Source organism: Cinclus cinclus, chromosome 12, assembly GCF_963662255.1.
Source record: "Cinclus cinclus chromosome 12, bCinCin1.1, whole genome shotgun sequence".
Taxonomy (NCBI): domain Eukaryota; kingdom Metazoa; phylum Chordata; class Aves; order Passeriformes; family Cinclidae; genus Cinclus; species Cinclus cinclus.
Window position 1 is genome coordinate 4,470,638 of NC_085057.1, and position 72,089 is coordinate 4,542,726.

At 40.7% G+C, this 72,089-nt stretch overlaps 1 protein-coding gene across 1 annotated transcript; it reads left to right on the top strand.

The window, feature by feature from the left end:
- The first annotated feature begins 3,692 nt into the window (after positions 1 to 3,692).
- On the top strand, positions 3,693 to 46,750 carry MDFIC2 (MyoD family inhibitor domain containing 2). Its single transcript, XM_062500905.1, has 4 exons — positions 3,693 to 3,780; positions 37,350 to 37,418; positions 42,386 to 42,607; positions 46,167 to 46,750. Exons 1-4 carry the CDS (start codon positions 3,693 to 3,695, stop codon positions 46,424 to 46,426), a joined length of 639 nt encoding a protein of 212 aa, XP_062356889.1. The 3' UTR covers positions 46,427 to 46,750.
- Positions 46,751 to 72,089: the final 25,339 nt, after the last annotated feature.

A 72,089-nucleotide genomic window follows, 5' to 3' on the forward strand; every position in this document is an offset into this window, starting at 1 on the left:
TACTCCAGTAAAAAGTAATTTTAGGTAATGATATTAAACATTTTGAATGCTGTACTCATAGATGCAACCAAAAACTCTTCTCACTATGGCCACACACCCTCCCTTGTACTCAGGACCCAGTACTGGACAGTTTTGATGCCTGCTAGAACTAGCAATGATATTTTTCCTCTGCTTTGTTGGCTGTTACAACCAATTAAAATTTCCTATTCTCCAACTTGACTGCAGTCCCAGTTGAGCAGACCAGAAAAATACACTCTTGAATCTCAACAAGCACTTGATACAGTACATTTATCTGGGAACTGATTGATACCACATCTATTTTGGCATTATGATTTTTACTTTTAATCCTCCATTTAAATACCCTATTTCACAACCAGGAAGGAAAATGAACATGGGATGGTCCATAGATATTTAGTAGCTATAAAATAAAACATATAAAATGAAAGTGAAATGAATTACCAAACCATAAACTAAAGTTCGGTGTTTAAAATGGGCCAGGGCTTTAAAAATTCAATTACAGCTTTAACAGAAACAAGTTTACTCAATATTTTAATAACCTCCTCTCATAATGTTTCTTTTTTCTTCCTTTGCAAAGCATGGCATTACTGAGGACGTATGGCAAGGTTGCCTTTCCTCTAACTATTTTAAGATTGATTAGGAAACAGAAATATTGATGCATTTATCCAAAATAACTTAATTAAATGAAGCAAAAAATGGCACAGAAGAGCATGTCTCAGTGGAAAACTGGAGCTGATCAAGATTATGAAAGGTTACATTTAATATACCTGGACTGAAAACATTAGGACCATTAACTGAATATCAGTAATGGAGAACACAAAGAGCAAGAAAGTTATTTAATGTTTCTTAACTCACTGGTGGGTTATTTCATGTTCAGGAACTTCTGTAGGTTTATAAGCTACCAACACCTGGGGATCCTGCAGAGCAGCTCAGGACAGCAGGTGAAGAGAACATCTCAGAGCACCAATCTGCATTACCTTTGTTGAAGCTCAGATACAAAGGTATAAAACGCGATGAAAAGTCAGGTCTGGGTTTGCTTGGTGTTGTCAGATTGGTATTTGTCATGGTTTAGGGATACATTCAGCAATGGGCTGTCTGCAACCACCACTGGCTGCTCACACTCCTGGAGCTGAGTCCAGGCTCAATCCTGGCTCCTGCTGGCCTCAAAGAGAGTTTAGGTGACAAAACCCCTGAAGGACAAGACTCGAGGAGCTGCTATCTCAACCCACAGCAGTTTTCAGGTCTGTGGTTTTAGAAGGGCTTTTTCCTCATCCATTTTAATTTCTTTGGGAAAGGCATTAGGATTTTGACAAAAACCTCTAGAAAACCAGTGAGGATGTGCCAGATGAACTAGAGAACTTTCACTCTAGTTTAGTTTGGAAACCACCCATATCTTCATTTTAAACAGTGGCTTCTGAAATGCAGAGGAGCACCAGACCCGAGTTACAATAAGAGAGGCTCAGGCTGCTCTGTGTGGAGCACAGATAATTTTATTAGGACCCACCAGGAGCTCCACAGCCTGAAAAACCCAGCAGAAGAACCAGCCCCACCAATAAATTTGAAACACTGCAGATGCAACAACATGGAAAAATAGGTGGATCTGGGAGAAGGAGGAGCTGCAATTGAAAATACATGATTCCCAAAGCTGCATCCAAGAAGATTGGAACAAATATATTAAAATACTACCCCCAAAGTTTCTCCCCAACCCCCCACCCACCCCGTGGTTGCAATTGTTTCTGAAGTACCCTGCTTAAAATAGGTTTTCAAACCATGGAATGTTAATCATTGCAATTTGGGGAGGTAAGTAGGCACTTAGCATGCAGTTCATAATTAGCTAAAGATGGTAGAAGAATCTCAGTCAGGTTGGCACAGGAGATTTAAAAAAAAAAAAAGAAAACTTTTTTCTGGCAAGAATGACATGTGATGGGAGAAGAGAGAAAGATAATTGTCATAACAAAGGGAATATGTTATTATTTATTGGCCACACTTAAGCACTGGAATCCTGGATTATAGTATCTGGTGACAAATGCTGCTTGAAATTTTGTAAATATCACTTAAAAAGTATGATAAATGAGTAATTCTGTACCTACTCCCCAACCAACCCTTTCAAAATTCAGTTCTGGAAAGCAGAGTGACTTTTTTTGTCCTATACATTAAGACAAAATGCCTGAGCACCCAAAAATTTTGTTCTCTTTAGGCTTCACCCTACTCCTACTAACATTAGAGCAATATTGCTGGTAACTACAGAAAGAGAATTTTTAAAACCAATTAACAAACTGGACTTTGTAGAGCCTTCAAGGTATGGCATAGGCCACCCAGATGATCCCCTGCCCTTTGTGCTGTCCCCAGCAGGGACCACTCAGCCCCGTGGCACTGGAGGGAAGGGCTGAGCTGCCCTTCACCCTCCTGAGCTGGGGAGGGTCACAGCACTCAGCTCCCCACGGGCTGAGACCATTTCTTTGCCAAAGTGCCAGCTGTAAATAGATATTTAGTGCCTAATTTCTATATCCTTCTATATCTTAACTTATACTTAGCCAAAACCATGACACATTTATCTGATTTGTTGCTATTAATTTCCTGGTTCCATTTCTATTTTCTTCCTCCTCTCGCAGATTCCCTGGGTTATGCAGTAATAACATTTCAAAAACATTTTTTTTTTCTATTTGTAAAGCTTCTGATATTTTTTATCACTCCACTGATGCTGGGATACTCATTACCCTCTTCCCTCCCTACCCTCCCCAGTTCTAGAAGTGCACGCAAACAACAACGGTGTTGGGGGGGGAAAAAAAAAAAAACAAACCCAAACCCTCAGCAATAAGTTGGCTGATGCTGGCAGCAAGACAAATCTGGCACCACACAGCAGGCAGGCAGAGAGTGCACTGCTCATCCTTTCAGTTTGCTGGTGTGTGGGAATGCTGGACACCAACAGCCAGGGAGGGATCCGGCCAAAAGCTCCTCTGCTCGGCGCCTGAACCCTGCTGCTCTCTGCCCCGGCTGGGAGATACAGGTAAAAATAGAGAAATGCTTAATCTAACTGCATTCAGTGGCAATAGAGAGCAGTTAGGAGAAGCCCAGGCTGCCTAATCTTATTCCTAGCAGTAAACCACAGTGCAGGGGCTGTGCACGGAATGCCCTCAGGTACCGGGACTTGGTCGGGATTCTTTGCATTACAGCAAATAAATCGGTGCAAGTGGCAGTAAAGATTTTTTTGGGGTTTTTTGGGGGGTACACTTTGTTAGATTGCCTTTATAAATATTTATTACTGTTTATATAATTATAACTCTCTGACAGCAGGTTTTACAGCAGCTTTGAGCCACAATAAGCAGGCAGCCTGGATGCATCCTCCTCAGCCTGACCATACCTATTGTATGTGTTATATGTTTATCTATTACCACCACGCTTTGAGCTTATAATTCATTTCATAATGTAATTTATAGTTACATTACAAAAGCATCCCTCTACAAACAGCAACCATGTAATATTGATAAAGCATTTAGGGACAGAACATAAATTCAACGGTTCAGATATTATGTAGTATCAATAATCTGCAGGGAAAAAAGTGTCTGTGTAAGTATGCACAATTTATTATGGCAGGAACCTAAACAGAGAACATCTTTCTCTGTCAACTTTCTTTAAGAGAGCTTGACATTCCCAAATTCTTTTCTTTCCCACAGATGTCAGAGGACAAGACAGACAAGGTAAAAATCAAAGCAGCTGAAAGTTTTGAACATGACAAGCAAAATATTTCTTGGCTGAAAAAAGGTAAGTTACTTTGAGTTATTAGTTACTTGCTTGTGTTCAGACATTTCTCTTTAAAAAAATAGCCTATAGACTTGAAAATGGCCTGACATTTCTACCATAAAAATTCCAAAAAAGCTTGACTTCTGCCCAATATGCACATACAATTTCTTTTGGTATGGAAAGGCCTAAATTACCAAATTTTAAAGGAACCTGAAAGCTCATTTTTCTAATGTCCTTGCATTCCTGGGAAAGCTTTGTTTGACCTGAACTATAAGTATGGATGATCAGCTTATTTCTGATGAAAAGTTTTTAGTAACCAGAGCTGTTACTGAATTGGATTAATATTATTAATCATTATTAATAATTATTTTCTCAAACACTAGTAAATATCAAGCCTGAATCTTTGGATTTGGCAGCATTTTATCTTAGAATAAAGTAACATCAGGTGTCAGCGCTTTGAATGTACAGAAACATAGACCTTCAAATGTAGAGAAGTCATGAAAGACAAGTATGGGGATCTTTCAGGTTTAAAAGGATGAAAAGAAAGTTAAGTAATTAATTTGCAACAAATACCAGTATTTCAAGTACTACATTCTATTTTTTAAGCTACTTGTTAAAAAAAAAATTGGAAGATTTCCTTATTGTTTGTACATATATAGAAGGAAGGTTCTTAGGATATATTTCTTGCTGGAAAATTTGATTTGTCAAGTTAGAACACAGGTCATTACATCTTTATGCAGATTTTTTGGTCATGGCAGAATCCTTTTATTGCATGTATTAAAGACGAGTAGGATTTGAACTAAATGGAAGTTCCAAGAGTAGGCTTTCAAGATGCACAAGACTGAAATTAAATGTCCATGGCTGGGTGTAAATTATGTTTTTAATGAGAACAGTTTTATTCTAATCCTAAAAAAAAAAAAAATATTTTGAGAAGACTCAACAAGTGACCTCATATTTTGAAAACACCAACTACGGGGGTACTGGGCAAAAGGCACATTTATAGCCACTGGTATGTCATCTGTAAGATGTGTATCACTGCTTTAAGTTCACATCATTTGCTGTAGGTTACATTTTTTTTAGTTGCAAAGGAGTTTGCAGCAAAGCAGGCCTGCATTAATGTCCCTGCCTTGCTTGCAGGCTTCCAGGTTTACGCAGCACTTGCACAGGATGAAAAGCTCCCACTGGAGCAGGGCTCACTGACCAGCATGCAGACTTGGCTCGACTGGACACCCAAAGTCCTCTGCTTGCAAGGGGTAGAGTTCACTTCAACAACAACTCAGCAAGCAGCAACTTTGTACTTTGAGTGTCCCAGAGAGGGATAAAGCTGAGTGAGCAAACAACAAACATGTAACTGAATTGAGTTTTTATTCCATCACTAGAGAGTAGAACACAAGAGATTTGCAATTTTACAAAGGGATGTAAAAGTCCAAAGGACTTTAACATGTCTCTGAACAGGGTAAGACTGATGGCAGGGCCCTCAGAGTCCCATATTGTTATATATCCTCTGGTCCAGACCTCCTCCAGGAGCCAGGTACATCCCTCACAGCTGGATGCCACCTGAGCTCATTTCACTTAGTGACACTACTTCACAAGGTTTTATTTCTCCAGTTCCTAAGGAGAAACCTCATGCAGAGTTTCAGGATCTTTAGCAATGTGTTGATTGTTCTGTGCTTGAAGGAGCTACAGTCTCTCAGAAAGAGCCAAGTGTTGACTGTTGGCACTTCTCCTTTCCAAAGTGCCACCGAGCAGAATTGGGCCTTGAAGATCTTCTACAGAAGCTGAGTCAACAACTGAGTGTGTCTCATGAGGAAAGCAAATTTTCATTGAAATAAGAATATGGAAATTATTTTATCTTAAATTGAAGTTTGTTTTTTAAAAAAATTGTTGTTGTTTCTTTACTTTAAGCATTTCTGTGGTATGCACTGGGATTTTAGAATATGGTAAAACAAATTGTCTGGAGCAGAAGCTTAACTTCTATGTTTAAATGTTTTAAAAATACCTCATGTATAGATTTCAGGCATTCCAATAAACAAAGAATTGTGGAGAACAGACTTGTACTGTTTCCATCAGGCACAGTAAGAAGACTATATGTTCTTTTAGCATCCAGTGTTAAAGAAAAGTTATTTTTATTCATGGTTTTTTATTGATTATTTGTTCCTTCTAAAAGAAACAATCATGAACCACATAGTATCCAAAATAAACAACTAGGCTGTGGTTTTAGTATCTTTCCTAGACTTCAGTTTTTCCTAATGCTTTGCAAAATAAAAGTTCATGGACTGGTTGTACAGTGGGTCAACAAAACGAGGTATCTATAAATTTTTGTTGTCTCTCAACATTAGAAACTGCTTAATCAGGGCAGGGAAGGGGGCTGGATCTGGCTGCCAGTTATTTATCTTCTACTTTTTCTTGGAAGAAGACAATTTCCTTCTGTCTTGAACCCTCTAAGAGCAGAAATCAAAGCCTCTTTCTGAGGGAGAACTTTCCCAAAGCAAAGGAAACCAAACCAGCCGTGTCAAAAGTATGACATAAAAACAGTAGACTGGGCATTTAGGGTCTTATCTTATCAGCAGGAAGAGTATAAACAGTTCAGATCATGGCTCTGCCTCCAAATAAATCATTTTTACCCACTGATGTGCCCTGGCACCCCTGCCACAGGTGCACCAGGAAACTGATGGCAGTCAAAGATGACAAAGGGACAAAAATGTTGCACAAGTCAGCACAGTCTGGGACAGAAACATGTGCATAATCATGGCCTTGGCCTGTATTTTTTTTTAAAGGACAATGATGAAATTATCTTTCCTTTTCTTTTTTGCTTGTACTACAAGGCTTTTACTGGTTAAGGGTCCTCTACAGCACCTGCAGAATGTAGAACCATGATGAAATAGTAATCAAAATATAAACAGGGGAGAAGAGTGTTAAATATGTTTTCTAGGTTAGCTTGGACTTTAAAAAGTCCCAAAACATCACTATCTCTTGAGGCATTTAGCACTGAAGGCTAGATGTGGATAACATGAAAGGCTCCCAGGGCTGAAAGTGAGAACAAGAATGGTGAAATGTTTACAGTCCTATTCCAAGATGTCTCAGGGTAAGTAATACATATACAGCAATGTTTTCTGATAATATGGAATGTTCTTCAGGACTAATTATTTCTAAACATCACAAAACAGATGAGAAATCCCGCATGTGGAGGGTTTGCATCACATGCAAACCAACCAGAATCTGTATGAATGAACACAGAGAAAAGGCAGTTCTGTCTGACCTTAATAGCAATGTCAACCAATCTAAGGAAAGCCTGGGATATAGCAGCAAAACCAGACAAGGACTCCTATTTTGTCCAGGAGTGGAGGCAGTTATTGGTGCTTTCTTCCTCCCATGGGAAGAAGATGGGAGTTGCTGGAGATAGGAGTCAGATTTGGATGGAGATATAGAGATCCCATGTCAGTGCTTACAAAACATCAGGGCAGAGTGAAACATGGGTTCATTAGCAATGCACTTAAAAAGTTATCTGCCATGAAAAACTGGAACAGCAATCCTCAGTGCATGTGCTGTCCCCACTTATGCATGTTTAGCCCTGACATGCACAAAATAACATAAATGACAGTGCCTAGAATATGACATGCATAATAAAGAACACCCAATATAACTTGAAGATAATATTTGAGAAATGTCCTCTGCAAGGCCTTGCATCCCCACCTGCTTCATGAACTCACAAGATGCCATGGAGAGAGAGTGACAGGAAAAGTGGGAAGACTTCTAAAATTAAAATTAAAAAAAGAAAAGGAGCTATTTAAATTAGATGTTAGGAAGAAATTATACTCTGTAAGGGTGGTGAGGCCATGCCACAGGTTGCCCAGAGCAGCTGTGGCTGCCCCATCCCTGGAAGTGTCTAAGGCCAGGTTGGACAGGGCTTGGAGCAACCTGGGATGGCGAAATGTGTCCCTGCCATGGCAGGGGGTGGAACTGGATGACCTCAGACATCCCTTCCAACCCAAACCATTCTATTATTCTGTGACTCAATGAGCAAGAAGTAGATCATTACACCCCAAATAAGAATCTCTGGGCCCCTACCTCAACATGGCCATTAGAGGGTCCTGTAAAATCTGGAAGTTCCACAAAACATTCCTTTAGAAAAGCACTACTCAAGGCTGAGCAGCACTCCCAGCAGCTGACTCTGGGATGGTCCCACCTTGCCCAGCACAGCCCCAGCCCAGCAGTGATTTAGTGCCAGATTAGCAGCCATCTGCTGGGAAAGGAGGGAGGTCAAAGCAGAGCTAAATTCACACCAGCCTCAGCATGTGGCTTTTGGAGTTCCTTACAAACAAATCTCTTGGTATCACTCGATGATTACAGCCATATGGACACGTGGGAGCAGGAGGGAGCTTATCTGACGGACATAAAGCTATAAAAGGTGACACTGATTTTGCACAGGGACCACGGTGGGCTGTTCACTATTTCTGCATCCACTGCAAACACAAGGGAAAAAATTGTTTGAGGGCCTCACACTGCCCTCCTATGGTTTCACCCCAAACTGACCACGGCAGCCCAGGAACTCAGATCCAAGTCGCACAGAAATGAAATTTCATTTCAGGATACTTTCACACAAAGCCCTCCTGTTTTATGCTGCCCAGCTGTGTACACAAATGCCCTCCATATATAACTTCCACTGAAAAGTTAATGAAATGGCTTCCTTGCTTTTTTGCCAAAATAAAACTGCAAGTCTAATCTCAAGACTTTCTCCAAAATAGCTCCTCTTTGCACTGAAATTCTCATAAATCAGAAACATTTTTGTCTAAAATAAGCCTGTTTTCATTGTCTTGCAAATAGTAAAAAGTCTAGCCCCAATTTCTTTAATTCACTGCTCCAGCCAGCAGATTTTTGCTGTAGGGTGAAATTCAGCCCAGTACTGAGGGTCAGTGCAAGGTCAGCACTTAAACCATAAAACAGGGTTTAAGTGGTAAATAGAGCCTCTGTTCAGGATTATATTTCACCCCTTTAAAGGACTACATTTCATATTAAAAGAGAGATTTACTTATATCATAGACCTGGCTGTAGTGGCATTATTCAAATAATACCTTATTCCAGTATTAATCCCATTGGGTGAGACTGGGCTACATTTCTTCATGGCACATCCCAACACAGACCATTCCTGACTTCACCAAAGCTTCCCATAGCCTGGTCCTGGGATAAGAGGAAAACTTTCTATATGGCAGCACTCAAAAATGCCTTTTTCCAAGAACACTCCTCTCCCATTTACTCAGGGGCTTGAAGAGACTTTCATAAGCATTAATAAAGTGGGAAGGACACAATGCCATGAAACTGGTATTGCAGAAGGAGAATTGTCCTGGAGACACTCAGGGAATTTCCCAGTTTTTACAACCTTCTGGTTTTATCCCTGGTTTGGGAAGACTGGAGTAAGAGTACAAGGCTTGTACTTTTGCTGAAACTATTCTCAGCAGAGTGTTATGATCTGACTTGCATCCCTTCATTGGGGAGTTAAGTGACATTTTTAGAATTTCTTCCTAAAATTTCACAAGTCAGTGAATGCAATTTTTACATACAAGCTTGGACACTTGTTTCCTGAATTTTGCTGACTTGGGTCCAGAAGCTTTTTTCACTCTCTTCTTTCAGACTGAATTAAGTCATTGCATTGAAAAGCTTTATAGAAGACTGATAGCAAAGAAAGACTTCTCAGTTTCACGTAACAGAAAATGCCAAATGCTTCTTAAATGAATGCTCTAATCCAAACAGACTGTTTCCAGATAAGAACACCACACAAACAAAAAAAAGAGCGCATTTAAAAACTGATGACAAGGATCCCAGGGGGCTCAAATTCCTGGAAGATGCCTTGTCAGCTTCAGGACTATGACCAAATGAATTAATGAAGACAACCCTTCCTTTAAGTTGTAAAACAGCAGATTTAAAGACTCTTCCAATGGAGAGGGAGTATATGAAATCTGCAGTGGTCCCAGCTCACCAATCTAATTACAATGTTATAAACTGAGAGGTCCTTGACCTTTGAGCTGGAAGATCCCTGAAGATGTAAGACTTTGGATGTACAGTAAAGACATGGGTATTTCTCTGGGTGATAGTGTTGAAGTTTTAAAGGTTTAAAGTCACACTGCTATGTGTGGATATCCTGAATACCTATTATAAAAATATACTTGAATGTTTATTTAGGTTTGACTGCCTGAAGTAAATTTGTTCTACAAAGGAAAAGTTTATTTCATTCGACTGCCAGTGCTGGGGAAGACCTGAATATACTGTTTCATTCACTACTGGAAGTTTTCCAGACCAATTCTATTCTTTGCTGCACTTGGGCAAAATATTCAGAATTTTGCCCATCATTGTGTTAGGAGAACAAAACATGAAATAACACTACAGACCCTCTTTAGTTGTTGAGTATCTCAGCAACAAACATCAAAGCAGAACCCCAATGTCCAAGGGCCTCCATAGCTCTTCCTACTTCAGATGGCAAACTGGTGCATGGAAAATCTTAGCCTAAGGGTCAGTGTCAAAGAGATGAATAATTCCATTAAATCAACAGAGCTGCACTGGCTTACAAAAATTCTGATTTGTCCCAATATGTTTAGAATAGATACCACTAATCTTCTCAGGGCATCACTGCAGCAGAGGAACAAAGTCATGGTTCATTTTACCACCTCAGTTCATAGAGGGAAGGGTCAAATGCCAAACTGGTCTGCTAGATCTGAGACGGTGCAAGCACATCACAACAAAAACTATGCAGGCCTGATTTATTTTGAGTTAGAAGGCAGGAATAACCATGGATTATTCAGAGCCAGTTTGCCAGAAGCTTTATAGGCCTGGGAGATCACACACTGGTATGTGGAGCCAAACTGACAGTCACAGTCATACAGAGGTGTAGCAAAATCCTTATTACTGAAGAAGTTCAATGAAATATTCAGATTAAGTATAATTAGGTTATAAAAAAAAATAGACTTCCTCTCATCTGACTGAATATTTCTCTAAATAATTCTCTAAAATACAACAGCCTTCAAGTATTCAAGACAAAGTACTGTGCAGATGGGCTAAGTACTGGGCAGGCTGGTGGTCCATTACTTTTGAAAGATATTACAGGAAAAAAAGATGAGAAGTGAAATTAGTTTAAACATTTCTTGTTAGCTGAGATTCAACAGAATTATTTTCCATCTATTTTTAAAATAAGTATTTAGAACTGAGTCCAAATGGAAAGAGACATTAAAAGCGACTGCTCTAAATGACCAGTAATAAAATCCTAGACACAAACCCCTTCTCAGAACAGCCTGGTGATTAGATCTGTGACTTCAGATCTGGGCTCAGAGCACATGAACATATGAGAGTACTCAGATTCACTCCTTCCAGAAGAAGGCTCTCATCCCCAGCTGTCAGATATGCTGTGTAATATCAGGGTTTGAAGATTCCCAAGTGGCTCTGTCTGCACAGACCACTTAAAACTCATTGCTCCATGGAGATAGAGGGAAGCACACCTGAGTGAAGGGCAGGAGATGGACTCTAACTCCTGTCAGGGAGAGTACTCAGCTATCAGTAAAAAAGTGGAAAAATCTTTGAAATTCAACACCCCATCCAACTTTAATTCCTTGTTTCCTCATCTTTCCCCTCAGCTTATTGGTCCCAGTCGCCTGATCCTCTGCACACACTGTATACGAGGTTGAACCTAGGAGTCTGCTGCTTGCTGGGCAGAAGGGCACATGCAAAAATGAGGTGCTGAAGCCTTTAGTGTCAGCTGAGTTCCTTAATAACTCCTACTACTCCCGAGATTCATCTCTTTGAAGAGAATTGCACCAGGCCTCTTTACCCCCTAAGTGATATTTCAGTGTTCCAGAGATCTTTGTTATCCCCCTAAACAAAATCAATTTTTATTTTATTGGAGTCAAACAGTCTCTTAGGGTCTCTTGATTATATAGTCTCATTCTAATTTCAGTCTTTAATCTGAATAAACACGTTAGAAAAACACAGACACAATTAACTTAATCATAAATTCAGATGGATTGTTTATTATCTGTCTACTTAATGTGCTTATGATTGCAGCAGTTAAACATGATAATGTTGTCTTCTCTCACATACAAATGAATACACACAGCACAGAAATATGCCCAGGAAGAAAAACTTCCCCCTGAATACATCACTGGGTTCCAGATATAGAGAATTATATGCACCACTCACTGCTGCACTCTACAGAAAAGCAAACATTGCCATGATATTGTTGAGACATGAGAGAACTGATTAGTGACAGATTATGTTCTTCATGCTGAAATATGTCTACAAACAGCTTCAAATGAAAGAAGATGCTACTGCAGCAGAGATGCAACTAGGAAGAATCTTTGCTTTTATCACTGCACCTGCAATTTACGGGAAGTGCAGATTTTGGGTAAATAAGACCACTCGAGTTCTTCAGAGTAAGATACAGGTCAAATCAGTATGTTCCAACTGAAAAAAACTCAGACATCAGACTTAGAAAACTTTCTGCTTTACGATATTTGTAAATATAGTAGTCTTAAATAGAAGTTAAATCCTTTTAGCACCAAAAATTGTGTTTAGTTACATGCCCATGGCAACTAAAACTTGTGCCAAAATGCTTTCATGTATCCACAAATGCTTGGATGCCAGAATTTAAATTGGAATATGATTCTTCCTGTTCCTACAACATATTGAATATGAACAATTATTTCAAACATGCATCCAAGTTGGTGATTATTACTCAGACTTTTCTGTCACTAGACTAGTGTGGTTTAAAAACCACACAGTATACAATGAAGTTTTATTTGCTTTCAGAATACTCGCGTTTTAACTAAATTTGAAAGGCACTGCATTTTTTCCCCTCAAACATGAACCACTGAAAACTATCCACTATGAAAGTTCACAGGCAAAGGGGAAGAAGAGGGAAGATAAAAGAATGGAAACCCAAAAATCAGTTCAAGTCTCTTCAGTTTCACTTTCTCAACAGTTTCCCTCATCTATAAATACTAAAGAACCAAATTTTCTTGTTAAAAGGAAAAGGAGTTGTAGGTTAATTTTGAAGCCCTGAAGTCCATGCTTATATTCCAGGAGTGGATAAAACAATAGAAGAGATTATGAGATTAGGGGAAGAAAGCCAAGAGAATCATAGGGAGAGCAATTATGGCACCTGGTAGTCATTCTGGCTAGATGACGTGGTGACCAAATTTATTGTCAGCAGATATTTTAAGTGCTTACTATTTAAATAATACTATTGCTATAATAAAACAAGACATATAAAACCTAGCATAAAGTATTTGAACTTTATCCAATTCAGCTTCCAGCTAAACATTTTTTTTCTTTTCCTAGTTTATTTATAATTTAAATAAATAAATATTCCATGAGCTTTAGGAAGATATTAACTTCACTCATACTCTTGGTCTCCAGCTTTATGAACAGGTCCATCAGAAATGGTAATCACTGAGCAAAGAAATTCCAAACATCAGTGGAAGCTTCCCCAGCTCTGGCTTGGAGGGAGTTACCAATATTTGTAGAAGGATAGTACAGTCCCCATGCCTTGAAATTTTTTCATGAAAAATAAATAAAATATAAAAACTCAGCGGTGGTTTTTACAGTATGACACAGCAGTATTACTTGCATTAGGCCAATTTACCACTTATGATAGCAGTAATAGCACTAAAAGCCAATAAAAGCGGTCTGTTCGTTCAGAGATTGGCTTTTATGGCTTATTCTAAATATTATCAAGTGAATCAAAAGCTGTCATTATAGTGTCTAAAAAGCCTTCGTACCTTGTAAGCAAACAGTGTGACTTTGACAAATAATCATTAAGATGCCTGTGTGAGACCAGGGCTAAAAGAGAAAGAAAAAGGAAAACCCAATATTTCACTTTACATAAATCATTAAGATCATTACAGTTAAATTTCACACAGAAGAAAACAGATTTATATGTAAAATGCTATAGTTTTCCCAAGTTGGGTTTTTTCATCTCTCTACATTTTCATAAAACGAAAACTTGTCAGAGCACTGAGCAATGGATGATTGGACTACAATGATGCATCCTCACCAGCTCTGAGAAAACAAACCCTGCACGAGTCTAGGCAGTGTCTTTTGGGGCACATCTAACCTAGTCTTCCCTTAATTCTCATCCTGCCTGCCACAAATTTCTTCTCCATGTTCTCCTGCTGATGAACCTTACAGGGTGGTCTCTCAAGGTCACCCCTCCGATGACCAGATACCCCTGCCAGCTGGCTGTACAATGCCCTCATTTCTTATTGGATCTCCTTGGGCAGGCATTGCCTGGGCTACCTAGAGATAGGGATGAAGATGGACAAGGTGGAAACACAGCAGGAGCTTCAGAACACCGCATGGGATGGGACATCACACGTGGGAAGGGTGAGCACAACACCAAGTAAGAGTGTAGCTATTAGAAAAGCTGGGCATGTACAAGAGTTTGGCTGTATAGACCAGACTTTTCTCAATTAAAAAAAAAACCTGTTCATACATAAACTAATAAAACTAATAACTGGTGTTAATAAAATAGCAGTAAAATCTTAGCTGTGCACATGCCACACACCCCCTCCACTCCCAAAATGATTTTCCAGTGCAATGCCAGCAAGAGCATTTGGGAGCCCCAGTTATGCTGAGCCCCTTATGAGGAGCCTACCCTTAGGTCTGCAGGGCACAGCATTTCCTCAGCCCCCAAGCCACTCTCAGTGAGCTCTTAACCACTCTGGCAGTCATCCAGGCTCTGGGCATGAGACCATGGCCAAGAGTCTGGGACAAGCTAAGAGCCCTGGGCCACGCATGGCCACCTGTCAAGTGGCCTTGACTACAAGGCTTGGGCAGCTAGCTCAAGCATTCCTGCTCCCACAGGTAGAGCTGTGCCTCCAGGAGGTTTTTTTGCCCGCTCTATTTACAGTTTTGGGGGCCCCCAGGGTTGGCCAGCTGGCATTGACAGTGTTATGTGATCCCCTGCCCAGCTGCATGGAGCACATGGACAAGCAAGAGCACGTGGTGCTGCTCTGCCAGGGGATTTATCCCCCAAACACAGCCCTTCTACAGCCACGTGTGTTTTGCAGGCAATTTATAAGAGCAGAAAACCAACAGACCTCCCATTCCAAGCTTCTAATTTCTTTGGCTTTTTATTTTTTTTTTCCCCATGAAGAACTTCCCAGAAACACTATATTAAGAGTGAGTTAGAAAGATCCCAGGTAAAAACTGGTACTCCAGGTTTTGCCTAAGGTATCCTAAACCATGGTAGGAAAACTGTTAGGATTTATTGCCTGCTTGTGTTTATCCAAGAAGAGGTGTATTATAACCTTTAAATCTACACCAAGTAGAGCTGCCTTCCTTAAAAAAAACTACCCGTTGAATTATGGGTTTGATTATTTCAACCCAAAAAGTAAAAAAAGCTGCTAAGAGCTGCTTATTTACTTAAGAGTCACAGAATATTTTGAGATGGAAGCAACTTTGAAAATACCATCTTATTCCCACTTCCCCACCATGTGCAATATCTTAGAAGGATAAAAGGAACCTTATCATCTGAACCTTATCTTTCAGGCAGAGTCCAGCAACTACCAAGGTCCCTGCCAGACCCCAAATATGAATTAAACATCTGCTTTCCTTTGCCCAGGCTTAGGTGGTTTAACAGAGGGTCAGCCACAAAGACCTAGAGACCAGCAGCTGCTCACTGAAATTAATAATGCCAGTGTTCCTCTCCCAGTATTTTGCAGTGCTGATTCCAGTCTCCAGCATTCCTACAAAAGGGGAGAAAAATATTTTGCTACTCTAAGATTTGAGTGGCTTGGTTGGTTTGGTTTTCAGGCCATGGGTCTGCAATGCATGTATTCATCACACAGTTTTTCTGTATTATTTCTCCCAAGGCTTCAATCCCCCCATACTTTAGCTCTACCTTCATTTCTGTCACACTGAAGCTCTCTATTACTGCTGAAGAAAATCAGAGCACAGGACACTGCAGGTTGCCGTGCAACCCAAAACAACTCATGCACATGCTGACAAAATCAAAACATCAGATATGATTCCTTAGGCCAAGATTTCAAGAGTAAAGTCACCAGAATTACTCAGATGCCTGAATCTAGGCTTGTGCTTGGGCCTGTTGCTGAATCTGCTTCTGATAGAAGATGAAGAATGCCTTGGTTTTGATTAGAGGCCACAACTTGGCTATAGTGTTGCCCTGTTTCTAATTGTTGGTGTAGTCAAGAAACTCTATCCCTCCACTTGAGACCACCTGGAGAAATACATTCCCCACCCCACCCCCCTAAACTTCTCCCAGGAGCCCAAAACTTGGCATCAATATAATACATATTTTCCATTTTCCCCCCACTAATGAGTTGCATTGATATTTTTACCTGCTTGTACTGGATTTTGTAAATGGGAAATGTTTCAAACACTGTATGGTAATGGGATATGGGATTATATATTTATTAATCTCAAGAGCACTGTGTAGACCATACCAATAAGTTACAAGCAAACTGGCAGCACAGGGTTTGAGTTCTGGCAGGGAAACTCTTCCAAGCTTTGCCTGTTAGGCTGAATTTGTCTCTGCTTTAAAACTTTATGCTGAGCTAGAGCTGCTTGGGTCAACTGTGATGCAAACAGGCTGCACTGCCCCTTCTGCTCTGGGTCAGTTGTGTCACAGCCAGGGTGTCCTGGTGGCCAAGGAGATGCACTTTGAGGAGCTGATCATTATGGTTTGTCGCATAATATAGAAAACCTTGTTATATGCTGAGAAAAAAGAAAAAAAGAAAAAAGTTAGTCGTGGTGTGTTTTCACTGAGAGAAAAAAAAAGGTCTTTCCACTCTTGGAGATTGTATTTATAAGCAGTGGTGTCTAAATCTATCTGTGTGTGAGTTCACACCAGGTTCTGCAGTCATATACACCCTCCACCTTCTCTCCTGCCCCAGTAGGTCAGCCTAGAGTTCTCAGTTTGGTGGCTTTTACAGAATTAAAGACGTTTTTTCTGCAACTGGGAGACTGTCACCTGAAGATGAAACCTGATTCACCTCCCAGTGGAAAATTACAGAAAGTTTGATGGATTTGCCCTCTGTAATACTCAAGTTTGTGTGCAGCAAGAAAAGGAAATAAAAACCAATGGAAAGAGACATTTCCTCTAGGATCAAACCTAAATTCTTCCAAGAATGCATTCCCAGACTTTACTCAGAAGAAACTGTTGTGAGATTCAAATGATTCACAAAGTCCAGCTCTGCTCAGGCACCTTGCTTTCCCTTATAAGGTAAAAAAACCTGACAAATTTATACTTTTCATTTGAGGGTCTCAAATCCTTTTTCAGCACTTAACCACTAAAGCAGCCTATTTTCTCTATGAAGGTGATTAATAGGAGTGGAGGTGAAGCAATTACTTAGAAGTGTGATTGCTTTAAGTCTATGTAATACTTGGATATTCTAAATATTCAGTTTTATGGGTAGCTGAGACCCTTGACTGCAGTTTCCAGTGCCCAGCACCTCTTAATGAAGATGAACTCTGAATATAGCCAAGAAATAAACAGAAATAATTTTAGCACCCAAAATTAATAGCTGTAGATTAGGTCAAAATCACAAAGGACTGACAATGACTTTAATGAGAGAAATGAGCCTTTAATAAAAATGCCACTACCAAATTGTTAGAATCTGGCTTTCCTGGCTTCTTAGTCTCATTTTCTGAGTTTGTTTTATGACTCTTAAAAAGAAAAAAAGTTGCAACACCTACTTTTCTGGCCTGTGATAACCTTGTTTATGCAATACCAACCTGTTCAAAATACTGCATTTCATTTCAGCAGCTCTGAACTGAAGCCCTAGAATTGGTTTTAAAACTAAACTTTCACTCCAGAAAATAAACATTTTTTGAGGCAGATGCTCACAGCTTTGTACATAAATTTTAAGAGGCCTTGCTCCTTGGTCACTCTGGCCTCCTTCTCCCATCAGTGCCCCCACTGGAATGCAGGTTTTGCTAAAAATTATATTTGAATCCTTTAAGTACCTCTAAATCCTGGATTCCCTTGGGCTTCCCTTGCCAGGGAAAAGAAGCAGTCACCATCAGCCAGGTACAATGCTGGAGTTGTTGGCATGGCTCTTGCCTTGGAATGTATGTGAATTTACACTACAATTATTTAAGCAGCTGATTTTAAACTGCTTTCTTCATCTACATTGCCCATAACTTACATTATAAAATCCTTATTTTCACTCTGGTGAAGACTGCCTAAACTCCAGCTGGATAAAGACTCTATTTGCTTTGTCTAAACAGTGCAAGCTCTCCCATATTCAATGACTACTGGAATTATTGTGTGATCTTTTCAGATTCTAATACATATTAATTTGTAATATACAAAACCCTTCAATAAATAATTGTGCAGACTGAATAAAAAAGCAATTTAAACTTTCCCCCCCCTAACTGGAGACACTTTTTACAAATAGTTCTTTTAAGTAGTCTTAATAGTATCTCTTTAATATTGCCATTAAAATTCACCAGAGTTCAAGAGCAGAGCAAATTTACATCTGTTAAAATAATGGAATTGACACTGATATTACATCATTGCTATTTTAAATAATCATTCTTCATAATTCTAACCTACTTGCTTTAAGTTGCAAATAAAGGGCTTGTTCCTACTTTCATCAAAGTCGATGGCAAAACTCCCTTTGGCTTTCAGGGAGCAGCACCTGGATTTAGAGACAGGGCTCTGCTGATGTGTTGGGGTTTGACTGCGTTCACTAATGCAGCAAAGAATAAATCCCTCTGAAAAAAAAATTACTGAGAGTTCTGTGAGCTCCAGACAGAGAGGATAATTGTGCTGGGCTAGCCTCTTCCCAAAAATCACAGAGCTCCATAGACTACTCTGAATTCCAAGGTAGTTACAGTTCTTTTGCTTATTTGCACAAGAAAGCAGCATTTTGATATGGGGTTTCTGCCATTTTAGTGCAATTTCATGGTTTTCCTTCCTTAAAATTTTGGGAGAGATTGTTTGAAAAGAAGCATAATGACAATCCTCACAAATTCACCTTCTCATGGGAGAACATTAGAACTTCCACTGAAATTACGTAAGTGTTCTATGAACAATTCAAATTGAACCTAAAGGAATTAAAAATATACACCATACACAGCTGGAAAGCAATCTAGAAAGTGAATCAACACAGTTCTTTCCTTGATGACAGCAGAAAGTGAAGCAAAGCTTTTAAGAAATACAGAGGACAAAGGCTGTAGCTGACACTATTTAAAACTGGAGAAAAATACAGAGTTTTCATTATCCATTTAGCACTCAAATGAACACAGTTTTGTACCTGACTTTACCTGAGCTGCTTTTGTGCTCTTCAGAAAAAAATAAATTGGTGTCCACATTGCAGCTTATCATCTGTAAAGTCACCATAATTCAGCTGTCTATGTAGATCTCAAGTTTTCAGGGACAGAAATGTTTCACCTGTATCTGCATTGAGCATTTAGTGTGACAGATTTCTGGCCATGGCAGAAATCACCAGTCACTCGAGCAACTTTTTGCTAATGCACCACTGAAATATGCTGAACATTTACAGGACAATAACCACCAGCTGAGTCTTAACCATAATTTTGCACTGCAGTAACAGGGCTGTTACATGTTATCTGGGAAACCAGAGAACTTTATTAGCACTGTCATAAAAGCTTAGGCAGAATCAACCCCTTGTCCTAGCACCACTGACACTGCCTATAATAAATAAGATATCCATCAAGCACACTTAGATCTTAACTGAAATGGCAATTGCCTTGGGTGTCTTTAAGGGTAATTTGATTTAAAAGTAAACCACATGAGGGGACAAAATCTGACCCTTTACAGTGAAGAAAAGCATAAGTAAGCAGCACCACCAAGACCAGGAGGAAACAAGTTATTCCAGAAATATCAACTTTTGAAGAATCTGCAGTGCTGACTTCTTTTCTCCACTTTAAATTACTTAGCCATTATATAACTTCCACTTTCACAGTGGGACTCCTGCCCTCATGCTCATTTGTGGAAAAGAGTGAAACACAGTTTGAATGTTAGGGAACTATTTTTCAAGCCAAGATGATTAGGCAATGCTTTGCCCTAGGAAGTGTTTCAGGCACTGTCACTTAATGATGTTTAAGGGGAAATGAGAGGGAAAACACCTAAGGGGGTTTAGCCCACAGAGATTTTCATGCCATGAAGACCAGGTCTAGCTGAAATGAAATCCTCTGCGTCTGCATGACCTGTAATTCTTTTTGGCACCATTCCTCAGCTCTAAAATATTCCATCCTTCCCCCATGCCACTGGCCCTAAAGATGATGTCTGGTGAAACCCAGCCTTCAGGATAGTCCTGAATCACACAGCAGACCAGGAAGGGCAAACTAAATACATTACAAATGTGGCTTTTGGAAGAAACTTACTTATTTTGTGGCATTCCAACCATACTAATAGGAGGAAACACATCTGCCATGGAAGACCAGCTGTTGCCACAATTCTTCACCACTGGAAGGTGGAATGTCCAAATATGCCTATCCCTAGCTAATTAAGCCTATATTATACAGATTATTTTTATATTAAAAATGTACATTCTAGATTCTTTATTCCAGCACTATTCTCTTCCAACCCTAAAAGCTGCTTATCTGAAGGATTCACGTCGATGCAAAAATTTTCATTGGAAGAAATATGTTCTCATATCATCTATTTTTGGCTTTCCATGCTGTGACAACAGAGGCTGGCCTGGTGTTTCTATATCTGAACATTTCTCAGGTAGCAGAAGAGCTGCCGCAGATTGCCTGGCACCTGCTCGAGGATGAGGTGAACAGAAAGCAAAGCAAAAGTATTTTTATTTCATCAAGAACATTTTGGCCAAGCCATATTTGTAGAAGATAAAAACTGAGGAAAGTGTAAACCAATGGGGAATGTATCTTTTAATATTTTGGGAGCGTGAAACGGTAAAATCAGAGTTCAGAACTAGAGCAGGTTTAAGATACAGTGGCAAGTGCTAGGGAGAAATATCTTTTTCAGGGTGTTTCAAAGACCTGGTAGCTACATTTTGGTAGTTCTAATCTTCTTTAAACAAAATTATTTCTGAGAAGGCAATATAAAAAACACAGAACACAAATGCCAATAGAAACCAATTGCAAGTATGAAACATCAGCAGCAAGCCCATGGCTGCTGAGTTAAGAAAAAAAAACCCAATGTACTTAGCTACATTGTCTTTTGCTAATATACTTTTTGAATATCTGACTTTTTTTAATAGAGCAGCTATTAAGAGAAACTAATTATGATTTTATTTTTAAGGGCCTGGATTTTCTCTTACATGTATCATTCTAACTCGGGAGAAAGGCCATTCAAGCAAATGAGATGAGGTTGGTGTGAACAAGTTTAAATGATCACACAAAGGCCTCAAGATATTTATGGATATAATGAGTCATTCTGGTTGGATGATTGCATCAGTGGAGAATCAGTCTATCATCATGCAGGGACTGAGCCTCCTTACTCTTATATCTCCGTACATCAGGAAAACACTGTGTGAAGCTAGACAGTATTTCAGTAGCCTAAAACCATCACGCTGGTGGAACTGAGCCCACAGCCCCAATTCCACAGGGCAGTTGTGCACTGACTTTAAAGAACCTGCCCCATCTAAATCAGATCATCTGATCTTCTTTAGTCTGCTTACCTAAAGTAACTTATCAAAGACCTCTTTCTCATTTAAAATGTGGAATGACTGTGGTCAAAGAACATTCTTTTCCTAACAACACATTCAAAAAAGTAGCTTTCCTTCCATCAACCTCCAGCAACATGTCTACAAAGGAGACATTAAATAGACAACACAAGTTGAACTACTCAGACTCCTTTCTATACTAAACTTAGATCTGTGAGACATCTTCAACAATCCAGGTCTTGGGGTATTCTGAAATGATTTCTGGGTAAAAAGTAAAACAACTATGCCAGAACCAACAGGATTTTTTGCCATTTTAGGCACACACAAGTTTTGGTGGTACTAGAACAACATGTATTCCATCCATCTTATCTCTGAGAACAAGCAGTGACAGCTATTAAAGAAGCCAGCTCACAAAGTGTTGTGGTGGGCTGCTGTGACAACCTAGAATAGATTATGAGAGGAAAAAAAATGGCTGGAACATCTCCAGCACCTGTAGGAGTTCCCGAGAAGTTTTTTCCTCACAGTAATGACTTTTAGGCTAATCACAGGCAGAAAACCAAAACGGCAAATTCCCCAGACACAAGGTGTTTACTGGAAAAATCTCTTCCCCAGCCAGACACCATCCCTGTTCTCAATGGTTTCCATGATCCTCTTCCCTACCCGACAGGAGGTGTTCTGCCTCCCCAGTATGTCTGTGCACTTCTCACTTTGGAGAATTGGCAAGGCTTAAAATCACCTTCAAGGTGGAGAAAACCAAGCGTGGTTGTTGCTTGGATCCATCTCAGCAACCCCAGGAACTGGCTGAGGACCAGAGCAAGGTTTTTCATGCTGTAGGCAACCAGAGCATCGTGTCTTGCTGCTCTCCTGTCCCTGCCCAGACAAAAGTCCACCATGAACATGCAGAACACTGGATTCAAATAATTCCCACTGCAGTTTTAATTCCTACTATTCCACCTTTTTCTCAAGGTAATTAAGCATAGAGCACTGCAAGTATCATGGTTTCATATTCATGTTATATTTTCCTAGTACCTTGTGTGTTTGTCTGCATTAAGAGGTGTTTTTTCTCTTTTCTCACAAATAAAGAGACATCTGCACCACAACATAACCTTCGGGCAGCTCTATTCATATCTAAAGCCTGAGGATTTTTGGGAGGGGGAAAAAAAAAAAGAGAAGATTACGTATTTATTCAGAAACTAAATGAGATTAATAATTTTGAAAGCAATTTACAAATAGCAATCAGCCACTGCAATGAAGGTCAAAAGAAAAAGGACACATTAGCAATTGAATCTCTTCTCTTCCTTTAAAGTTTTAATGCTGCATACCTGTTAATAATGGGAAGTATTCTTCTTCAAGAGTAACATTTTCAAAAATTCGTAGGATCCTTTTTCTAATTCTAATCATCTTTTAATAAAATAATTTGCTAAAAAGGATTATTAAAAAGCATGAAAATGAAATGCCAATGGAAACATACTGTCTATACAATAAATAGTTAATGTATTTTCTAAATGAATGATTTAAAACAGCTATTAAAGTAAAGAGAATGAGCTTATGTTTCTAGTAATGACTTCACTGCCTCAGAATGAAATCTGTAAATCCCTGATTGCAATTTCACATCCCAAAAGAACAAGCAGTCCTGGGACCGATGCTTATTGCCTTTATCATTAATACTAGCACACTACATATGTGATTTTTATATCACTGGTTTGATTATTTAGATTAATATTTCTGTATGCTTTATATTTTAAATCCCATACAACCATTCTGTCACAAAAAATAAAGCTCTCCTTCAACAAGGCTTTTTTGTATGTACATGCATACACGTATACACAGACTTTCAGTATAACTACAATTTTATTCATAAGAGTGCATAATGATTCAGGCTGTGATTGTTAATAAAAATGCATTTCTAACCATCAAATTTGAGTCTATTATTCTAAGTTAATTGCATTTGCCCTAAAGAGACTTGCGACTTGCTGTCAGCCTATTTGTGTCAGTTCCATTTTATTCATCAGTCAATCTTGTCTCCTCTTTTTTCACATCCCATATATTGATCAAATAGATTTGTTAGCATGCCTCTGCAGCTTTAAAAAAGTTTTTGTTATTTGTTAGGTTTATTTGATTACTATAGTAGTGGAGTGTTATCTTAATTGTTATTTCAATAGAAAATAAATGCCCTTTGATAGCCCCACAAGATTCCCATTAAATATAATCCATAATGCAAGTTAGTGGATGAAGTGAATGTGGTAAGAAAATAAACACATTAAGCCTATTTTAAAAGGTGTCATTAATCTGCAGCTGTATTGCACTTGATCTAAAAGACAGGAATGGAAATAAGTACAGTGTAAAACAATTTTGATAAACATCAGTGCCGTATCATTGCATATTATGCTATGTATAAAATACCTTAACAAAAAGATGTGTGATATAAAATACACTGAGGTCATATCTGGAAGAATGGGGTTTGTGGCTATGTGCGGAATTGAACTGTATTAAATATGCCTTTTGGCACTAAAAATTAGGCTAGAGAGGCAGTAAGCAAAGGGAGGTGGAAGTGCTGTTGTATGGCGCAGATTTTTGGTAGGGAGAGAAATAAAGGAAACCAGCTTTCAGGAAAGTATTTTTTGTAGCAAAAAGTAAGCATGTATGCAGGTAGCTTCTCCCCCCACAAAGGTATGATACACTGTTTAGTGAAATAAAGAAGAGTTTAGCTAGATTCATATTTTGAAACAGCATCTTGTACATATCAGTCACTCAGTTTTGGTAATGAAGTCACAATACCAAAATTTTTACCTCAATCTCATCAAAGGGGAAAGTGAAGCAAGCAGTTTTCCCTTATGAACGTCTCAGAAAACTGTCTCTCATATCTTCATTATCAGGAAGGTTACATAACCCTGGCTCCTTGCCTAACCTTAAATCTGGGATCTGCCCAGCTGGTACCTGAACTTACATACTGTCAGAAATACCATCTAATTTGAAAATATATGAGAAGTCCATATGTTTCAAGATAGTTACTCAAGATATGAAAGCATTGATTTAATAAAAATTTTAGGCAACAAAATCTACTGCTTTACCTGTATTGCAGTACATTGACTGAACTCATTACTTCCTGAAACTGAGATGAAAAACCTTATGACAAGCTAAGTTTCTCTCATTTCTTTGGCCAGGATTAGTCGTTCATCTGACTTCAGAGAAGTTTGGGTTGTTGTCTGGATAATTATCTGTAGCCAACCGCAGGGGGAAGAGATGAGAGTAGGGACAAAACCGGACTTTCAAAAAATCAACTTTTTCCTAGCTTTAACTCTTCAGTTAAGGTGAGATGACTTGCAGCAGGCTGGGCTTGTCTATCATTGATTTCTGCAGGAATTTCAGCAAGACTGAGCACCTATCTTACCTATCAGGTAGAGCTGGAATGATGAACACCACCCTAAGGGGGACCTCTCTCATTAGAGCAGGAGAATTTTTAAGTGCCTCTACGTGGCTGAGAATGCTTGAAAAATCCAATTCCCAGACTGTTTTTCATCTGGAACCTCTTTATCGGTATTTCATACTAAACTACCATGCTAAATCTTCAGATGCCCTAAAAAAAACCCCTCAAATCTGCAGTCATCCTAGAGCTGTTAGCAACACTCCTGTGATTCAGAAGCACACAGTGTGATGATAGTTTCAAGCTAAACTGTTATGACCAGCTAGTATGGAATATAAACAGGAACAGATGAGAAGAATACAGCCTCAACATTTGAGACAACAAAGAAAGAGTGAAATGATTGCTACATAAAAGACATTTCAAAGACCTCCCAGAAAAGCAGGCATAAAAATCCCCAATAAAAAGGCTCAGCAAGAAAACTGTCACACCCCCTAATCCTCAGCAGACTCTAACAAGATGTTCGCATGAGCCAGAGATTGTCTCCTTCCCCAGAAGACAAAAGGCACAGAAATCAATACTGTCTAGCATAGGATTAGGAGGCAAGAGATAGATAAAAAGGATTCCTTAACCTTACAATTAGAAACCCCAAGTCTCCAGCCAAAAAGATAATCAGAAACAGACTGCAAACCTGTGTCACAATAATTGCTGCATCTTTTACTCTTTGAAAACTGATATTTTCAGAAGATTTTTTTTATAATTTATTGCCACCCCAAGAAAGGTTTTGATGGCCACTTAGCTACAGACAACTGCTGTGACCAAACCACAATTCAGCACACATGGCAATGGAATTATTTCCCAGTCTTTACGTTTTAACAACCTCTAACCAAGCAAAAATTATACTACCAATGCTTGTACCAACCTCCCAGTAAATTGTACCACTAAAAACAAAATGATATGTAACCCACTACTTCTAACAAATGATCAGCTTATGTGCCCTGAACCAAACACTTACACAGATTCTTCATGCCAAACCTGGCATAAGCATGTGCTCTGATTAAAAAGGAAACAACTTAGTTGTTATAACAAGCGTCTTTAGCTTTATTTGGTATTACTAATGCTTTTAAACAGAAGGCAGGGTACTGGCAAGAGTGAAAAACAGACTTGAAGGGGGAGGAAACCTGCAGGCTGGAAAGAAGCTGCAGTCTCTGAAGTCCGACCCTCCTGCTGTAGATAACGAGTGACCATAAGCTGTGAGAGCTGGAGAAGTTTGCTGCATAGAAATTTCAGACTCTTTCTGAAGCTCAGCAAGACAGCCACAAGACATTGACAATGACATTTACAAAGCCTGTATTAGCTTACAGCAATGACTTCAGCACCAAATCATATATGCATGGCTACTGTATGTTCCTACTTTACAGGGGTTAAATAGCACAAGCACTCATTGAGGGACAGTCAGAGTTTAAGCAGCCAGCATATCCAATATTACAAGACTTTCCTGGTGCCATCAGGAAAAGCTAAATGATCTTTTTTTTCTCCGAGTGCAAAACACTTGCAAACCATCATTCCATGGTCCTGTGATCTTACTGTCTACTGAACCTCAAATTTCCTGCCTTAAGCTAACTTTCCATGGTCTTGTTCAGTGCAAGTTAGACACTACCTCAGAACTCATGTTCTGTGGCAGATGAAATAGTCCCTGTAAGTAAACTACTTGAAACCACTTAGGAAGAGGTTGGCAGAGATGCAACTTAAACCATTGTCATTTGTCATGGAAAGACAAACAAATCACCCTTCCCAGAAGAATCGTGACTCAAAATAAACACATGGGAAGAGGCATGAATTTCTCTTCCCTTTTTAGCAAGCTCAAAGATAGCATAAAGCTTGTCTTACACATTCTTGGAGAATAAAAGGGAGAAATGATAGCTGCAGATTTCTAAGTAAATTTTCTGGATCTCAACCCAGATGGGAATAAGCAATTCCCTCATTCCCCCCCCCAAAGGCTGAAGGCAGCAGCGTACCAGACAGAGCAACACAGGCTGTGAATCAAGCAGGGTGGGAGCAGAGGTCAGTGTGGTCTGCACGATGGCATAAGCAAATTAATCCCTCCTCAGACACACAGCTCCTCAGGGACTCCACGTCTTGCTTGTGGCAAAGTATCAGAGACTCACAAGCCTTTGCCTACAAGCACACTTGTCCCCAGGCCACAAGAAGCTCCACTGCTGTCCAGCTATTCTGGAATTGAGTTTGGAAATAGGAACATGGCACTCTTCCTGTTATCTGAAAGTTATTTCCAGATAACATTTTCCTCATTTGATAGCAAAGCAAGGTACTGGTTAGCACTATTAGAAGCACAACTTGAGACACAATTTGTATTCAGATCAAGATTTACCGAAGAAGCTACAAAACATTATTTTAGGGACCTCTATGTGGCACAAAATCCCACATCCATCAGGATCACAGTGCCACCCAAGTACTCAGTAATTTAGATAAGAACTACATCTTCCCCTCCAAACAAAGGAAATAGGCACAATGCTACAGGCACGACCAATTTTTCAGCTCTGCCAGTTAGAGATTTTGAGATTCTTACAGGCCACGGTGGTAAAAGGCAGTGCAAAAGCCTAAAGTACCTAAAAAGGTAGGAAGCATGCTATGCTGAAACACGTAAAATATGGGTGAGCTAAACTTGAACTTTTAGCATACACTAAACCCATGGTTCAGAAAATTAGTCCAGGGTTATGTTTAATAACTTATTCTACTACCTTCCAAAGTCCAGCTACTTTATCCGTACCATTTGTAGCAGCAGGGTTGTAGCAAAACATACAGTTCATTACCAGTGGTTGACTCAGTTGTGAATGAAGGTTTTACATAATTAAGATTTTCATTTTGGTGTAGGAATCAGATAGAACACTTACTATGGTTTACCCTGCAACCAAACATCTCCATCACCTTCAATAGACACTAGCATGGTCCCTTATGGACCAAGGCAGACTCATTTCACATGTCAGGTGCATAAAGAAAACTCAGATGTGGGCTACCAAAAAAGACAGCAAAAGACAAACATTACTCACTCAAACTCAGGGTTCAATGCTGCATCAGTGAATCAGGATCCTCAAGCAGTCTCTGCCCCTTTGGGTAAGAGAAGTTGTGTCGACTGTATGAAAATTGCTGTGTTCCCTGGGGAAAACACAGAATCATGGAATCACTTTGGATGGAAAACACCTCCAAGATCATCTCAGTGAGAGGCCCCAGGACATTAACTTGAGGGAAGGGGTATCTCCCAACTTCTATTAGGAGTTATTCTTAATAACTACTTTAATAACATACTTGTGAAGTCAATTAGGGGACATAGCTTGATTTTTAGCTTTCCTCTGATAACAGTACAGCTTTGAGGGGTTCACAAAAGACCCATGTGGATCTTTATAATCCATGTGGGGTTATAAAGGCACATGACTAGCTGGGGAGCTTTTCCTGCTTAGTGAAACTTTACTTTCCCATTATTTTTCTCAAACTGGGTGGCCCCTTAGAAACTCAGGTAGACCCTTTACCTTCTCAGCTTTTTCCCCATACAGCACATAGAGCATGGAATCACATCATTTCAGTAGCACCTTCCATGAAAATAATTAGCTCAATAAGTCTAATTCCAAGGGGAGATGGAAGCAACACTTTTTCCTTAGTATTTCTCATCTGTTTTAGCCTTCAGCACATCTTTAAATTGAGATTATTTTTTGCATTAATGATGCTAAAGAAACATCTTGAAGCTTACTCAAAACAGCAGAACAAGCACAAAAGTGCTGTGCAAGGTGCTAAGCCTAAAAGCTTTAGTGCATGAGAGCAAGCTCTTAACCTCACCACCATTTTCTTATCAAAACTGAGTAAGAACCCCCAAAGGGTCAGCTTAGTAGCCACAAAAAGGCTGCTTATTCCCATTTGTAGGATCTAAGGGCTTTACTTTGGTGTCAGGCAACCCTTAAGCTGCCTACTTCCTAGGGCTACTATTTATGCACGTTACCTGGAGAACTGCCATGATGATGTTTGCCCTCTTTCCTCTATTTATCTACTAAAGGAGAAGCAAGGACTGTGGTCCTCTCCCCTCCCAGCTGAGGATGTTTTCCTAACTGAGGCTTCTCATACCAATGAACACCATCTGAAAGCCTTTAGATTGGGGAGATTTGCCAATTTATCTGCTTTCTATCCAGTCACTCCAGAAGTGGGTAATGCTTATCTGCTCCAATTGCTTCTGAAAATGGCATTTGGAGCTTCCCAGCTGGAGCCAACCCAAGAGACCTTTCAGATTTTGGCAGTGGCCCTCAGCAGTGGGCCATGACCATTAATTGGGGTGTTGCTGATTAAAGAATGAGTACATCAGGATGGGCAGCACCCACAGGCTGGACTCTTCCACTAGCAATGAGCTGGCTTGTGTTAGAAACCACATTATCTAAACATTTTAGAAAGCACCATGGCCCTATTGGGAATGGGCACCCATTTTGTTGCAACCAAAAAGCCTACACCCAATGGATTCAGTATCTCATGAGGGCCTACAAGAGAGGTGAGAGGGGGCTTTTCACAAAAGCGTGAAGTGATAGATAAGGGGAAATGGCTTAAATCTGAAGAAGTGTAGGTTTAGACTTGATATTCAGGAGAAATATTTACTGTGAAGACAGCAAGATTCTGACACTAGTTACCCAGAGAAGTTGTGGATGTCCCATCCCTGGAAATGTTCAAGACCAGGCTGGATGGAGCTCTGAGAAAACTTGCTGGTGGAAGATGTCCCTGCCCATGGCAGGGGGTTAGAACAGTGTGATCTGTAAGGTCCCCTCCAACCCAAACCATTCTATGGTTCTGTTTGTACTGGAAACACACACGATGCAAACTTTCTCTGCTTCTTAGAGGACTAATGAGGCTTTGGTAGGCAAGGTCAAGATGTTCACCTGCTCTGATAAAACATGAGGAGGTAAATCATCCTGTGCAACTCAAGTAATTCAGATGGTACTTTTGGCATTTCCCCCCCACCCCCCTCCTGCTTTTGTTCTGTCAGTCTGAAGAGAACAGCTCGTGTGATGTAATTTAGAATGGAGCCTTTTTAAAGCTTTCACTCAGGAAAAGCTTCAGGAGCTCTGGGGGTATAGCTTAGCTCAGAGAAATAGAAAGAAAGCAAGTTTGCATTGACAGCTTGATCCCAGAGAGAGGTGGCTGCCTGCTTGTCTAACAGGTCCTCTGGGTCTGGAAGAGGCAGAGACAGAGGAGCAGTCATATTAAGTGAACGTGCACTGCCAATGTTAAAGGAACAATTGCCGTTATTCTGCATAGTTCACTGTTTGCTACTGCTATTTCCTTCAATAAAACCTCTTTTCACTTGCCAATTGGAGCTTGTCATGTAACAATGTTTCTTATGCACAATACACATACTAAAATGCCCCTGTGTTTTTAATACATTTATAGTTGTTAACAATAGCAGTATAGCGACAGAAAAAAAACTGCACTTGCTTTGAATACAGAACAGATTGAAAAAAGAACAAACCAGTGGCCCTGCTCTGAAGGATTAATGGGGGTTAGTTATTGCCTAATCTGTGACAAAATAGTGACACCTCCTCCATTTCTTTGACACCCACTTCTTCCTCTCAATTGTACACCTGAGCCTTGTGCAAAACTTCAGTGATGATTTTGATGTCAGGGAGAGCTGAGGAGAGCATTGGGCTCTCACCTGCCCCTGTGCCTGGGCAGCCCGGAGAGGGATGGATAAGGGGAGCCTCTCCTGTGGCCTTGGCAAACCCAGCCTGCTAAAAGTTCCCCAAAAACCCTTCAATCCTTCCTTGTGCATGGTGCACAGACAGGTGGGAGCTGTGCTACAGCAACACCTGAAACTCTGGTGTTCACTGCCCACATCAGACTGACAAAACCCCTTGTGAATACAGCTTCTGGTGAAAGAGGACAAACAGACAGCTTTGGGGAGACTGGCATTTTTCTGGGGCTGTGGAGTTCTACAGCTCTCCTCCAAGAGCTCACACAATGGAGACATTGTGCTGATACTGCACTTGCCAGCATCACAAAGCCAGGTGGAAATGACCACAGCGAAGGTGCCACGGTGAGAAGAAATTACGTGTTTGCACTTCTGAGCAGGCTGAACCTCATATTTCATGCACCCAAAGGAACAAGCAGCTGTTCAGAAGCCTTTGTAGCACAATCATGAAGAAAACTTTCTTCTGCCATAAGATTCATGTTTTCTAAGAACACTATTTTCTTCAGAACAAGTTCATATACACAGGAAAAGACATCTTGAGTGTTCCTGACTCTCCTACACTATCCAGGAATAGTGATAGACTGCGAGTTTAAACACATTCTTCCACTGCACAGTGAGAGAAGTGTGTTTAATGCTGTGAGCAGAACACTTACCATGGTTGTCTTTGCCAGAGCCGGCAAGACTACAGCATTTTAAGAGGACTTATTACATACATAAGTAACAGTGGATGTCATCTGTCTGCCCCCAGAATAGACGTTCTGCATCTTCAGTGAAGGGGGAAAAAGGATTTGTAAAAAGATGCACGGCATGGTGCATCTTCTCCTTCAGATATTGCTAATTGCTTTGTCTGTGGCTTTTTCTGAGGAAAAGAGTACAAGAAACACAGAGAAGGCCACCATATTGGAGGCTGGCTTGGAGCCTGATCTAAGCTCCCTGGAATTGTTTTCTTTGACATCTGGTGATACAGGATCAAGCCCTAGTGAAGATAAGTAAGTAGTTTTCCAGCATGGTCCAGCACAGCCTGTTCTGAAACACCTGGGGAGGTGCTCAGATGGCAATAAGATTAATAATGTTTATTACAGAGTGCAAGTCCAGCTCCCAGTTGTTTTCCAGCATGGCATGCAGGCAAGAGAGAAACAAATGGAAGTGTTTGCTAGGAAAGTCTCATAGAAGACATAAGATTCTCAGATTGCCACTCACCACTGGGTTCAAATCAAAGAAAAGCTTTTATACCTTATTAGAAGACATGGAGGGTTGCAGTCATATATTATCATGTGTCAATTTATCACCAGTAGAGCTCTAAGGACTGTCTGTGATTAATGCTGTGATTTGCAGCTCTATTTCACAGCATTTAAAATGTTTAGATTTCTTTTAAGGATATATGGGTTTGATGGTGTTGATATATGTGGGTTTGTTGGTGTTTCCCCCCACCAAATAGAAATGCTGACAGTCTTGGAGCTGCTCTGGCATTAATGCTGTGCAAGGATATCTTTGTGACCATAAGTGTGTGCAATGCCTCCTTTGGGAATAAACTCTTGGCACATAACTTCAGTGTCATTCAGAAAGCAGCACAGTTGTCAAGGACCTTGGGACATGAAAGGAAGACACTGTGCTGTCTTTTCATTGGAAAGTTCACAGATTCTGCCTAGAGATCCCTCTGATATTTTCACTTTTCAATACATAGTGCTTACCAAAAATAAAACTGAGAATTTTAAGTGCTTTCCAAATTTAATGACACAGAGTTTTGCATGGGAAAAAAAAAAACTTTTGTAATAAATTCAGCATTTTCTGTTTTATGTTACCTATAAATATCCCCAGCTAAAGAGTGAGCAGTTACACAAGGATGTCCATGGGTGAGACCTACATTTAGTTACTGTGAGAGGGTACTAAATAAAGCCCAGTCCACTTCTGGCTACTCAGTTCAGGTTAGGATTTCATTTCTGAAACTTTATCATATTGGCAGACAACCTTAACCTCTTTGTAGGGTGAATCATTAGCCATGAGAGGAAGGAAGAATGAATTAATGTAGCAGAGGCATCGAGGCAACAACAATAACAACAATAACATTTGGAAAATTTTGGGTATTTCTGCTTTGAAAACAAGGTCAATTCACATGAGACAGCACATCAAACCTTCCAGTTTCACTCTGTGCAGTGAGGAATAAAGTGAATTTGAGGGGTTGAGTTAGCCCTGCAGAACAACAAGAAGCTGTCCATGAGCACGGGGATGGATCTGGCCCAGCAGCCACTGAGGGGTGTGCAGGTAGCCCCATCAGAGAGTGACCTCAGGGGCTCTGTGTGGTGCTGTGCATCCCAAATCCCAGCCTGGGGAAGAGGACAGGGACTGGCACAGCCATATGGTGACTGGGGTGACCTACTGACATTAATAAAAACAAACATTGCTAAGCCCTCCTCTTGGAGGGGGAAGGACAGGGCTGTGTGTTTTCAGTTCAGGTTCAGTTTGTGATTTACTTGCTCTGAGTTTTTTAATTATCCCTTTTAGCAAATATGAGTAGTGCGCAGTTTTAAACAAAAAGGAAGAAACAAAAGAATTTGGAAGCAGACTTTAGCTTAATTTACAACACTTCTTAGGGCTGTTTCATATAATGGGGCCACTACACTCCTACGAGGTCCTCCCCATTCCTGGGGTGTTCAAGACTAGGTTCTACACGGCCTGGAGCAACCTGGTCTAGTGGAAAGTGTTTCTGCCCATGGTGGGTGGTTGGAACTAGATGTTCTTTCAGTCCCTTCCAACCCAAACCACTCTATAATTCAATAAAACAAAAAAAATCCAGTCTGGGGCTTAAAGACAACTTCAGGTATAGCCACTCCATCTCAGCGACTCCCAGAGAGGATCATTTCTTTCAAGACATGCTGGAATAACAACAGGGTGCCAGGATGCTCTGATCATGAAATTCAAAACAGGGAGAAGATTAAAAAAAAAATTGCCTAACAGCAAGAAACATGTGAAATACCATGAGATCCTGCTGCTACCTGGACTAACCCCAATTCCTGTAATAGATTTATCTCATGGATGCCATTTCAAAAAGTCACAGCTGCCAGGACAGAAATATGGACCTAAAGAAAAATGTGATAGGAAAAGAAAACAGTGGCTGAAGGGGAATTTGGGAGAGCCAATCTACAAGCAAGTCCTGAGGGGTCTGGGAAGGCTCTCCTGAAGGGTGCACAGCTGTATCCCACACCCAGCCCCATGGGTTTCAGGCATTGCCTTGCCTGTTGACCAGCTGATGGTGTGTTTTTGCTGCAGTTAACACTTGGTACCAAAGCTGTGAGGTTCCTCTGAAAATTCAAGTGATTTATCTTGGTGCTGAGGACCCAGCAGGCTGTGAGAGGGAACGATGGACAGGAAGGGCTCTGGGCAGGCCCTACAAACCAGCCAGTGAACACACTGTGAATTTTGCTGTTGTGGTCATTTAGGGCATGAATTATGTCCAGCCTTCAACAAAGATGATGATGTCTGATGCAACAGGGACTTTGGACTTAGCACATAAAAAACCTTTTCATAAATTGCTCGGTCCCACTTCTTGCAAAGTCGTTACAACTCCAAGGTGTAAGAGAACAGCATAAAATTCACACTGATCCTTTCAATTCTTTTTTAAACATCCTTGAATCCAGCCCTTTTTTTTCCTGCTATACATCTTACTTTTTATAGTTAAAAGTAATTTTAAAGCAAAAAAGAACATAAACAATATACACTGACTCTTGACACTCCATTGCTTTTTTAAACTAGAATAATAAAAATTTGCAAATGAACAAAAGAGTGGGAGGAAGATATCTGATTTACAATGTTTTTGAGATAAAGAACACTATAAAAAAAGATCAATGTGAATAATAAAGCATTGTTAACTGAGTCATGACATTTCTATTCTCAGTGAAGATTTGAACAGTAGAGCTCTGCAAATGAGCACCTTGTGCCATTTTCAAAGTGGGAGGAAGACATATAATTATAATTTTTAAAGTGAAGAGAATTTTAAAAAAATCTCTGTGAAAAAGTTTATTGAAAAACATATCGACATATCAATATGACATAAATTACTTTAATTTTATTAAACTGGGAGGGGGGAAAAACCTCTTTTTGAACACTGGCTGCAGAAAGCATTCCTTGAAAAGAATTTTCTTTATTAAAAACTCTTTGCTAAGATGAAACAGCACTGAATGTCAGCACTACCGTATATTTATTCTGTAACTCTTCCAACAGCCGAGATCTATAAAAGAAACATATTTTCAAAACAGTTTTAACCTCTATTGTCTTGATCATTCGTATTAACATTTTTCATGTCACCTATTGAAATCCCTTAAAGGAACCTTTTATTCAGTCAAAATTAATGAAGCCATTTTCTTAAACAAGCTCCAAAAACTAAAAAGGACGTAATGTTGTGCATTTTATTTGACATACGTTTTCTGCCATTTCACTTATTTGTGTGATGAGAGCAATACTTCATATTTATGCTATCAAATCTGCAGAGAAAAGTGATTTTGAGAGAGAAGAAAACCAACTCTCCTCTTGCTGTGTGTGCAATTTAAATCCACAGTGAAAATACAACATTGATCAGATTACTCCAATTGAGTCATTTAGTGCTTTGGCATTCCTGAAGTTAGGGCCCAGCTGTGAAATCATAGTTGGGGCCAAACATTGCTGTTAGGTGAGTGCACATGGCTCCCATTTTCTTCAAAGGGAATGACACACATGGCCAATATTTAGCTTTCACCTCTTCCATTCTTTAGCTAGCAAAGCCAGAACCAGTGAAGTATATGCAGGCAATTTAACAGAATTAAGAATTCAATCAAGATTTTCCAGGACTTACTAGTGATTTGGGATATATAATTCAATACGCATCAAAACGCAGATGCTCAGCATATTCTGAAAACCAGGCCATCTCAAATGTCTTGCTTTAAGCAGGTAAAATCATAAATTACTCCAAGTATTTTGGCCATCAGATCCTAACAGACTGGGTGCAGTACACTTCTTCAAAATTATAAACTCCAGTTTCTGGCTTGGCTGGGCTGCCTGGGAGAATTACAATACCCCAACCATTTTTGTTCCTGCCATTACCATTATGGGATTTGAATACAACTTAGGTGCCCTTCTGCGGCAGGTGACCCCTAGGGAGAATCCAGGTCCTGGCTCTGCAAGTCCCCAGGGGTGCATTGAGCTGCTGGGATGGCCCACAAGACCTTATAGCATAAGTACCATGGAGAGAAAAACAGACGCATCCCAAAAATCTAGCTGCCCCATGCTGCATGTAGATCTTCATTTCAGCTCAAGGTCAAGTGGAAAACTTTTCTACCATCCTTGCTGACTCTCCTCTTCACTTTCTCCTGACTCCATCTGTTCCTCACCCATCTCCTTCGTTCCGCACTCGCCTCCCTCTTCTTCCTGTGTCCATCTGTTCCCTCCTTCCTCGACACAAGTTGGGGAAGGGAAGTAAATTCAGTCATTCACTGAACAGATTTCAAGATGAACCCCCTCCCTCTCCAGTTCTAACTTCATTCATCACGGTAAAAATTATAATGAATAGAAATGTTGAAGGTGAAAATTTATTAGGGATTGTGTTGCTTTCTTATATGAAAAGCAGTTAAAGCGGCATATAAACATTGGCTTCATTCATTTTTTTCTTAATATATGGTATAATTAGTGAGAAATATTAGTAGAAGTGCTCGCTATGCAGTCCATCAACACATGCCTGTCAGAGCTTAGGATCTGGGCCAAAAGTTTTTGCCAGTCCTGTGATAGATTTACAATAAGCCTATGGAAGGCTTTACAGTTAGCTAGGTCACTAATTCATGAAGTTAAAATGTATGCAATGAGGTCAAAAATTCACTATTGATAAAATACCCCCTCCCGGGATTGCACCATTACCTTTGTTACTGCAACAGCAAAATAAAGCAAACTCAAAGCTCCTGTGAATTACCAGTCCATCATCGTAAATCAGTAGTGAAACACTCGCACGACTTCATGATGTCATCTGAAGCCTGGGGTATATTTATAGCCTTGTGTACTATTTCCTGTTTCCTTACGACAAAAATAAACAGTCTCCAAATCCCCTGCATCCTTCTGTCTGAGCTCAGCAAAATGTAATGGGCACAAGTCTCTGAAAGCCCCCGTGATATATTGGTCTAGAGCAGCTCCCTTCTGATGGTCCACGGCGCCCGCGCTCCCTCTGGCCTCTCCCATGTGGGCGACAGCAGCTCCCGTGGGGTTTGCTCCATCTGCTGCACTCACTGCTGGGATGGTCCCACACCCCCTCCTACTTTGCCTCCCTGACACTTGGAGAGAGAAGGAAAGAAGATTTAAGCCTCCAAGCTTAGGCATGGAGTGAACAGCCTGGTAGGTGCGTCCAAGGTGGAGGAGCTCAACATTGCTCTGTGCGGGGACCTGGGCTTGCCACCACAGGGACCTTGGGCATCTTGTCCACCAAGACTTCCAAGCCATGAAGGTTAGAGTTTGCGCTTAAATTTCCTCTCTCTTCCTTTGCTGATGATTTGGGATCCTCATCTAAGGTTTCTACAGTTGTTGGGCATGGCTGATGCCCCACATTTCATCTCAGACCTCCCAGCTCTCGAACTGTCTGTACCTACCTGAATTGCTGTGTTTGCTGGTGATCTTCTTCACCTCTTCTTGGGTGAAACTTTCTCTCTTGGCAGTTTGTTTTATCTTTTTCTTCCTTTGCTGAAATGAGACAAGAATGTAACACAAACAGCGCACCATGCCGTGCAACCTCCCTCTGCAAGAAAGCACACTTGCTTCTGTTTGACCTCAGAGCAGCAGCTCCTGAAGTCAGTGACACTAAGTGGCTGAGGGTGATAGCTGAGCAAACCACATTTATTTGACACTCATCCCTCTTCAATTTTGTTTTCTTCTCTCCACCAAGACCGTCGCACCAGCTCCCTGCCTCTACTGGCCCTCCCTGGGGTGACGCCAAGCAGTGAGGACCATCCAGGTAAGCTCCTGGCCCCATGCATGCAGAGATACTCTCTCCCTGGAAGACTACTGTATCCCTAAAATGATCAAGAAAAGGTGTTTGGATTTTTTTCTTTGAGTTTCACTTTTTTGAAGTACTGCTGTCAAACCCTGAGGTTTGGGTTTCATTGTGCTACGAGTCCTCTCAAACCAAGTGAGTTCAGATCAAGCCTTCATACGTACAAGTTTTCATCCATCAGGTCTGATGTGGCTCTGCCTGTGTCATCTCGGGTCTGAATGGACGTGGCACAAAGCTCTTTCAGTGATGAGCATGTGATTCATTAAACAGACAGGTAGCGACAGCAGGGCACAGGATAACAAATGGCAGGGAGAGCAGCCAGGCATTCCCTTTGTGCTTTCCCTGCACTGATACTCCAACATGCCTCAGGGGAAAATTAAAAAGTTACAGGTCCTAAACTGCTACAGTTTTCCACACAGTTATCATTAACCCCTGGGACTCCTTGTTACAGGGGCATGAGGCAAAGGGTCACTGCCAGGATGGATTTGGAACAAATGCCAACATTGAGCAGAGCCACAGGCTCCCTCTTCCTTGGCTTGTAAGATGTGGATGAGCCCTAGGAGGGTCAGAGATCACTTCTCCTCCAGTGGAGTCTCCTCCTAAACTGTTGCTCCAAGAGCTGCTTTGGATTACCTGCATTGTTGCAGTCCCTGTTCAGCAAAACAGAGCACCTCTTAAACCCTCTGTCACTTACCAAAAATAGACTTAGAGCCCTCCTATGCCTCTATACTAAATCTAATTTCAGAAGCAGGGAATGCAGGGAAACTGAAGACTCCTCTTCTCCAGGACTGTGAGGTGCTGATTTGTGCCTAAAGCCAGTGAAGAGAAATAGAGGTCAGGGGACATACTGCAAATGCTAGTCTTGGCATCACTGGTCCTCCCCATTAACCAGAGGGATATGGGGCTGGCATCAGTGGAAAGTAAGTGATTTACTTTGTGCTTTTATGAATTTAGACACTGTAGTCAGCCATCTGAATCGCCCAAATCCAAAAAGAAAGAAAAAAGAAATTCCATGTGAGTATTGAGACTATCTTTAATACAAACATGGGTGAACGATCCCAGTCTTCTACTGCAACAACCAAGGCGAGTCCCAGCTTCCCCATGTGAGGAAGAAAGTTGCTACTTCATTCTATTTAAAAATGGCACATTGTGGGGGTGTACCTTTAGCAGCCTCTGCCTAACAGTCTAACACTGAATAATCTGAGATTTCTTCATCACGATACACTTATTTTTCCCTTTAAGTTCACTTCAGTTGTTGATTTCTATACGTTAAAAACACAGACATATGTGGACATCTGAAGCTGAACACAGGCTCTTAAAAGACAGTCGCAAAGTTTGACCCCCTTCCCAGGTCTAATTGTAATTTAGGGTTTTTTATATTCTCATTTAACATTAATCATAAATAGTATAAGTGGTATGTAATATATTTTTAAAGCCTATTTGGCTACATTTATTTGCTTCAAACTCTCAAGCTACTACTGTTCCATCCAGGAAAAAACTACAATAGGGGGGAAAAAAGTGCTAACCACCTTTTCTTCTTTTTTTTCTGCTGGTCTAGCACAATCTTTATTTCTTCAGACACTTTGTGCAAACATTAAATTGATAAAAGACATAATGTAGATGGACCCACAGCTGAACTGAAGGTAATTGCATAAAAATGAAATGGAGACCTATAATTGTACACTGCTTTAGCCTCTCCTGCAGTGTTTTCTGGAAGCAAGGATCTCACTTGTCATAGCAAGTTGCTTGTTACAGTGATTGCATGAAGACTTGATCTAGCTGTACAAGACAAGTACAACATTACTGAAAGGGAGCTTTTCAAACTAAGAGTCTGACACTAAAATGTACTGTATTTTTCAAGATGTAGTATGCTTTAACAAACAGAAGAGTCCCTGAGTGACAGCTTTTGTTACCCTTTTGTTTGATGGTGCTGTATTGAAAAATTCAGGTTATGTCTATGCCTTTCTATTTCTGGTTTTGATTTCTCTTCAACAGCACTTCAAGAATAAAAATTGACTCAAAGTATGAATAGTAGAAGTCGGTGGATACAGTAAATGTTAGTCTGGCATTTACTGATTACTTCTGTCAGACTTTTTTTCAGTCTCGCTTCTTGAATGCTTAAATGCATTCAGTGGGCCATTGTATTGTTGCAGAATTGGGGAACTCGACAGATATATCATGAATTAAAACATATCTAGTTTAGATTTTTTGGGCAGATTTTGAAAGTGGAAAATCATAGTTATTCTAACCTAAGCCTTTTGATCTGATCTGTGTGTATCCAAAGGTTTGGCCTGGGTGTAGCACTCAGTGTGAACAAACAGGACCCATTTGTAATATTGGCGCCTGAATAACAGATAGAGCTTGTGTCTTTTGGACTCACAAAACAATTGTTATCCAATAAATCCAATGCATAAGAAGGACATCGCTTCCTCCTGAGCTCTGCTGCTTTAATCAGCACTACTTTACCTGGAGATGGTTTGTTATTGAATGAAAGTGCAGTAAACTTTTGGAATGTCACTGATTTATAAAAACTGGAAAACAGTTGCGACTCTACATGTAAGGATATCCACAATACTTGAGTTTTCTGGACTGAAGAGGCTGGCCAAGAAGTCATGGGGGGGGGAGGGGAAAACAACAACTGTATTTGCTTACTCTGAGGGGGAAACCATCAACAGCTCATCACAGATGGACAAACCCAGACATTCATAGCCCCGGGTGCTAATTTCCTGTGACAAAAGGAACAACCTCAGGGGAGAACTGCTGTGCTTTGCACTGCTGGGTCACACCCAGTGGAGTCACTGCCTCTCCTGCCCTTCCCATTTTGCCTGTGGCTTTCCTTCATCATAATGCTCACAAAACCTGACAGTTATAGGTGTATGAGACTCCTCTCTGTGCCTCTGCTCTCTTAGTGCCTCCACCCCATCAGTCGCTCCCTGCTCAAAGCCAACTGTAAACTCTACAGGACAGAGAAATTCACATTTCCATCACGGTAGACTTTGTTGTCATTACAACTTAAAAATCAAGAGCATACATCTGCCAACACACAATTTTAAAGCAGTGATTTAAAATGAAAATTACAGCCTAGTTTTTATGCTTATCTTATCCCAAGATATTACTCTACTAACCTCTACCCAGCTTTTCTGCTTCTACATATTTCACTAGGTAAAAATTATATAAATGGCATGAAACTCAACTACAAGCAGAAATTTCAATGGATTGCTCACTCATTCTAGAAGTAAATGGACAGAAATTACAGAAATCATAGAAAAATTAGCTTGGAAGGGACCTTAGAATCACCTTGCTTGGCCTCTGTCAGAAACCTGTAGTAAGAACAGGTTGCTGGGGTCCATGCCCAGCTGAGTTCTTCACACAACCACAGCCTTGCTGCAGATTGTTCTGGTGCTTTACATATCCCATGATGAGGAATTCATTCCCTGGGCAGTTCCAGTTGCCTTTGCTGCAGCTTCTGAAAATGCCCTCTCCTTGTTTTCCATCTGTGCACTGCTGGGAGGAGTTGGGGTCTGGCTTATCCCATACCCTGCTCTGGAGGGGAATAAAGCATCCAGGACCTGTTCTTTGACTTTTCCAGGCCAACCAAAGCCATCCCCCCCAGCCTCTGCTGACACAGAAGGTCTTCCAGACCCCTCACCACTTCAGTGACCTTCACTGGACTTGAACTACATACCACTCACCTCTCAAATCCTTGCTTCCCCCCTCTTCAAGCCTCATGGCTCCACTTGTTTTTCACTTACCCTGAAATCCATCCATCCCATCCACATTTCCTCCTCTCAGCTGCAAGGATACTGGTGGAACAGCTGCAGTCTCATCAAGGTTTCACTCTCTGTCAGCCTTTCCTTGGCTTTTCTTTAACATGTGTCAGATGTCAAAGGTACCTAAAAACCAAGAGATATACAGGGCCTCCCTTCAGGCTCCTTTCAGCCAGGTGCAGACAAATCACTTTAGAGTTAGAGTACTTACTGTTCCTCTCAGAAAGTAGCATTTGCAAAACTGAGGTGTTTGTAAAGATTGATTTTCTGTATATAGCTCAAGAGCAAGCATATCACAAGATTTAAGTAAGATAAAAAGTGAGGCTGTGCTTGATGTGAGGTGCAGGAGTTAATCAGCTGTAGATAAGAACTGATGAGGTTTTATCATTCCCACCATGGAGAGAGTGACTGTGTTTCTTGGCCACTTGATGACTTCAGAGAGTGAGTGAAACTATATCAACCCATGTTTATCTGTGCCTGAGAAGTTCTTCAAGAATAAATTAAACTGAGAACTCTTCTTAACCTTTCTCCTAGTTGGGGCTTAAAATTAAGCTCTCCCTCTGTTTTTTGAGCTGCCTCTCTGGCACGCTGACAGCATGTGAAGTATCCCATCTCCTAGTTGACTTCCAGGCCAACAACACAAGTGGGGATGAAGCTATGAAATAAAGAGTCTGGATGCTAAACAGAGACCATCTGGCTGTCTTTGCTACAAGATTATGAGCCACGGTGAGCTGGCACATCTGCATCCAGGTACCGCCTATGTGCACAATGTTGGCTGTTAATTTACGGAAACAAAGTTGCAGCTAAAAAATAAGAAAATAATTGCTTTGCCTTCTTTTATGTCACAAATTGAAGTTGGGATATCAAACTCGAAATAGATGTCAGCCGAGGCAATAATTCTGGTTTTTTTCCAAACCTGATTCCACCCACTGAAGTGAATTATTACTTAGCCTCTAAGTCCTCTGGGTTTAAGAGAAAACCTTAGAAGGCAAGTTCACAAATACCTTTACTGTCAATAAACCTCTGTAAAGAGTCTGAAATCATTAGGTAAGAAGGGTTAGGCCTTGGAAGTAAACAAGTGTAGGTTTGAAAATTCTGCATATGTTATTCTTTCAGATCTCTGCCTTGGTATCACAGTTTTTTTTTTCCTAATCCCACCAGATAACCAGCTTACAAATGAAAAACACACAGATGAAAAGCCTATGAAAGGTATTGTTATGAGTTCTGTCGCAGAATTCAGCATCACAGACACTTCATCAAAGGGTACCAAAAATGAGAAGAAATTGTCAGATGCAAGCAGAACATCCATTGCTTCCCTGGAGAAATGCAGAGAATTCACTTACATTGAAGATGATGCATCAGTCCATCAGAGAGACAGTGACGGTATGTTTTATAAAACAGATCACATTTGAGCTGATTTCTAAATAATGCCCACTGCAAAAGAACTATGTATAACCAACTCGAAATTAAATGTTGAACAGGAGGTTCAAGAACATTGCCAAAAGCAATGTTAAGTTGCCCTGCAGACATTTGTGTGATAGATGAGAATTTCTAGAAGATGATCTTAAATTGTCAGTGATACTGAAGTCATGGAAGAGGAGCTTAGAGCCTATTGTGCCACAGAGCATTTGTACTTCAGTAATGAGTGTTTGCACAGAGGCACCAGTGTCAGTATCAGATAAATCTATTCCTGGTTATTCCAGTAGATGTTATAAAAAGGCTCTGTGAAGAATTTTGGAAGTTTCTTTTGAGTGCCTTTTGCAATAATGGATTAGTGTGTTATATCCAATGGAGCTGGGATCTGTCATGCATATCATTTAACAATTCCTAAATTAAGCATTTCTAAATACAGATCAACTCAATAAAGTGCCCTGTTCCAGGAATCATTAACATTTCCATTGTGTCACAGATCCTTACAAAAGGGATGTCTCTGATAAATCTATTGGAATGCACTTAATTTCAAGGAAGGATCTGAAGTATTTATTTTATTCAGGGGTCTTGTCCTCATGTCCAGACACTCCCTATTTTTGAGTTTGTGGACTATCTCAACCACTAGTGGCACACAGGTGTGTACCATGTGATACAAATAACAGATTACATTCTCCTTAAAAAAGCTAAACGTGAAGGAAATTAACAACAACAACAACAACAAAAACCCCAATCTGTGCTTAATTAATAATGTTAAGGGTTGGACAGAAGCCAAGAAAACCAAAGGAAGACAGATTTGTGGTTGTCACTGCATAGTCAGCTCACTCCACTCTGACAATTTACTGCTTATTCCACATACACAAGGCCAAATCCTGTTTGTTGGTGCTTGGAGAACCTCTGAAAGCAGAGCAATAGATGAGGAAATTGGTGATTATTTTGTTCCATGTGCTCAGACAAGAGAAAATACAGCACTCATAGGTCTCACCAAAGATGACCAGAAAGGCTTCAGCAAGCTTTGGACCAGGGTTGTTCAGAGCATCATCTGTGTTAGCAGATGTCACCAAACAAGAGCAGGAAAACTTAGAGATGAGGCATGCTAGAAAAAATATTACAAATTCTTCTTTTGTGCTAATTAATCTACTAATATAGAGAATGAGAGCTGAGGTCATTGTTCTCACTGAGATAAATGCAGTAATGCCGTTTGGCAAACAGCAGGGAAAACAGGGGAAAACAAGAGATTGCATCTTCTTCTATGCAGTTTGTGGCTAATTTATTTTCAAATATATAAATGAATGCATAGGAATGGATGTCTAATTGCTAATATCTATTATTTATATACATTACCCCACTTAAAACAGGACCAAAAAGCCTCACACATGCAGATTTTTTGAAATGTGTTGCATCCATTATCACAGTTCATGGTGTGTGCTCTGATGGGAATTTAAAAGCATCTTTACTGCACATCACAGACTCTGTGCTGAAACATTACTTTATTATTAAAATCTTGTGCTTTTTGTGTGCTCTCTTTCCTGGATGAAGCCCTAAGAATCATATCTATTCTTTCCAGATTACATAAGCACCATTATGGTTAACACATTCGGGGAAAAAAACCCTGTTATTAAAAAAAATGGATCTTCGGAGAGGAAGAAAAAAAAATGCCAAATCCTTAATTAAGACATAATTTTGAATTCTGTCTCTCACATCTATGTATAGGAAAGAAATTTCATAAACATAAGAGATCTAAAAAGAATAGTCTTAATTGCACCAAGGACTACTGGATAAAATGATTACATTTTCTACAGTGTAAATTTCATACAATTAAATGCAGTGGCGTCACCTTATTAAATGTTTCAATTTTATAATTATTTCAGTTCATTTAGCTAGAAAAAAATATAAGCATGAATTGACTAAGTATCACCAAAATCTAGTCATTCTTATTTGACAGAACTGACTTAGAAGTTAGTTGTGCTTGTCTGAACCTAAATAGATCTTGACATATTTAAATAAGTATTAAAATTGATAACATTGGTGATGATATGCCACTTAAAAGTTCAGTCATATGCTATTTGTTCTTGCTACCTGCTTTAACTGCATTTTTAATAAAGAAGCTGGAATGATTTTTTTTAAATTTTGTTTTTCTTCAAGAAAGCTTTCTAAAAAAAAAAAAAAAGGCATAATTCTGGAAACTTCCTGGCAGTGAACTTAATGTTACGTGAACTAGAAAATGCCACAACAGAACCAATGCAGTTGAACGAGTTCACAGTTAGTCATCCTAGGGCAAGAAATGTGGTTATAACCATATGTTTTCCTGAAGGAACCAATGAAAAGACATTCATATTGTTGAAGGCATTTTTCCTTTCCAAAAACAAGAAGGGAAAAAAAAAAAAAAAAAGAAAGGAAAGGTCTGGATCTGTGCTCCAACTGGATTCACATGGTTGGAATCTCACACCTGCTGTGCCCAAGCAGCTTCTCCAGATGCTGGAGGCTGAGGGGTGCAGAGTTAATTAGTTGATTTTGGGAGGGCACAAACATAGCACAGTGTTTTAGTCATGGTGACCAAGATTTCAGGAATATTCACTGGCTCCAAACACACATCCTACATAATCCATTTCCCAAACTTTTGTCTCCTTTGAAAAATTGACATTTGTGAATGAAAAGGTGAGAACCCTGTTTGGTGGGGAGTTGGCAGGACCCTGAGTTGAGACTTGGCCAGCACACTCCCCTCTCTGAATGCTCTTCTCCAGACCTGCTCTCCCTCCCTGTCCTTGGCAGTCTTTTTTAGTGCAGACTCTTGTGAAAATGAAAATAAACTCCAGTGTCACATGTGCTGGTGTCATGGTTTAATCCCAGGCAGCAAGTCAGCCCCAAACAACCCCTCACTCAGTGCCCCACTGCAGAATGGGAGTACCAGAAGGGTGAAAGTAAGAAAACTCATGGGATGAGAGAAATATGGTTTAATAGGACAGAAAAGGAAGAAAATACTAATACTAATACTAATACTAATACTAATACTAATACTAATACTAATAATTAGAGTATATAAAATAAGGGATACAAATTGCAATTGCTCACCACTCACTAACTGATGCCCAGTCAGTTTCCTGAGGAGAAACCCTGGCTCATTTTCTCCCTAATTTATATTGATGCCATGTGGTCTGGAATATTCTTCTAGCCAGCTGGGGTCAGCTGTCCTGGCTGTGTCCCCTCCCAGCTTCTTGTGCCTCTCCAGCCTCCTTTGTGTCCAGGTATGAGAAAATAAAATTTGGTTTAAAGGTATTGTCCTTTTGGATTTCACTGCCACAGAATATTTCCATTGAAATTCTTTTCATATAGCTGTTGTTTTTCAAAAGCAAATAAAATAGAAAATAAACTTTTCACTTCTCCCTATGAAAGTAGCTATCATGAATGTATTTTTAGCCCACCCCTCTCACTTCTGTGTAGCCACACTGGCCTAAACCTGGGCAATCCCAGCTCATGCTTTTTCTTATGTTTCCCTGCTTTTCCTTTCTCTTAGATGAATGCGCAACACTTATCTTGGCCTGCTTGTTCTGCCAGTTTTGGGACTTTCTTATAATGCTGCCTGATACCTGTGAACATTGGCTGACAGATACCTGTTGTCCATCCAATAGATATTACCAGACCTCTGACGAAGACCACGGCAACAACGACTGCAATTGTGACTGTGACATTGATTGCAGCCTCTTTGAGTCCTGCCACGAGACTGGAGAGTGCCTGGAACTCGCCATGGAGATTTCAGAAGTCTGCTATCGCTAATAGGAAAATTATCGACAAAATTCCTCAAAACTACCTGACAGATTACAAAGGAGCTTTTGTGGTTTTTTTTTTTTTAATATTAATCATAACCAGAGGTTTTGCCAATGAGGACTATGTGCATCTTGTTGCTCCCTCCCTGGAGGTCCCTATATCTGTACCATTCTGGTGGCATGATATCACAAACTGCTGAAACCAATAAAGGACATACAAGGCTCTTCTCTGCCATAAATGACAACAGAATTACTAAGTGCCAAGTGTGATTGCTGCTTTACCCACTGTCAATCCGTGCTTTTATAAACCTTGAATTGCTTCAAACACTGATTTCCCCATTCATAAACACAGAACAAATTAGGACATTATTTTAGGACTGATATATATATATTAGTTCATCTTCCTAATGGATTCATAGCTAAACATGTATTGTTGGTTATTATAAATAATTTATGATATGGCATCATTTTATAATTAAAAATTTATTTATTCAATCTCTTACAACACTCTTACATGCCCGGGATAGGTAGAAAAAAATTCAATGAATTAGGAACCATGCTACCGGCAATTACAGCAAATGTCACTAAAAATCTCCAGTGAATTTTGTGGAGAAAGCATTTTCACAGGGAAGTGCAATTCAACAATGTATTCATGTGCTGGCCCATGGTTATGTAATAAGAGGTTATGCCTATTGTTCATTAGTTATAGGAAAGGGTTCCTTAAGTGTAATTAGTCTAAATGGGAATTGACTTCCCACTTGCAGAGGAGAATTACCCGGTGGATAGCCAGCAACTCCTTTGCTTGATTTTCATTGGTAAGACTTCTGCAAGAAACAGAATATTTCCACCTATTCTAGTGCAAACAGGCATCTCCACCTGTGCACAAAAGACATTACAAGCCTTTTGTAATGACAAAAGTCATTACAAAATGACAGTATCTATCCTGGTTGTGCTTTCAAACTCCCTCTATCTCTTTTCTGATGGCAGGTCTGATTAATAAAAAGGAAATACGTGTTGCACATTACACATATGACAACAAAGGCATATAAATTCAGCTGCCTGAGGGTGCAGAACACAGGTATTAAGCACAGAGGAAAATACAGAATTGTTTGCTCACATTAGGTATTTATAGAATAACTCCTAAATCAGTGTTTGCTTCGAATAAGCTCTAAAATTTCGCCCAAAATCCCACTGATCTCAGTGCAGAAGTGCCTGTGGAATCCTAAACAAGGATCCTGGGCAAGATACTGGGATATTAAGCATTTCTAAAATCATTGAAGCCACTTGTTCATTAATCAGAGTAGTCCTGGTGCATAAATATTTAATGGAGGAGAAAAATCATGTGTATTTCCTTTCCTTACCCCCCCGCCTTCTGGAAAAATCACATTTTCAAAAAATCAGAAAGCAAAAAGTAGAACCACTAACAACTTTTTTCCAGGTGTCTTACAAAGCCTAGTGACCAGAAGACAACAAACCTCAGCAATGCAGGGAGCAGCCCAGAACACCTCATTTCTCAGCTCCTTCCAGGACATTGGTGGGAATAGAAGAGATTTGCTTATCTCACATTATCACATTGTGAGTTGTAGCCATGTAAAGGAACTAAATCGTTAGTCCTTCATCACCATGCCAGTCCCAGCCTGTTGGCTGGATCCAAACCCCACAGCACAATCCAGTGCCATCTAGGAGGGCATCCAGAATGGGCAATGCTGAGTTTTAATGCTTCAATTTGCATTCTCCCACAGAATTTTGATCTTAAATCTTCCAAAGCTAAGCTAAACTCTCAGTGCTGCATACCAGGCCACAGATGATTGTATCATTCTATCCTGTCTACCACAGGTTGACAAAGTGGCATCTGGGTATTTGTGAATAAAAACTCTGACCTGAAGCATTTAGGAGTTATTAAAGCAGGAAGCTTATTCCACATACCATTTCCTAGAGAAGCACCAATAAAGATGTACATTGGCTGTCCTTGCTCTTGATGCCAGTCTCCAAAGGGACAGATTTCATGTGCAATGGCTGGACAGAGCCCAAGAAGGGAAACCAGAGGGCAGCATACCCCAAAAAGTTGTCAGTGAGGGAATCAGAGATGGGGAACTTGCCTTTCAAGCCAGGATATCTTGTTCCAGTTCTGAGGCTGCAAGAAAAACCACATTTACCACACCAGTGTAACTCATGGCAAGAGAAGTCTCATTGAGCTGTGGAACTGGACTGGGGGCTTTTGGCACAAATGTGGAAATTTTTCCAACTCTTTTCCTGGGAATCATTATTCAAAAGATTTGTGTGTGTGTGTGTGTGTGTGTGTGTGTGTGTGTGTGTGTGTGTGTGTTATAATCCATAGGTTGGCATACTGAGGTCATGTCTGCTACAGGGCACAGGTAAAGTCAAAGACAGAATTACTATAGTCATGATAGACAGGATGTCCCAGCAATAAGAATGAAATTACCCGGGGATATATTCAGAGCTGCTGAATGTAGTGTATGGTGGTGTTTAAATAATGCAGCACCTTCTCCTTGCCTAAAGTGTACAGGGGCACATTACTCAGTTTCCTGCTTTAGGAAGTAGATTTTTTTGAGATCTTTTTTGAGCAATGAAACTTGAAAAACATGTTATTTCATACTACAGGACTTTATGATAACTTTGTTTTCTGTCATAAAGTTGTTAATTGCAACACTGTATTTTCATGACACACAGGAGCACTTAAACATATTGACACCAGAGAAAGCCAGTCAGACTTTCCCATTAACTATTCCAGGAACTCTTTGAAAAGCCATCCTATTCCCACACTAAACTGACTTCCTAGTGCAGAAAAATACCCATTTATCAGATCTGAACATGGTTAGACATTCCAGTGGAACCAAAGCATTTGGAACAATTTGAGGCTGTCTCTGTATTTTTTATTTACTGGGAAGGAAGGTCTGGGTGCTCGAGTAGGAGGCGTTTGGGTGGATGGCTGTTGGGAACATGTTGGACTCAGCTGTGCTCCCGGGGAGATGTCAGTGCGTGAAACCAGCTCCTGAAAACAACAAATAGAAGTTCCCATTTTGCAAACGGGAACAGCGCTCCGACACGACGCCTCTCCCCGGCACCAGAAATGCACTGACAGATTTCTTGGGGGAAGAGAGAGACAGAGAGAATAACTGAGAGCTGCACTGCTACCTTCCACAGGAAAGGACCATGGGATGCTCTCTAAGGATCTCCTCTTGGAAATTACCCAACAGTCTCATTCTTGAGACAAAAATGTCTTTTCACCTCCTTTCACTCTGTTCTCAGAACACAATATGGATTAGGATGTAAACTTTAGGGTAAATGATGTTTGCTAAATATTGGAAAAGCCTCTGAGGGCTTACAAAAGTTTAAAAATCAGTTATCTCAAAGGATATTAAGTTCTCTGGCTGACCATGAGCCCCTCCATAATGTTGTTCTGGTGCCTTACTCTCCATGTCCAATGAGTCCCTTAGATGTGGAGCTGGCAAAAATTATCCCATGTCCATCCCCATATATAGGGATGGAATATATTATATTACCTCATTCGACTTTCCTCTGCTTCCTAAAGCACTTTGATCATTCATATTCTCTTGAGCAATCATCAGCTAAAATAACCAACATCTTCCAAATGTCCACACAATGAACAACTGCCTTAACTCCAGTGCTGCTTTGGAATTCAGGCTGAGTGCTACAGCTGAGGTCTAGAAGACTTTGGTTCTTAGGAAGAAAGCAAAATACGGGAACAATTAAGATGTTTGCAATTGTATTTCTCCTATTATGTTGTACAGTATCAAAAAAGTTCAATAGTGTCAGATTAAGAATGTATGTAACTATTAAATTTTTCTTTTAATTATATGAAACGGGTGGTTCCATTGCGTTCATCTTCATGTGTTTGGGTTCACTTAAATGCAAGGTAAGCTTCCCATTATGCAAGAAAATGTGTTTACCAAGCAGACTGGGATTTCCAGGCACTGCTCCACTATAATTCACTGTAACTGAGCATTAATCATGATTAATAATCTATCATTCCTGTGGTTCAGGAAAATAAAAAGGAGGACTTTATTGAGAAACTGCCCTTTCTCTTAGCATACTTCATATAATTGCACAATGGAACAATTCTAGGGAATTCATTATTCTGCTGGTAATGATCTAGATTTCCTTAACATTGCACACGAATGGGAATCGTTGCCATCTGATGGATGTTCCTTGGCCTGTACAAAATGAGTTGGTGGGTGCAAGCCAATTCATAATGGATGTGTGCCCATATCACAAAAAACACCATTATAATTGGTACCCTTAGGAAAAGTGCCAAGGTCTGAGTGTAAACAGAGCACTTTCTGTCCCAAGAGCTTGCGCTTCCGTGGTCAGAGTTGAAGCCCAACAGAATGAGCAATGCTGAACTGCATCTGCTGCCCCTGTAAAGGGCTTCGCTCTCCTGAGGTAGCACTTGGAATCTTGGACCCTCTGTAAAGTAAAAAGAAAACTAACTCTGAAGGGCCACACTTGTGCCTCTTCCCCCACCAGCACTAAAGTCATCTTGGAGGCTGTGAAAGTATAAAATATAGCAGAGATAATCATTGCTGCTGTCCATAATTTGGTCTAAGTGTATCCAGAAAAAATATATTGTGACTAAATAAGAAGAGTCTGTACACCAATACTCATTTGAAATCTGAGAAATACTCCTATCAGAAAATGCTGAAAGTCACTGACTTACCATCACCTAGTGCTTTCCAGTGGGGGACACCATTTGCCTTGTATTGAAGAGGGACCAAGAACCTCCAACAGAGAAGTTCATAGGTCATTGGAGTACACTGCTTATAAAATAGAGAGAGAAGAATGAAGATATCTCATGGACACTCCATTGATGGCCTGCATGAACAGAACAATTTAAGCAGCAAAGTAATATTGGAAAAGTCTTCTTCCGTATTAGTGAGAGAATCCTGCAAATCAGTCAATCATTCACATGCCCACATCACAGTATATTGAAACGACCATGGTACAAAGAGTGGGAAAAAAACACCCCACCTTATCCAAATGCATGAAAAAAATCATCATCAATGTCATTAATATGCAGACTCAATTTATATTGTCAGTTTTGCCATGCTTCCGACAAAGTAAAAAATAATGCCAGAGAGCAGTGAGGAAAAAATTATTAGATCAACTGTATAAAAAGCATGAATGATTCCATTAGCAAGCACAGCTGAGAAAAGACAGGATTTAAATCAAATCTAAATATGATAAGATTATACAGCCAAAGTGACATGTCCATTTTAGAAAACATACAGAAGAAGCAAAACAAAAGCAGAATTTGGATTTTATGGCATAAAACATGTTCCATCTCACATAGCATTTAAAAACCTGACGGAAGAGTCCTGTCAGCTCTGCAATTTTATACTGTATTTGTTCTAGGTGAGTCACAAGTGTGCAGATAATTTAGAACACCCTTTGTTCATCTCTCTTGCAGTGTATTTTCATCACTCTTCCCTTGAAAGGGTCATCGTGCTGTATCACTTGATACAACCATCACACAAACCCTTCTAATGGAACAGCAAAACTACCCACAGAACCACAATTCCACTTCCTAAAATCTTTGGGATATTGTAACCTGGTGCTGTTCCACATGGACGGAGAAGCAAAATGTACCAAATTTTGGTGTTAAATAGCACAGCAAATAGTTTAAAATAAAAGGATCAGGTTTTCTAATGTGTTCTCTTTTGGAACAGTAGAGTTCAGCCTCCACTTAATGAGGCTTTTCATCAAAAATGCAGATGGAAAAAACCTTTCTCCATTTCTTGGCTACTACTGCGTCAAACAAATTCTCCTGTATATGTATATGGACAGAGAGAAAAAGAGAGAGAGGGATAAAGGATGAAGATTCAGGAGGTGATGGGGTATCTCTCAGAAATGTAATTGAGAGCAGTTGTTCCTCACTTGTCATCTCCGATTGCTTGGTGAAGATTTCTCTTGTCAGAGTAATCCTTGTAACTGCTGCTGCACCAGAGGCAAATGAGCCATGGGATGAAAGCAGGATGAGCCTTTACCCCAAGTATTAAAGATTTCTGCTTCCTCATGTGCTGTCCACTCCTGTCCTTGTTTACATCCAGGTGGTCTCCCTGGTAAAAGTTATTTGTAAGAGATTTCACTACAGTTCGGGAGTGGAGGATGCACATCAGTATTCATCTTCTCAAAGATATAATCAAATATTAATCCATTTTAAACCCCTCAATTTTACTACGCATTTCAATTTTTCCTGTAATCTATAACCCATACACACCATAAAGTCATCACTGAGAGGGGAAGCTGGAAAAATCCAGCTACCTTTCCAAATGGAAATCAGAATATATATTTTTAGCTACATTAAGCCAACTGCATGCAGCTCTGCACACTTATGTAATTCCCACATAAAAATAATCCATAATATTCCAGAGGAACAAATCCAATTCTTAGTCATATAAATTTTCATATAAGTCCATCAAAACCTATTCCAAAAATGTCTCAGTCTTTTTGAGTGCTAGAGTTGGAACAAAAGAGCGAGTCCTTTAAAATGCCTTTGGAGCTTCCAGGGATGTTAAATCTAATTGCCCTTAGCACACCACTGATCCACAAAGGTTTAAGTCATGGAAAATGTATTTTACCTTTATACAAGGTATGCTATGCAAAGTTTATTGTGGCACAGTAAAGTCATGTCTAACTTGCTTCGTGCAAATTTCAGACAGGAAGAAATTAACCTTTGATGCTTCACTTTGACTAACCAGGACAGAAAAATGTGTTTTCTCACTGCAGACACGCAGTATTGTATTAAATGATATGACACAGCATGGTATGATATGATAAAATGTCCATTTGTGCACTTGAGTCTATATGTGCACGTAGAAATCCATATTTAAAACTCGCAGATATTTATAGCAAAGTCTCTGTGTTCCAAGAAACAAGAAAGGATGGGGAGTAGGCAAAGATTAATTGTGATTGAAGCCTTCTTAAGACAAAGCCAGAACCAACACTATTTGTTAATACCCTCAGAAGCTGTATAATCATCCCAGCTGAGGCTGAGGATAAATTTTCCAGTAAAAGTGTTGCTCATGACAGAGGGATCATTTGCTAAAGCAGATCTTGCAGTACCGTGGGCGTTGGGAAATGCTCATTCCCCTGGACAGTTCCACAAGGCTTTGGCAGCCCACAAAGGACCCAGACCCTTGCCTGGCAGCCTGGAAAGTCCTGGAGACTCAGGTCAACCCTCTGCTCCATTTCATGTAAATATTAAATAATAACTAGAAGAAAAACCTTCCTTTTTTATTCCAGAAAAAGTTGTCTTTGACAATCCTCCTTCACTAGGTCTTTAATTTTCTGGAATCTAGCTGAACAAATATTTTTTCCCCAAACTCCAGAATCTCTGGTGGACTGTGCCACTCTGGTTTTGCCCGTAACGGCTCTGTCAGAAGTCCTGTTTATAGGCATAGGAGTAACAACATCTGAGCCAGAGAGCCCCTAACTTTACAGACAAAAGAGGGAACAGTACAAAACTGCACAGTCTGCCACAGAAAACAGAACAAAGGGACCAAGGATGGATTTTTTTTTCCCTCAGAGAACTTTATTTCTCAGCTAGAAACCTGATCTGCAGCGAGGGGAGCCAAGGGACAAGCCGTGTTTATAGCACAGCCAAGGATGCTGTTCCCTCGGTTCAGTCCCCCAGCGCACTCAACACCCCTAAGCTACATCTGCTCTATAAAGGCCCAAGAAAACTTAGGCAGCCTTAAAAAAGAAAAAAAAAATTGCAATGGCACGTCTTCTTAACCAGCATCATGGAAAAGTCATGCTGCTCTGCATATAGCCTTCAGGATTGTGTCTGTAACACTTGAAATCCTGCCCAAGTCTGGCTCCGCTCGCGCTAACAGGTACTCTGTGTGCTTCTGCATCTTTCCCTACAAGCAAATGTTGCAACTTTCCCATTGCGACAGCTGTAAGAGGCATTCACTTTACTCTGTTTTTCCTTAACACTCCTGATTCCTTTTATATCTAGTTGGGAATACACTCAAGCGCTAATGGCACTTGTTCAGCCATCCAGGGAAGGCGCAGTGTCGCCTTCCTAGCTATTTGTATTTCTTCATTTTGGCAATCTGAACTTTGACAAGATCCAAATGCCTGATATTTAACTTAGATTCCTCCCTCTTAAGGTCAGAAGGCACCAGTATTATTATCTGGCGACGCAAAATTGGCATCTACTTGAAGAAAGGAGGTTTTAAATCAATCATTCCTCCCTCTTATTATGTAATTAAGAGGATTCCAGGTGCCAGGTAATTAAGTCACCACTGACAGATGAGACAGGTGATAGACCTGCATCCCTATGCTACCCCTACTTGTTTGGTAAGCTCAAGGGATGTGGCTCCTGCTGCACCATGGGGATCTGCAGCTGCTGGTGTTTGCTAATCACCCAGCACAGGGTCCTTCTGCCACTGCCTGATGGAAAAGTCCCAAGGGGATGAGCAGAAATGTAGCTTTTAAGGTTCCAAAGCCATAATTTGGTGGAAAAGGACATGCTCTGGGGTTTCAGACCATAAACACTTTCAGCTGTCAGCCCTATGGGGTGGCTCAAAGCATAGGGAACAGCATCCGTGTAGCCCCTCACAGTGGAAAATAGCCCAAACCACCTTGTGAGCCACTCCCAAATCTTTGAATCCATGTGGAGAAAGCGGCTTGAGAGGTATAAAAGGAAATAGCATTAAAAGCCCTACGAAAGCCACTGGTAAGGCAAAGCCAGCAGAGCTGCAGGGGAGCTAAAGGAGCGTGGTGACAGCCAAAAAATTCAGAAACTCCTTCAGCAACCAGGAGAGAGACAAGTCACCACCCAGGCAGGTCTGACATCAGGGTTTTGAACGGGAGCCTTCAAAGTTTTTTTTTTATGAGGCTCCTTTTCATGAGGCAGGGCACAGCAAATACTCCATTTAAGGCTTCCATGGAGTAGAACCAGAAATATCCAGCCTTGCAAATATCCTCCCCAGCCAAGCGCGGAGCCGAGACATGCAAAATGAGCGCCCGTCAGCTCTGTGCCAGCACAACAGAAGGCAGAAGTGCTTCAAGGAACTTGTGACAGGTTCTCTGGATGCACCAATTCGAGATGGGCCAATCCCTGCTTGAAATGTGCAAACTCTCACACTCCTTGGCATGACCGCACAGCCAAAATGCACATTTTTTTAAAGGATTTAAAGAAAACACGACCAAAGGGACAGGAACGCAGAAGAATTTGGCAATGGGGAGCAGATGCTTCTTAGGGAGGAGACAGGACCTAGTTTGAAAAAGGTTTGAGTGAAACTTTATATATAGAAGTTGAATGAAGTTGCTGAAATTTGTTTTACGGGAGAGTGTCTAACTTACAGGGAGGACTGTACCCTAAACAGTCACACCGAGGAGGGCAACTCTGTGGAGATTCACTTGGGGGAGTGAGGTAACTTAAATGGTCTAAACATCAGGGTTCTGGTTTACCTACAGCAGCTGCTGCAGGCAGCCACTGTCACCAGCCATCACAACCCTGGTTAGCCAGGTTTTGTCATCGCTGCTCTTTAACAACCCCTCTGGAACCCCAGGGCTGATGTATCTGGAATGGCTGCAGCCAGAAGGTGAGCTGGTGTGTGGGGCTGGAGGGGGAAAGAGAGAGAGGGGATCAAAATGCATTTAAGGCACAAACAAAAGTGCAGAGGCTCAAAATGAACTCCAAAGTTGCTGGCAAGGAAGATAAGAAACATGACGAGCAGTCATGAGGAGGGAGGTGCTACAGTCCAGGTTTGTTCCTGGTTAGTGGGATATGGATTTTTGTTGAAACTTGCCGGAGAACTGTAATGGTGCCAAGCACAAAATGGAAAGAAAAGGAAGGACAGGCTGACTTGGGAGGGATGGAGTTTCCTACCTGAGACAAATAGCAGGTTTGAGGGAAAATGTCCCTGGTTAGAATAGAAAGTCCTACAAGAGTAAGAAGAGAATGAGCATCACTATTCTCCTTTATTGCACTAAAAAGAGTTTGCAACTATAGGAAGTCTGAAATACTTTATTCCGAAAGGACTTCAGTTACATTTTGAGCTGAGCCTCTGCACCCTTCTGGAAAAACAAAAACAAAAAAAAAAAAAACAACCCAACCAAACCAACCAAACAAAAAAGACATTTGAAGTTGCCTGGGATTCAGCCCTTTTCATCCTTTTCATACTGGCGTTAATTTTATTTTTCAGACTGAACAAGATCACTCCTCATTCACATTTTAGGGCCTCCTTATAAAATTAGCCTGGGAAAGCAAGACAATTAGACTGAAAAGTTTGGACTTGCCTCAGCTTTGGGACACTGTAAAAAACTTATGTTTCCTTGGAAATACTCCCCATTTAAGCAAACTAAACCTGCTCTATTTCCACTAAGTGTCACAAGACCATACCTCCTTCCAACGGGACCAGAAAATTTCCTTCCTATAAAGCTGGTTTTAAAGACCAGCTGCACTCTTGAGGCTCCAGCAGAGCCTGCAGCCTCCAGCACACCCCATGCCAGAAACCAGCCTCTCTACAGGCTCACAAAGGCTGTAAAATATCTTGCGCAGCGTAAAGAAAAAAAAACAACTAAAAATGCCAAAGAGCTTTGCCAAACACTTTCTGCTTCCTCACATCTATGCCAAATACTTCGCAGCCTTTTGGGGGGACCTCAAATGCTCATGGGTCAGCCCAGATCTGTCTTTTGCAAAGAACAGCTGATTTTGAGTTAGCTGCTACCCTCAGCTTCTGCTAACTGGCATCCTCAGGCTGGAGTGAGGGTTCCTGCTAATGACTGCCAGGCATGATGTGGTTCTCCACATCAGCAGGTGGTGCAGAGGATGGACAAACATCCTGAAAGCACAAGAGGGATGGCCCCAGCCATCTAAGGGTTATCCCTTCCCAGCTCCTGCCCTCCTCCTTCACCTCTTGCAGGTATCAGTGCAGGATCTGTCCTGATAAAGAGATCCAGAACACTCACTTCTGACTTGGGCCTGACTTTTGTCAAAACCTATCATTCCAGCTCTGTTTCGAACCTTTGTGCCTACTACACTGAAGCCTCGGGTTTGTCAAAACACTCAAAGGTGCTGCCAGAGGCTGAGCAACTCATTTTAGTCCCTTTACAAAGCCATTTTAAGGAAAGAAACAACGTGTCAGGGCAATGCCAACAACTGACTGTACCAACAAGGAGAGATTTGACGTACCTTTCTCTGCTGCAGTGACTGTTACAATAAAAGACAGCAGTGCATTAGTGAAATATTTATGCTCATATTTCAACAATGGAAAACATGATCTTTGCTGTATTCTCATTCACACCGAGACAGGCAGTGAGGGCATGTCATGTAGCACTATTTCCAGGAAAGATATTACAGTTGAAGAAATGCTGATTTGCTGGCGCAGCAAGACAATTCCTGGAAGCAGGACAGGCTCTTGTGTTATTATCATTGCAGAGAGAGAATTTGACTGTACAGCCTATTCTCCTGAGCTGTTTTGGAGGGAAGGCTCTCCTTCTCCTGGAGGCCAGGGGGAAAAGGTGAGCCAGGAAGGCTGGGGGAGCTGTCTCTGTGCAGCACCAGCCTCCCTGGCACTCTCAGAGCCCTCCATGCCAGCAGGCACGAGTGCCAGCTAATTGAATTTGCTAATGATACATTCTCTCAAAACTCTTCGCACTGATCCCACCATTTTGCACTTGCAATTAAATTACAAGCACAAAAAAAAAAAAAGAAAAAAAAAAAGAAAAAAAAAAAAAAAAAGAGAAGAAAAAAATGCCATGTGGTGTCATTTGACATTTAGATGTCAAAGTAACTGATTGACAGAGAAAAAAATCAACAGCAAAAGGCCTGTTCCTGCCAAAGCCAGTGGGGAGGTTGCCAGCGGCGTTGGGAAGAGCAGGATTGGGGCCCTTGCAGGCCAAAGGGATGAGGCAAAGCACGGGGTGAGCAGACAAACCTTGTGCCAGGGTATCCTGGCCCTGAGAGATGCTAGAGGAAGGAATCAGCCACCTCCTGGAGCATCCTTCCCCATCCCCTGCCCTCCAACAGGGGTTTGGGACCCTCTGGAGGAGCAGAACCCCACACCTTCACAGGAGGGTGGCTCTGGGCAGAGCCTGGGAATTTGAGGTTCTCTCACCTTGTCAGAGGTTTTGACCTCACAGTTTTTTTTTCTGTTCCTGTTCAGGATGAAGAAAGGAGGACTTGTTAAAAATATATATATATTTCTGAGCTGACCACTGAGAAAAAAAGCAGAGCTAAACAAATCACGAATTTTTGGGTAATTTTGAAACCTTTTCTTCATTTTTTGGCCTTAAACATTTTTACTGGTTTTAACCTAAAGAAGAAAGTAAAGACAATTTCAAAGCAAAATGAAAAACTTAACAGTCAAAACATGGACATATTCCATATTTTAAAAAGCTTTTTTCACCAAAAACCTTGTCAAACTGAAGAAAATCATCAAAATAGGCCCCATCCTGCAAAAAAAGCCTCAGCAATGTTAAATACAACATTGTTCCAATGGGATTAAAGGTTTAGACACTCAGATAACTGGTGAAGGAGGGAGCCCTGCCTAAGGGACAGTGAAGTGGGAAAAGGACTGCATCCATATCCCAACAGCCTTCATCAGCATCTGGACACGGTCCAGGAACATTTGGGTTGGGAAAGGAAAAAGAGGGGGGGGAAAGGGAATTGCAGGTGCACCTTTTGTCATTCACAGCTCTCACATGGATGCTGGGTAAGTAAACGAGATTTTGGGTCAGCGCTGCAGGCAGCCCCAGCTCCACCCACACAGTGCTCTGCTTCTGGAGGGGTTCAAGTTCCTATAAGAGAAGAAGGAAATACCAAATTAATCAGGCAAAACCAGAAGCTCTCCCCCTCTCAGGCTCACTTACACAGAATCCACAGCAAACAAAGCACAGCAGAGATCCTCCCTGCCTGCCCCCTCCCTGCCTGCAGCAGAGATGTCCCACAGATCCCTCAGAATGGGAGTTTTGGTGGGCTCCAACTCCTCCCCCCAGACCAGCATTGGGCAGGCAGAGGGTGCTGACATTTGTGTGGTTTAATGGCATGGACAAGGTATGCACAAGGAGTTAAAAATAAAGCTTTGGGGCTTTTTTCCTGCTTTAGATGCAGGTGGGGCTATAAAACCCTGTTAGCATGAGTCAGAGAACCAGACTTGGAAAAGCTTGGCTTGCCACTTTAAAAACAGAGCACTAATTAAATCAAGTAAAAACAAGGGGGAGAAAAAAATCTCTTTTTTTTTCCCAATAACTAATCCAGCCTGAAATGAATTAAAAATATTTTACCTGGATGCTATTCATATACAGAATAAAGCAAAAAAACATGCCTGAAAAAAAATTGCTTGGCAAAAACCTAATGCAAATTGATCTAGCATGAACGTGCAGACTCTTTTTTAAGCTGTTTAAATAGATTTAATCATGAAGCTGAAAGCCTCCTCCTTCTCTAAGGAGAGGCCAGACAAATAGCTCTTACCTGAGTGTTCTTTATAAGGCAGAGAGGATGGGACTGTCATAGTCGTTCCAAGCATCCCATTACAATCTGACACTAACAGGCAAAAATGCATCCTTTATCTCCCAGAGTATAGTTTACACCCCAATACTGCTGTGAGTGGGTTCATTACAGTGATGTTATGGCAGAAGTTTAGAATTTGGGCTGGTTCTGTATCCCTGTGTAGAGGTCAGCCTTCAGTGGGAGATGATGTTCTGCCTCAGGACTGTCCCTGACACAGAGATGCTGAACTGGTCCTTGCAGTACATCATAGAGGCACAACCCACCTGAAAGATTTTAATAATCATTACAATGATTTCTTTCCCCAACTGTTCCAGATTCACACAAACTTCAGAAAAATTGGATCCATTTGGAACCTGCATCAATGCAGAAAAACATTCATTCTTGCAGTACTTCACAGTTCCTTAGCACTATTCTTACAGATTTTTTTTCAAGGGTTGTTGTTTTTTCCTTAATAGTTTGCTGTTTATTAAAACAAACAAACAAACAAACAAAAACAACAACAAAACAAAAACCCTTCAGAATGTCAGTATCAGTAAAACACAGAAAATTAGTGTGAAAAACACTCAGTAAAAATACTGGGATGTGACAGGAAGTAATCTATTTTTAAAATCAGCTAATTCATTCTGAGCACACTGCGCTCGCAGAATTAGTTAGCAACAGCCAGGCTTCACGCAGGAGTCATGGGACAAAGCTGTACAGTTGTGCAGGACATCTGATCAGCCCATCATGGGATGCACTTGCCTGTAAAATTACTTGGGGCAAAGCCCTGTGCAAATGCAGCTTGGAGTACATGACAGCCGTGCCATTAACTCCAGCAGAAAGCTGCTCACCTGAATAAAACAGGGAAGACTTGCTGGGAATTTCTCTCAGTGCAGCGAGCAGTAATAGGTACAAAGCACACAGCCTGCAGTTATTCACTCTGGGAATTTATTTTTATTGGGAGCTATTTACAGAGGTAACTGCAGCTGCACATTTGTGGATGCTTGGGCCAGCCTGGACCAGGGAGTGCCATCCCAAGGGCCACCAAGTCACACTGGAACCTCTCCCTGGGGTTTGCTGCTGCAGGCTGTGGTCTTGTGCTCTGTGTGGGCTTATACTTGCACCCAAATCTGCCACTAACCTCAGGAATAAATCTGACTGCCAAGGAAAATCCACTCAGCTGGGTGGAGGGCACACCGTGGACCGCATCACCTTTGAAGCCTAAGCATCAACCCCATTAATGGCCATTAAAATTCCCAGCTGGTTGGAAGGAAAACAGACGTTGGTTGGCATGCAGGGGAGTTAAAGGCAGGGAGGAGGCATCACTCCCATGTTTCTGTAGGTCAAAGCTGGTTTGGGTATAGGTCTCCAAAGCATGGGGACCCACAACCACAGCAGCCCAGTGGGCACTGTGCCTGCCCCCTCACAACTTGTCCTCTCCCTGTCCCAAGTCCATGAACCTGGCTTCCCAAATTTCTACGAGGAAAAGAAAACTCAAGGACCATATCTGAAACTACACAGGAAAAGCAGTGTCACCTGAGACTCTAAGCCCCCATCCTCAAGGCTTTTCACTGGAGGCTTCCTTGGGTATTTTTCCAAGCACTCATTTAAATTGCATTTAATAAGATAGGCACGTCACATTTTGTTTATAGAAGTTTACTCTTCAAGTCAGTAGGGAAAATAAAAATCTATCGACTGTGGGTTTTAAACAATAAGAACACAGATTTATTTTTTTTATTAGCACTTCATTTCAGTGCAGACAGAAACATCTCTGACTATCACTGTTGTTTACTGTTAAAGGCACAGCTCCTACCGCCTTTCCACACATAGAATATTCCCATGGCAATCAATGGAAGTTTAGCATAAAGAGCAAAATATACTCCATCATGTTGTCTCTCTATATAGTAAATGCTAATTTCTTGCCAATTACAAACTTGAAAATTTCTTGCAGTACTTTGCAATACAAACCTATTCTCAGTTTGTAATTTAGATTTTCAGGATGTGTGCATTCCCGGAGGACAGTCGTGTGTGTGTGTGTGTGTGTGTGTGTGTGTGTGTATGTGTGTGAGCACATGTATAGAGGAAATTAAATGTTAATGCTTTCTCCATCTCCGTTTCTTTACTTTTTAGCTTTTCCTATGAGTTTTCTGCTGCCCTTCATAGTGCTAATTGTGCCTGTAAAAGTCCAGGAAATTTGTGTCATAAATAGTTTCTGCTTATTATAGCCAATGAAACACATACTGAGACAAATATATGAGACTGAATCACAAGTTATTTCACTGAAGTCAATGGGGTTACTCTGCATTTTTTTTTCAATTTGGCAAAGCATGTGGTCTAAAGTTGGTCTTGGAGATGGGAATAAAATTAAGCACATACATACATTCTTGTCTGGAGCTTCTTTTAAAAATTGATTCCATACAGGGAGCAGAATTTAGCTAAATATATTGAATATAGCTTCCTTCTGATTTTCGTCTCTAGATAATAGCTTGTATTAGGAAATGTGTGCCATAAATATCACACTTTTGCCAGAGAGTGGGCAAATATTAAATAGTGATGCTGCTTTTGAATCAGTAGTAGTGCTGATTTTGATGGCCAGGTTACTGCCATCTGGCTGTTAATTTTTTCTGGTATGCTGAAATATAATTTTCTTTTCTGTGTTAACAAATTAATTTTTTATTCAGGAGCGACAAGAAATTCTTTGGATTCTCAGGAGTTCAGAAGTATTACTGTTTCTTTGCCTGTTCCCCAGTTTTCAGGGTGTGTCACTCTCTCTGGTGGGTCTATTCAGCTCTTAAAACTAAGTTGCTTTTTTTTCATGTGGTACAGAGCTGCATGCATGTGTGTTTTTAAACAAGGGCACCTGCATGAAAAATGTCTATCCTCATTAGATCCATTTTCTCAATTAAATTCAACTTTCTATGTCCAAAAGGCATAAATCTGGGTATCGATTTAGCCATAAAATAATGAAACTCCCAGCAGTCTTCTAAACCCATTTTACTTGGATGAGCGTATAAGCTTTTAAAATATCGAGTTATTCCAGTATTTAATACACATAACTGCTTCCAGAGGTCTGGAGGCAATAAGGCATATCTTCCCCACTCCATTTGAAGTGCTGCAGTGAGAGCCAGCCAGTCCCTCACTACTGGTTTTAAGGCTTTTGACAATTTTACTCAGTGTGAGTTTGATACTTTCTCAACAGGGGCTATATCCCCCGAAGCCAAAATCAATAACCTATCAAATCAAATCTCTATAAAATACCAATGGGCTCTTGGTGGTTCGCTCCCATAAATACAATTCAGCTTAACTCCACACTTTCAAAACAGGCTGATTCTACTTTTTGTGGCCTCTTCCATAAAGTTAATTGTATCAGCAACAGGCACTTCCAAAAAATTTCTTTCTAGTCAACAAATAATGATCTGTTCCTTGTAACGTAAAGAATTAAAACCAATTCCACTCACTTGTATTCAGGGACAACTCGGTGTCTGGGTTTGCTTCTTTCCAAATGGGACAGAATTTTGCTCCTCCAGTGCTTTCTTTACCTGGTTCCAAGGACATCCACATGAGCAATTGTAACTTCTGTGGGGATAGCAGGAGCCTGGTAAAGCATTTCAGTTCCTTGTAGTCCCGTTTCAGGTTAAACTGGATTTCACAGTGCATATATAAATGTTGCTAAACAAGCTGTAAAGGTACATTGGCCACTTGCTCAGCCCTATCTATGCTCAGGGCAATCCAAAAATTTAGAAAGAACAGTAGAGTGAAGCAAATTTTTTAAAATGCGGCTTTGTTTTATTTGAATCTCTTCCACTCCTCACACACATTGAGGTTGCTGCTTGATAAAGCAAAATCTCACAGAGATAAGCATTTTATGAGCAAAGAAACCTTCCCTTCTACTGCAAGTGTAGCAGTGCAAGGAGTAACTTACCTTGCTAAATGAAACCAAATTCCCATGCAGTGTTTTTTCCCCAGCTGACAGAGTTTAGCAAACAAACTTGCCCTGTGTAATATAACAAATATTCCTCTAATAACTAGGAGGAGCATTTCAAATTCAGTGGGGTTGGAAGGTTTGCTCTGCTGATGCAAGCTGTGGTTCCTTTGCTTTCCCCCCCTTTAGCACCACAAGCTCAGTTCACTTCCATATTATTCCAGGATTTGCACTGATACACAAGTGAGGCAAAGCACCTGTGCTGGAGGTTTTCAAGTTATTTGAAGTGTTGAACTCCCAAGTTTCACTGAAATTGCACACGCCAAAAACTGAAATAATGTAGTGATGAATTAACCTCCAAATACAAGTGTTTTGATTATTAATGAACATGAAATACACTTATTCCTCGAAGTTCCTTGTATACCACCTTGAGTCCTGCTCAGCAGCAAGATTGGCTTCTAAATATAGTCTTGAGGTCAGCATGTAAAAACTATAAAGTGTGGCTACATTTCAAATGTGGTTGTATATCATAAATCAAAATTAATGCCAACAACTTTCATTCAAATTAGTGTCTTTTGGCTCTGCCTCTCCTCTCTTGTCTCTGATGAATGTTTTTCACATAAATATAGAGAGGTAGTTGTTTTGTTATTTTTTTCTCTGAATGGCATTTACATCGTACCCTTACAGTGAACATCATAGGAACTTATTTATTCTTGATCTCTTGTGTCCTCCAAAAAAAAAAAAAAAAAAAAAAAAAAGCCAGTTCCCTATTCCAGCATTATTCCAAACAGGTTCTTATATTCTTGACTCTGTTCTGCAGAATTAATAGACATGTTTTCTTTAATGTTAACAATAAAAAAAGTTAGAGTGATTGTTCAGATTGACTGATATTGTCTGGAATATTTCCTTCCACTATTAATTCCATCTCTGCAGCTAGCAAGGACGATGGCCAGATTTGGAGGGCTGAACAGCTGCCGAGCAGGACCACAACCTTTGTTTCATGCCACCTCTTGTTTTGACCCCTGCTTTCTGGTCACTGGAGAGATGATTGACTAAGTGCACAGCAAAGTCCATTTTTAGCACGGTGGACTGGAGCACGGCATGACAAACTGTGATGTCTGAGTTTTGTGTTACACCATCTGGCCTGCCACTTCCAGAGCCTCACATCAGAGTCCTGATGATGTATGTTTAAGCCTGGCACTATCATTTATCTCATATCTTGTGTTTAAACAGATGCAAGCTGAATATAACAGGAAAGGAGACCTTGGTGCAGGAGCTGCTGAAGAAAGCTATGCTGTTGAGCTGTCTACAGACTCTAAGATTAAGTATAAAATCTGACAGAGAGGATATGTATTAAAAAATATGTGTTGACAGAATGATTTAGCTAATATTTTAAAGGCAAAACATCAACTGAATTTCCATATCACTTATAATGTTAGTGAACAAGGTACTACAAAGCAGGCTATCCCCTTCTGTCACCAGCATCTTATTCGCAACTTTATTTTACAGATCAAGAATGTTTTAATAAAAGGAAGCTCTGGGGCCTGATTTTCAGCTGTTGCACATCAACCCAGCTACACTGATAGCACCAGAGTAGCCACATTAATGAAGTGACACTATTTACAGTAGCTGAGAATCCGTTCCCTAGTTCTGACACAAGTCCTTATACAAAGCCATAGCCTGCTGCGTTGCCAGGAATAAAAGACCTCAGTGATCAAAATGAGGCCTTGAAATGCTGTGGTTGTGAATGCATGATCTGGCCAGATGCGTTCATCAGCCCAGGAAGAGGAGATGAAAGGACAGGGGTCTGCCCTGTGCCATGAGGTGTAGGGCTCCTGCTGTCCCAGTTGGGCGCAACTCTTTTATAACTTCATCCTGCATTAAAAGTTTAGAATCACAAATGTTTTGTGTTGGAAGAGACCCTAAAGACCATCTCGTTCACTTCTCCTGGATCTAGCTTGCATGAATCAGCAAATCCAGTGAAGGAAAGACATTTCACACCAGCTTTGTGTTCAACCTGTGAAGCCTACACAAAGTTCAACCAGCTGTTGAAATTCAACTAATGGCACCACTTAAATTAGCAGTCCTGGTTTGCATTCCTAATCCACAGAATGAGGAAGGCACAACCAGATGGGGGGTGCAGCCCATTTAAAGATATGAAACATTAATTGAGGGATGAAAACCTCAATTTTCTGACAGCAAGAAAAGTGCTGAGCAATTATGTTGTGTCTTGGAGAACCAGGTCCCAACATCCAAAAGAGAAAATATCTCAGAGCAAACAAGCTAATTGATGCAGGCAGATTGGAACTCTGGGGGAGAAACTGGAAGCTAGATGGGGAAGAAAACATGATAAACTGAATAAAAGAAGTAGGTAATTGAGAGGTGAACACTTTGGGAAGACCAAACTGTGCAAAACCTTGATACTCTTCTTATTTCCCCAACACTCCTGTAAGTGACGACAGCACTTCCATTATGTCCATGGCAAATCCTGGTGCTGAAACTGGACAAGGAGCATCCCTGGTGCCAGGGGAAGGAGGCAGCAGCCCCCAAGTGACATACACCCTGCAGCTGCTCCTGAGCAGACAATTTTCAGTCCTTATTAAAACGTTAGCACTTTATTTTGTGAATGGAGCAGTACTTTCATTGCATGCACAATTAGCCTTTTCGTATTAGCAACTTCCTAGCAACTCTGTTTCTTAAAATAGGGACTTACAGTGCAAGCTTTTATCTTATATAATCCCTTAGAAAAAGATAGCTCAGACACCTTTTGGGGGTTTTATACATCAAACCTTCAGCTTGAGACCTGTCTTTATCAAAGGAACTAGCAGCTCTATCTAGGGTTTATGTTCTTTAGAGGAATTCCAAATTGCCTGTTTTTTATAGACTACCTACATAACAACCTCCTACAGTATTTAAATTTTTGTAATTTTCTACTCCTAATGTGATCTTCACATTTAAATGCACACAGATTATTTTACATTTATCTATTTAATATCATAGTTATGCCTTTCTTTAAATGCCTGTTATTCAACAACTTATTAATAGTGAGATGGTTTTTTTTTTGAACAGAAGCCATTTAAATTTAGTTAGTTTATGGTGATTTCTTGTATCTTTTCAGCCAGGAGAAAAGCCTTAATAGCCTAGAAGACTATATTTATAAAACATATTTGTCTATTTAGCCTCACATATATCACCATTATGAGAGGACTAAAGTATTTTTCCTGACTTTTCTCTATACAGATATTACATGGTGGTGCATTAATAAATGTGTCTCCTCTGAAACAGACTTGCTGGCTATCACCAATCCATACAAAGCATTTTTGGCATTAAATAAGTCCCTCACAGAGTGTTTAAGCTGTCCTCAGAGACAAAGGTCACAGCCAGAGACAAAAATCACAGCAGAGCAGTGCTTACCTTGGCTGTCACATTATGGGATCCAAGTCCCTCAGCCATCAGCTGCCAGATGTGACCCCAGCCATGGTGGAACTGAGCAGGCTGGATGTGGCTCAAATAAACATCACCTTGTCTGGGAAGGCTATCACTATCTCCTGGGCAGGAAAATATAAGGGAAGAGAAGCAGTGTGGGGTCATTGAGCACCACACTCACCCCTGCAACTTTCTGAGCCCTGTGGACTTCATTTTGATGCACAGGTGGGCCATGGGCTGGAGCAAAACCTTGAATGGGCTGTGCATGATGGGCAGAAAAGGCCACAGGGTTTCAAAGATTCCCTTGGCTACTGCTCAGCGTGAGTGAAATGTCCTGGTTCTGCATGTGCTGCACATGGAGAGGGAGAGAGGAGGGCGGGGGGAGAAACGGGACCAGCTGGAGTGGTGTTTGCAATGACCTGCACCATCAGGGCACTGGATCATCAGTGGTAGCTCCAGCTGACAGTGTCACTGCCTTCACCCACATTGTTGACTCCAGAGCATCTCCCAGGCAGGAGGGAGGTGACCCCCTCACTTCTGATGGGTGTCTGAACATCCTTCCTCTGGAACAGGCTGAACAGGAGGAAATGGGGGGTTTCACACAGATGGGAAGAGCCCAGCTCCCTGCATTCCCACCAGATGATGGTGAGAAAGGTTTGGCTGTAGAGGGGGCTCTGAATGCAAGCAGAGCCTTGGATCAGGAACATCTCACCCAGCTCTTTGGCTTGTCCTCCTCCCTGCAGGACCTGATCTGCTTGCAGGTCATGCAGCTCCTGGCTCCTCCCCTGCTGTGGGTACCTAACAGAGAAGTTTAAGGAGTTCCTTTTCTCCTTTTTATTTATCCACTGAGCATACTTCACCAGGGCTAATTTATATTTGAGCAGCAGTGTGTATGAAGGTCCGCACAAGGCAGCTCAGCCACCAGAAAAGTTAATATGTGCTTTGCATTTGCTGTCTCTAATTACAAAAGGGAAGCAGCGGAGGTACAGCCATGGCTCTGCACGAGCCCCTTTGCCTATTTGAGAGCTAATTAAATATGTCTCCTGTATATAAAATATATCATCTCCAGATAACAGCATACTGTTAAATTCTTCATCTTATTAAAAGCTTGCATTAATGCTTTTCCAACATAAATTTTAACAGTGGACAGGTACTATTTGAGGAGCCTGACAATAGGACTGACCTAGATTAGGCTGACAGTGCCAAAAGATATATCACCTCTAGCTGTCTGGGGGAGAAGAAGGATGAGGAATACATTCCCCATTATTGCCTAACGCTGATGTGCCAGCATTATCTCCAGAAACTCAGTGCGGCTTCTCCTTCTGCTCCTTTGGTGGGGTAGGTGGCCATGCCATGCTGAAGAAAGATATTCTCTGCTTGCTGTCTCTTATTTCCCATCTTATAACACAGCTGCAGGGAAATTTAATGGGGCATTGGGCAACGATTTTAAAGCCATTGATAAGTCCGTCTATAGTTTGCAGAATTACAGGAGGACTCAGATAATTCCAGGTGCCTGGGTTTGTGCAGTGAGTTCTTGCAGGCATTTGGGTCAGGGCTGTCTGTAGAGGGGCAGGAAGAAGCCTTCCTGTACCAACACTCAAGCCTTCACCAAAAAAATTCTTCTTTAAGGTTGCTTGGACTCTAGTCAAGGGGCAGTCATGACAGGTTTGGAGACCTCAGGGTGTTTCACCACTTAGAGAACATTTTTTTTCTTTTAGCATATGTGCACAGAGCTGAGCAGAGATCTTTTCAAGGCATCCTTGTGAAAAAAGGAGACAGCAAGTGGGCTTATAAAAAACCCTTTACTGTCACACAGCTTCTAATGCAGAAAACAAGACTGCTGAAGAGCAGCAATATTTCTCACATGCATTACTGAATATTCAAGAGATATGAAAATAGCTTTAAGAGTCTAAGAAAATAGAAATTCCAAATATTAATAGGAATTCTGCCATTGATTTTAGCACAGAGCTTGCACTGACACTGTGAGATTGCTCTGTGTTAGACATTTGATTGACACAGTGATGGCTCATTCAAAGTGTATGCAAAGTCAGTGCAACTGTATTAGGCTTTTCTCTTGACTTTGGATTTTTTAACTTTTACCACCGACATCCCAAGGGCCATTGTATTGACAGAATAATACTTCTTTTGCAAAGCTGCCATATAAGACGCTTTCCATTTTGGGAAGGGGGAAGGGAAGACTTTTCACTGCTGTCCACCTGTATGAAGAGCTCAAGATACAGTAAATGAAGTGCAGCTGCAGAATCTCCAGCCCATACAAAAATTCAGTGAAAGCCAGTGTGAGCCCCCTCTACGAACCAGCGCCTCTGAACATGAGAGTTTATACACATTGTGCTATGTGGACAATAAGGACAAGGATCAGTTTTTGAGCCACACCTCTTTAAAAGCTGCCTGGGCTGTTTCCCAGAGCTGGCTCAAACCTCAGCAGGAGAGGTTGTCGCTTTCCAAAAGAGGACAAAACTGCTTCCCAGGGCAAGAATGCCATTTGGCATGTCCCTTCCCCTTTTACCCAGCCAGTCATCTGCTGGGAGGGACCCCTCCTTTCCCCAGTGAGCACAGGGTCCCTTAGTCATTGACCAAGACACACAGTGCAGACAAAAGCAACCTACTCAGAGGGGAAAAAAAAAAAAAATCCCATTGCCATCTGCTTGTGCTGTACAAATGAGTGAAATGTAAAAGAAGGGAGGAAAAAAATATGGAGGAAAGGCCTCTCTGGAGGAAGAGTTATTCCTCAAGCAAAAGAAAAATAAAGTAAAATTTATTGTATCTATGGATTCTGTCTGATGAAAAGAAAGTTCAGTGTGAAGGAAAACTGAGGATTGGAAATTCTAGAAGTGGTGGGTCTTGGGATCACTTCCTCAGCAGTAGTAAATGGCTATAAATGCACTGGATTTGATACCAAACAAGAATATTTCAGGGATCTATCAAAAATGTCCTAGAGAAGCAGATGTTTCCACCTACTCAGAGATATGGACAAGAGTCTCAGTTACCCTAAATCTCTCTCATGCACTTCTAAATATACACCCATCATATGCCCCTTGAAGTGTGAGAATGATGCAAGACCGACTTCACGTGTGTGAAAATTTTATCCTGGATTTTTACAGTGAAAAGCATAATTTATCATTAAACTTTTTCCTAACAGTTCCAGTGGCTGTGGAAATTAACCTCCTCCTTTTGGAAAGTGCATACAAAAGTCTGTCTAACTCTAGGTAGAAAAATGAAAAATAACAATGAACCATTATAATCTGCTTGATCAGCTGGAGCACAGAAATAAAAAATGCTACCTCTTAAAAGAGTAGTTGGAATTATCTTGATTTTTACATAGAAATAAGTGACAACAACCTCCAGATAGCACCACTTCCCACCCGCATATTTAACTTTAAAGTCAAGGTTGAGTGAAAAAATATTGCTGCCTTGAAAGATAAATATATTACTTATATTAGCTATATCAGGAATACATGCTAGAGTATAAATATTTAAATTCAGATTTGGAAACCATATCTTTTGAAGAAACCTAGGCCAATAAATATTGGATTACAAATTCATATTCACAATTTTCTTTTAAAAAAAACCTTATGATTTCTGTTTCAGTCAAATGGGGTGATAATAATTTATCTGTGCTGTACAAATGCTTTATTTGCACTTTACTCTCCAGGCTAACATTTCTTAATGCCTTTTAACTACCAGAAAAAGTGAAAACATTGCCTTAAAATATTTCCATTAAAATTTCCTAGATAAAATCATATGCTTTTAAAGCTCACTCTGTGATCAGGACTGTTCCTGCAGCACTCCAACTCAGCTAGTTGGGAGGCATGAAAAGCAATAGAGTTGTTTTAATAGTGCAGGGATAGTTTGAAATAGATACAACAGGAAGGTTGCACAGTCAGCAGCTTACAAAGCCCATTGCCAACAGAATGATCCTCTTGAAAGGAGGATCTCCGTGAATTTTTAAAAATAAAGAGGTGGGAGGAAGAGACTATCGTACATAATTAGAGCAGAAAGGGCTTAAAATGTCTTAAAATACAAGACATGTGCCAGCCTGTAAAGAACATGAGCAAGGAGGAGGCATTTCCTTTGGCCTGCTCTTTCATTCTGACCTACTGTAAAGATTACTGCATTTAGCTCCAGGGCAGCTCTTATGGGTCATTTTTACCTAAAAAATTATGCCTCCATAGCCTGGGGTCTCCTATGATCTGATGGTTCCTGAATTAATTACTGGAGAGCAAGTTCTTCCCCTCCTGCTCGGATAAGCGGCTGTTGGTCTCTGGTGGTGCAGACTTTGCAGCAGAGGATTTGTAGCTGTGTCATGGCAGGAGCTGGGAAGTGATAAAGCAGGAGGAAAAAAAAAAAAAACTACTGAAAATTAACTTTTCTAAAAGCACTAGAAGTTTAAGGTAGGCAAAGAATGGTTTTATAAAGTTTAGGAAGGATATAGACTGCAGTCACATGGATTGCATGGAATGAAGTGCTGGAGTGCTGCTAACAGTAAAACAGCAAAGGAAGAAAATTATCTGATTGTCCCATCCTGCAAATAGACAGCTGCACGTGTTCATGCTGGGTGAGATCGCAGGGGCTGAAACATCACATCAACGAGCTTAGACTCCTGTCCCCTGGTGCTGGACCCCATCTCAGCTCAGGAGGGAACACAACACCTCCAGGCAGGCATCCCAGGAATGCTGAAATCCTCCCCAGCACAGCTGATGGTACAAAGAACAGCACATCACTCTGGATTTCAGGAGATTGCTGGGTTTAGTTGCTCTTTTTGGGTGGCTGCCCAAGAGAATTGATTGCCAGAGAGCAAAGGCTTGGGCTGACTGTGAA

What these genes read in the sequence shown, in the direction of transcription:
- MDFIC2 (XM_062500905.1), top strand. Translation starts at nt 3,693, where the DNA reads ATGTCAGAGGACAAGACAGACAAGGTAAAAATCAAAGCAGCTGAAAGT. An exon ending in TATTTCTTGGCTGAAAAAAG is followed by an intron (nt 3,781 to 37,349) that starts GTAAGTTACTTT and finishes CTCTCCACCAAG; the next exon opens with ACCGTCGCACCAGCTCCCTG. An exon ending in AAGCAGTGAGGACCATCCAG is followed by an intron (nt 37,419 to 42,385) that starts GTAAGCTCCTGG and finishes TAATCCCACCAG; the next exon opens with ATAACCAGCTTACAAATGAA.